Source organism: Alosa sapidissima, chromosome 7, assembly GCF_018492685.1.
Source record: "Alosa sapidissima isolate fAloSap1 chromosome 7, fAloSap1.pri, whole genome shotgun sequence".
NCBI classification, from domain to species: domain Eukaryota; kingdom Metazoa; phylum Chordata; class Actinopteri; order Clupeiformes; family Clupeidae; genus Alosa; species Alosa sapidissima.
The window spans coordinates 71973-144061 of NC_055963.1; the positions used below are offsets into that span (position 1 = coordinate 71973).

The window sequence follows — 72089 nt, forward strand, 5'->3', positions numbered from 1 at the left end:
CCCCTATCCTAACCCTTCATGAGTTGTTTGTTTATTTATTTATTTATTTATTTTTCTTCTTTTATTTATAGACAGTTGACCTTTTCATACCCTATTCCCTTCCTTGTTGGTGTGGTTGGATCCAATCGGCCAGTGCACTCACAGTCACCCACTCCACCAAAGATCATGTTCCCCTAACCTAACCCAGCCAGTGCCATTGGATCCACCACACTTTCTTCTTTTCTCCATATCAACCTTTCACTACCGTAGCTCCAGCCGGGGCTGCTCTCCTCCCACCGACAGGTTGGTCCTCCTCTGGCCCGGCCACACCCGGGTCTTGAACCCAGCACATCAGACTCCCAGCCCACTGCCCTAACCACTCTCCCATGGGGGCACTGGCTATTGCAATTTGATTTCTGTTTCTTTTCTTTTTTTCTTTACCCCCTCAAAAATGCAAAAATTTGGAGTGACTCTACTGGGATTTGAACCTGCCACCCTCCAGCCAAGGGGCAGATGCTTTCCCCCTACTCTACTGAGTCTCCTTTATTCTTTGATTTTAAACCCTTTTATTCTTTGTTTAGACTTTCTACTACTAGAAAGATTAGCTCCTTCTAAGAAAGACTCCTCCGTGCCCTTCCCTGGTGGGACTCGAGCCTGTGACTCTGGGGTCCAGGAGCGAGTCCCCTGCCACTACACCAGGGAACCTCCCCTTTACTCTGTTTTACTCTCTCCATATTAGTCAAACATACCCTAACATCTTTTACTTAGTATTTCACTTTAGGTCCTCTCTTTTATCTTCTAACCCTTTTTCACCTTCTTACTACTTTTATTTATTTTATTTATTTAAAACCTATTTATAAATGCTACTTGCACAGTTGGTCAGACGGGCCTCGAACCTGTGCCCTTCTCCCTTCCAGTCTGGCCTCTTGGCCATTACACCCCTGGGGACCTCTTAAGTAGAGCCTTTACACTCTACCTCAACTTCACTTTTTACACTTAGAACTACAATTCCCAACCACCTTAGCTTCCCTCCATTTGCAGACCAATTTCAAATGCCCCAATCACAGACAGCCACATACTCTCATTTAGATTGACTCACACTACATCCAACCAACACCCTTCTTCCCAGAAACAAACCCCTTCCTCTTCCTAACTCCCCCCCTCATTTCTAACTGAAATACCAAACACACCAGCACTAGGCACTTTCTCCTCTGATGCAGGATTAGTTATCCGAAACGTCAGGAGTTTTCCAAGGAGCAACACGGTATTTCTGCTTTTATTCCTTACTAGTTAATCCAATTGGTTTTAAATTATTTGAAATAAAGATTGGCTTTTAAATTTTAAACAAACACTGTAAGAGGACTACCCTATCCACCTGCCTGACCACATGGATTAGCATGCTAGCACATATCTGGACTGTTTGCTATACACCTGGCTGTCAAGACTGTGCTCTCTTTCATGAACTTGGACTGCAACCTCACTCTTTTGGAGGTAACCTGAGCAATCTACCATCTGGAACACTACTCTGTGGATCTTTAACATCAAACCCAACACAAGCATGAGGTATGCGAACCTAGGTCTGCGCTACAGGTAAGGGCTTTTATCTTTTCAGTGGTTTGTTTTTAGTGTTGGTTAAATTCTGTAAGGTTGGCTTTTACCGTTTTGCTCCTTTCTAGCCAGCTGCCCCCATTCCTTTTTCCCCCCCTCCAACATATTTGCCCCCCCCATTTTTTATTTTTGGTTTTTTGGTTTTGTTTTCTTTCTTTTCTTCTCCCTACACTACACAACTCCATACATTGACTTCCATACATTCACTTCCACTCACTCACTACATTACACATACAACATGGCCTCATTCAACAGACCCTACACACGTCCTCTCACACAACCTCCAGATCCCCTCACCCGACAACAATCCAAACACTACTTCAAACTGATTCAAGTCACTCACCACCAACACATAATTTCACATGCACTCCAGACAGGCCTCTTCCCCACAGGTATGACCAGACAAGTAGCCAAACTTACACAATTCATTAAACCAGCACTACCCACTCAACATACACGCACACTACTCAACCAGAACACATCAGACTGGATGCAACACAACATGGACATCCTTCTGGAACACTATAACACACAACTTACACTACTGACTTCCACCCCTTCCCCTTTCAATACACTGGCATTTCAGATTGCCAGTGGCTGGGCCAGAAAGAGGTACCATACTCGCCTGTCACCCACTACCTTACAGACAGTTCAACGGCTTCTCAACCCTCAGTCTTCCCCCCACACAACACCAACACACACCACCCCCCCTCCCCATACTACTACCCCCACTCCTAGGGACCCCCCCACACCCACTCACTCTTCTGACCCCTCTTTTCTCACTGAATTCCCTCCTCTTCCTGCACCCACTAGGGCCCCTACTCCCCCTCCTAAACAGGACTTGGGAGTTATGCCACATCCCACACTTACACTTACCACCCCATCCATCCCTTCACTCTCCACTTCCATTGACTTACAGCAGGTCACTTTTACCATCAACACACCTGACCTGACAGATACACTCTCAGATACTGATGACCATCAACACCCACCCAACACCACACACACCACTCAGAACGCACAACACCACACCAAAAATCCCCCCACTACTCCCACACCCATAGACACTTCCCCCATTGACACCCCAAACCCTCTTACTAACCCTAACCCTACACCCACTAACACCCACCCTACTGACACTCTCCCGGTCTCCCCTACCCTTACACCACCCAAAAACAGACCCACCATACAGGTTACAGCCCTTGTCACTCACACTTATAACAGTCAGCCCACAATCACCCAACGCCCTAACACGGCCACCACTAACACCACCCAGGCTAACCACCTCATAACACATTTGGTTCCACAGGATATAACACCATGTCTCTCTCCACCAGGTTCCACCCAAGTGGGAGGGGTAGACCCAGGACAGTCCAAACCATCAAGGGTGATGATGAGCAAGGGAAACAAAAAAGCTAACCAGCTTACAAAACCCAATGCTGAGCCCTCCACCTCCACAGGTGTAGAACTGTCTGGGGCTCCTACTCCCTCCCCCCTACCTCTACACAAACCCTCACCTACACCACACTCTACACAACCCCTGTCCCCTAGGCCCCCTCTTCTTCGGACTCCTACAGTCCCACTTCTCTCTCTCCCCCTCTTCTCTCCTACTTATCACAAATGGTCCAACAATAGACTGCAGGAGTGGCACATCAGACCTAACAAACCCATATTATTCATAGGCGATTCCAATCTGGCCCGTATTCCCCCTCATCCATATCCCAACATACAGATAGACAGCTACCCAGGTGCCACAGCCAACCACATGAACCGTTTACTGGAGAAAACTTCCCCACAAGAAGCCGTTGAGCTGTTAGTCCTGTCGGTGGGTACTAACAACAGAGAGCACAATGCTAAGGCCACCACCAACAAACAACTTCACAAAATGTTTAAGTTGGCCACCAAAGTTTTCCCCAACGCCAACATTTATGTCCCGGTTATCAACTTTTCCCCCTCTATCCACCCACACTACAAGTACAATCTCACCGAGATTAACCGCTACATCACCACCCACCTCCCCCACCTCCAACCACTTCCAGCAGATCAATTTTTCACCACACTTGATCACATCCACTGGACCCCAGAAGTGGCTTCCAAAATCCTCCACTTCTGGTGCACACAACTAAATTTAACCTTTCACAGACCCTAAATCAGGACACACCCTCACACACCCTGAATCACACTTCACCTCACACTGACTCCCTCATCCTCAACTTGTCCAAGTCCCTTATTCTCTCCCCTGTACAAACTGCACTTCTAGAAAAAGGTCTTTCTTTTATTCCCACACCCACCAGCCAGGACCGGGAGGGACTGCGAAGGGACATCCATGGTTATCATAGACGCTTGAAATTACATGATCATTTTAAACACAAACCCCACCGTGAGCCCGTCCCTTTCACTCTCCCCTCCACCTGGGAACCTGACTCTTCCCAGGTGGATGGGAGACTACGTACCCTTATTAGACAAGATCTCCATTCCCTGTCCACCTATCTCTCCCGCCCTTTTGACTCCAGCCACCCCAACATCTCCCCAGCAGAAAAAAGAGCAATTTTCCAACTTTGCCACAACCCAAACATCATCATTAAACCAGCCGACAAGGGTTCCAAAATAGTTATTCTAGACACTCACCAATACCTCCTAGAAGCCAACAGGCAACTTTCCAACCCACTCCATTACAAACCCATCACTCAATCCCTTCAACCCAAAGCACAAGAAAAAGTTCGTAATCTGGTCCTCTCACTATATACCAATCATTCCATAACCAAAAAACAATTTGATTTCCTGATCGGACCAGACCAACCCAGACCCCGCGCCTTTTATCTTCTCCCCAAAATCCACAAGCCACCTGACTCATGGACAATTCCCTTCGCAGTCCCTCCTGGTAGACCTATAGTGTCAGATTGTAGTTCCACCACTTACAACATTTCTTTTTTCATAGATCACTTTCTTAATCCCCTCTCCACTAAACACCCCACATACATACAAGACACATATGATTTCATACATAAAATCCGGCCCATGGCAGTTCCCAACCATACTTACCTGTTCACCATCGATGTTGACAGTCTCTATACAAACATAGACACCATCTCAGGCCTTCAAGCAGTACAGCACAAGTTTACTCAATTTCCAGATCCCACACGCCCAGACAATACTTTACTTCAACTTTTAGAAATCTGTTTAACCCATAACGACTTTGAATTCGACGATAAACTGTTTTTACAAATCCATGGAACTGCCATGGGCCAGAGATTCGCCCCCGCATATGCCAACATCTTTATGAGCGAGTGGGAGCAAGAAGCCTTAGCCAAATGTCCCCTGAAACCCCTCTTTTTCTATCGCTTCCTGGATGATATCATCGGCGCCTGGACTCACACACTAGACCAATTCACTGACTTTATGAACATACTCAACACGCACCACACTACAATTAAACTGAAATCCACAATTGACCCTCACTCAGTCAACTTCCTGGACACCACACTTTTCCTTACACCATCCACTCCAACACATAGTTCCCTCAGTACTAAAATTTTCTTCAAACCCACTGATACGCACGCACTTTTGCATAAAACCAGTTACCACCCCAAACACACTTTCCGAGGCATCATTAAATCACAAATCATTCGTTTCCACCGTATCTGCACTTTTCCCACAGACCTCCAGGAAGCGATAGAAATTCTCTTTAGAGCCCTCCGCCCCCGTGGATACTCAAAAAGATTTCTCAGGAAAATCAAAACAGACACCCTGACCCTTCTTGCTCCCACTCGCTCAGACACTAATTCTCCTCCCACCATAATGGCCCCCCCCAACCCCACTCCTGACCCCAACCCCACTGCCACACCTTTCATTCCACTAGTCACTACCTTTTCACAACCCACCACACATTTGCACCACACTCTCAAACAACACTTCACCCACTTTCAGTCCTCCCACACTCACTTCCAACATCACAGACTCATCTCAGCCTTCCGTAAAAACAAAAACCTTCAAGACCTCCTCATTAGATCACGTTTCTCTAGGAAGCCCCCACTCAAGCCATCACCACAGGACTCCTTCTTCAAACCACAACACTTCATCACTAACCTTCACTCACACCTTTCTGCCCCTAACACACCCCTCTCACTAGACACCACAAATGCTGTCTACATCATCACATGCAATAAATGTCACTTACAGTATATAGGAGAAACAGGTCACTCAATCAAAACCAGACTCAAACAGCATCTATACACCATTTCTAGGAACTCACGCACCACCCATATAGTTACACATTTCCAGCAACACAGCACTGCACACCTTGGCATTTGTGGTCTCGAGAGCAACCCCGGCTGGACCCGAGCACAGAGGCAACGAGCAGAACGGAGCTGGATAAATAAACTTCACACTTTCTTCCCCCTTGGTCTCAATTAATCCACTCCTCTGTTTCCTTCTGTTTCTCAATAAAGCTACATCTTTCCTTCCCCTTTTCTCCCAGGTCCTGTCCTATTTATTTATTTATTTATTTATATATATATATAAAATCTGTTATTTATCCCTTAGTATTACTTTCCCCCCCCCCCCCTCTTTTTAGTCCATTAAGTTCTCCACCCCAGTTCACCCCATCTTTTCCACTCCCCCTAGACTAACCCAGGACTTTTACTTTTTATTATTCATTTTCACTTTACACAATTTAGATGTCTTTACCTTTTATTTCTGCAGTGTCGTGGTTTCTTTCATGAATTTTACACTTTTGATTTTTAGCACTTATAGCACTTTTTGATTTCTAACACTTATAGCACTTTTCCTGGTCTTAGTCTATCCCTTACTCCCAGCCCCAATTTTTGCACTTGCTTTATTCTTTTTCTTTTAGCCCCATTCCCTAGTTTTAACCCCGCCCAGCTGCTTGGCCCAAACCCCAACCCCTATCCCTAAACCCAACCCCCACCCCTTAACCTAACCCCCATTCCTAAACCTAACCCTTATCCCCCCACCCCTTAACCTAACCCCCATCCCCCCACCCCTTAACCTAACCCCCCACCCCTTAACCTAACCCCCAGCCACTTGGCTACATTCCAACCCCAGCCCCTTAACCTAACCCCAACCCTTAGGCCAACCCCAGCCCCTATCCCTAAACCCAACCCCTACTCCTAAATCTAACCCCCATCCCTAAACCTCCAATCCCCACCCCTTAACCTAACCCCCATCCCTCAACCTAACCCCCATCCCTCAACCTAACCTCCAGCCCCCCACCCCTTATCCTAGCCACCCCCTATCCTAACCCTTCATGAGTTGTTTGTTTATTTATTTATTTATTTATTTTTCTTCTTTTATTTATAGACAGTTGACCTTTTCATACCCTATTCCCTTCCTTGTTGGTGTGGTTGGATCCAATCGGCCAGTGCACTCACAGTCACCCACTCCACCAAAGATCATGTTCCCCTAACCTAACCCTACACCCACTAACACCCACCCTACTGACACTCTCCCGGTCTCCCCTACCCTTACACCACCCAAAAACAGACCCACCATACAGGTTACAGCCCTTGTCACTCACACTTATAACAGTCAGCCCACAATCACCCAACGCCCTAACACGGCCATCACTAACACCACCCAGGCTAACCACCTCATAACACATTTGGTTCCACAGGATATAACACCATGTCTCTCTCCACCAGGTTCCACCCAAGTGGGAGGGGTAGACCCAGGACAGTCCAAACCATCAAGGGTGATGATGAGCAAGGGAAACAAAAAAGCTAACCAGCTTACAAAACCCAATGCTGAGCCCTCCACCTCCACAGGTGTAGAACTGTCTGGGGCTCCTACTCCCTCCCCCCTACCTCTACACAAACCCTCACCTACACCACACTCTACACAACCCCTGTCCCCTAGGCCCCCTCTTCTTCGGACTCCTACAGTCCCACTTCTCTCTCTCCCCCTCTTCTCTCCTACCTATCACAAATGGTCCAACAATAGACTTCAGGAGTGGCACATCAGACCTAACAAACCCATATTATTCATAGGCGATTCCAATCTGGCCCGTATTCCCCCTCATCCATATCCCAACATACAGATAGACAGCTATCCAGGTGCCACAGCCAACCACATGAACCGGTTACTTGAGAAAACTTCCCCACAAGAAGCCGTTGAGCTGTTAGTCCTGTCGGTGGGTACCAACAACAGAGAACACAATGCTAAGGCCACCACCAACAAACAACTTAACAAAATGTTTAAGTTGGCCACCAAAGTTTTCCCCAACGCCAACATTTATGTCCCGGTCATCAACTTTTCCCCCTCTATTCACCCACACTACAAGTACAATCTCACCGAGATTAACCGCTATATCACCACCCACCTCCCCCACCTCCAACCACTTCCAGCAGATCAATTTTCCACCACACTTGATCACATCCACTGGACCCCAGAAGTAGCTTCCAAAATCCTCCACTTCTGGTGCTCACAACTAAATTTAACATTTCACAGACCCTAAATCAGGACACACCCTCACACACCCTGAATCACACTTCACCTCACACTGACTCCCTCATCCTCAACTTGTCCAAGTCCCTTATTCTCTCCCCTGTACAAACTGCACTTCTAGAAAAAGGTCTTTCTTTTATTCCCACACCTACCAGCCAGGACCGGGAGGGACTGCGAAGGGACATCCATGGTTATCATAGACGCTTGAAATTACATGATCATTTCAAACACAAACCCCACCGTGAGCCCGTCCCCTTCACTCTCCCCTCCACCTGGGAACCTGACTCTTCCCAGGTGGATGGGAGACTACGTACCCTCATTAGGCAAGATCTCCATTCCCTGTCCACCTATCTCTCCCGCCCTTTTGACTCCAGCCACCCCAACATCTCCCCAGCAGAAAAAAGAGCAATTTTCCAACTTTGCCACAACCCAAACATCATCATTAAACCAGCCGACAAGGGTTCCAAAATAGTTATTCTAGACACTCACCAATACCTCCTAGAAGCCAACAGGCAACTTTCCAACCCACTCCATTACAAACCCATCACTCAATCCCTTCAACCCAAAGCACAAGAAAAAGTTCGTAATCTGGTCCTCTCACTATATACCAATCATTCCATAACCAAAAAACAATTTGATTTCCTGATCGGACCAGACCAACCCAGACCCCGCGCCTTTTATCTTCTCCCCAAAATCCACAAGCCACCTGACTCATGGACAATTCCCTTCGCAGTCCCTCCTGGTAGACCTATAGTGTCAGATTGTAGTTCCACCACTTACAACATTTCTTTTTTCATAGATCACTTTCTTAATCCCCTCTCCACTAAACACCCCACATACATACAAGACACATATGATTTCATACATAAAATCCGGCCCATGGCAGTTCCCAACCATACTTACCTGTTCACCATCGATGTTGACAGTCTCTATACAAACATAGACACCATCTCAGGCCTTCAAGCAGTACAGCACAAGTTTACTCAATTTCCAGATCCCACACGCCCAGACAATACTTTACTTCAACTTTTAGAAATCTGCTTAACCCATAACGACTTTGAATTCGACGACAAACTGTTTTTACAAATCCATGGAACTGCCATGGGCCAGAGATTCGCCCCCGCATATGCCAACATCTTTATGAGCGAGTGGGAGCAAGAAGCCTTAGCCAAATGTCCCCTGAAACCCCTCTTTTTCTATCGCTTCCTGGATGATATCATCGGCGCCTGGACTCACACACTAGACCAATTCACTGACTTTATGAACATACTCAACACGCACCACACTACAATTAAACTGAAATCCACAATTGACCTTCACTCAGTCAATTTCCTGGACACCACACTTTTTCTTACACCATCCACTCCAACACATAGTTCCCTCAGTACTAAAATTTTCTTCAAACCCACTGATACGCACGCACTTTTGCATAAATCCAGTTACCATCCCAAACACACTTTCCGAGGCATCATTAAATCTCAAATCATTCGTTTCCACCGTATCTGCACTTTTCCCACAGACCTCCAGGAAGCGATAGAAATTCTCTTTAGAGCCCTCCGCCCCCGTGGATACTCAAAGAGATTTTTAAGGAAAATTAAAACAGACACCCTGACCCTTCTTGCTCCCACTCGCTCAGACACTAATTCTCCTCCCACCATAATGGCCCCCCCCAACCCCACTCCTGACCCCAACCCCACTGCCACACCTTTCATTCCACTAGTCACTACCTTTTCACAACCCACCACACATTTGCACCACACTCTCAAACAACACTTCACTCACTTTCAGTCCTCCCACACTCACTTCCAACATCACAGACTCATCTCAGCCTTCCGTAAAAACAAAAACCTTCAAGACCTCCTCATTAGATCACGTTTCTCTAGGAAGCCCCCACTCAAGCCATCACCACAGGACTCCTTCTTCAAACCACAACACTTCATCACTAACCTTCACTCACACCTTTCTGCCCCTAACACACCCCTCTCACTAGACACCACAAATGCTGTCTACATCATCACATGCAATAAATGTCACTTACAGTATATAGGAGAAACAGGTCACTCAATCAAAACCAGACTCAAACAGCATCTATACACCATTTCTAGGAACTCACGCACCACCCATATAGTTACACATTTCCAGCAACACAGCACTGCACACCTTGGCATTTGTGGTCTCGAGAGCAACCCCGGCTGGACCCGAGCACAGAGGCAACGAGCAGAACGGAGCTGGATAAATAAACTTCACACTTTCTTCCCCCTTGGTCTCAATTAATCCACTCCTCTGTTTCCTTCTGTTTCTCAATAAAGCTACATCTTTCCTTCCCCTTTTCTCCCAGGTCCTGTCCTATTTATTTATTTATTTATATATATATATATATATAAAATCTGTTATTTATCCCTTATTACTTCCCCCCCCCCTCTTTTTAGTCCATTAAGTTCTCCACACCAGTTCACCCCATCTTTTCCACTCCCCCTAGACTAACCCAGGACTTTTCACTTTACACAATTTAGATGTCTTTACCTTTTATTTCTGCAGTGTCGTGGTTTCTTTCATGAATTTTACACTTTTGATTTTTAGCACTTATAGCACTTTTTGATTTCTAGCACTTATAGCACTTTTCCTGGTCTTAGTCTATCCCTTACTCCCAGCCCCAATTTTTGCACTTGCTTTATTCTTTTTCTTTTAGCCCCATTCCCTAGTTTTAACCCCGCCCAGCTGCTTGGCCCAAACCCCAACCCCTATCCCTAAACCCAACCCCCACCCCTTAACCTAACCCCCATTCCTAAACCTAACCCTTATCCCCCACCCCTTGGCTACATTCCAACCCCAGCCCCTTAACCTAACCCCAACCCTTAGGCCAACCCCAGCCCCTATCCCTAAACCCAACCCCTACTCCTAAATCTAACCCCCATCCCTAAACCTCCAATCCCCACCCCTTAACCTAACCCCCATCCCTCAACCTAACCCCCATCCCTCAACCTAACCCCCATCCCTCAACCTAACCCCCATCCCTCAACCTAACCTCCAGCCCCCCACCCCTTATCCTAGCCACCCCCTATCCTAGCCCTTCATGAGTTGTTTATTTATTTATTTATTTATTTTTCTTCTTTACTTATTTTCATATTTTATTTATAGACAGTTGACCTTTTCATACCCTATTCCCTTCCTTGTTGGTGTGGTTGGATCCAATCGGCCAGTGCACTCACAGTCACCCACTCCACCAAAGATCATGTTCCCCTAACCTAACCCTACACCCACTAACACCCACCCTACTGACACTCTCCCGGTCTCCCCTACCCTTACACCACCCAAAAACAGACCCACCATACAGGTTACAGCCCTTGTCACTCACACTTATAACAGTCAGCCCACAATCACCCAACGCCCTAACACGGCCACCACTAACACCACCCAGGCTAACCACCTCATAACACATTTGGTTCCACAGGATATAACACCATGTCTCTCTCCACCAGGTTCCACCCAAGTGGGAGGGGTAGACCCAGGACAGTCCAAACCATCAAGGGTGATGATGAGCAAGGGAAACAAAAAAGCTAACCAGCTTACAAAACCCAATGCTGAGCCCTCCACCTCCACAGGTGTAGAACTGTCTGGGGCTCCTACTCCCTCCCCCCTACCTCTACACAAACCCTCACCTACACCACACTCTACACAACCCCTGTCCCCTAGGCCCCCTCTTCTTCGGACTCCTACAGTCCCACTTCTCTCTCTCCCCCTCTTCTCTCCTACCTATCACAAATGGTCCAACAATAGACTTCAGGAGTGGCACATCAGACCTAACAAACCCATATTATTCATAGGCGATTCCAATCTGGCCCGTATTCCCCCTCATCCATATCCCAACATACAGATAGACAGCTACCCAGGTGCCACAGCCAACCACATGAACCGTTTACTGGAGAAAACTTCCCCACAAGAAGCCGTTGAGCTGTTAGTCCTGTCGGTGGGTACTAACAACAGAGAGCACAATGCTAAGGCCACCACCAACAAACAACTTCACAAAATGTTTAAGTTGGCCACCAAAGTTTTCCCCAACGCCAACATTTATGTCCCGGTCATCAACTTTTCCCCCTCTATTCACCCACACTACAAGTACAATCTCACCGAGATTAACCGCTACATCACCACCCACCTCCCCCACCTCCAACCACTTCCAGCAGATCAATTTTCCACCACACTTGATCACATCCACTGGACCCCAGAAGTAGCTTCCAAAATCCTCCACTTCTGGTGCTCACAACTAAATTTAACGTTTCACAGACCCTAAATCAGGACACACCCTCACACACCCTGAATCACACTTCACCTCACACTGACTCCCTCATCCTTAACTTGTCCAAGTCCCTTATTCTCTCCCCTGTACAAACTGCACTTCTAGAAAAAGGTCTTTCTTTTATTCCTACACCTACCAGCCAGGACCGGGAGGGACTGCGAAGGGACATCCATGGTTATCATAGACGCTTGAAATTACATGATCATTTTAAACACAAACCCCACCGTGAGCCCGTCCCCTTCACTCTCCCCTCCACCTGGGAACCTGACTCTTCCCAGGTGGATGGGAGACTACGTACCCTTATTAGACAAGATCTCCATTCCCTGTCCACCTATCTCTCCCGCCCTTTTGACTCCAGCCACCCCAACATCTCCCCAGCAGAAAAAAGAGCAATTTTCCAACTTTGCCACAACCCAAACATCATCATTAAACCAGCCGACAAGGGTTCCAAAATAGTTATTCTAGACACTCACCAATACCTCCTAGAAGCCAACAGGCAACTTTCCAACCCACTCCATTACAAACCCATCACTCAATCCCTTCAACCCAAAGCACAAGAAAAAGTTCGCAATCTGGTCCTCTCACTATATACCAATCATTCCATAACCAAAAAACAATTTGATTTCCTGATCGGACCAGACCAACCCAGACCCCGTGCCTTTTATCTTCTCCCCAAAATCCACAAGCCACCTGACTCATGGACAATTCCCTTCGCAGTCCCTCCTGGTAGACCTATAGTGTCAGATTGTAGTTCCACCACTTACAACATTTCTTTTTTCATAGATCACTTTCTTAATCCCCTCTCCACTAAACACCCCACATACATACAAGACACATATGATTTCATACATAAAATCCGGCCCATGGCAGTTCCCAACCATACTTACCTGTTCACCATCGATGTTGACAGTCTCTATACAAACATAGACACCATCTCAGGCCTTCAAGCAGTACAGCACAAGTTTACTCAATTTCCAGATCCCACACGCCCAGACAATACTTTACTTCAACTTTTAGAAATCTGCTTAACCCATAACGACTTTGAATTCGACGACAAACTGTTTTTACAAATCCATGGAACTGCCATGGGCCAGAGATTCGCCCCCGCATATGCCAACATCTTTATGAGCGAGTGGGAGCAAGAAGCCTTAGCCAAATGTCCCCTGAAACCCCTCTTTTTCTATCGCTTCCTGGATGATATCATCGGCGCCTGGACTCACACACTAGACCAATTCACTGACTTTATGAACATACTCAACACGCACCACACTACAATTAAACTGAAATCCACAATTGACCTTCACTCAGTCAATTTCCTGGACACTACACTTTTTCTTACACCATCCACTCCAACACATAGTTCCCTCAGTACTAAAATTTTCTTCAAACCCACTGATACGCACGCACTTTTGCATAAATCCAGTTACCATCCCAAACACACTTTCCGAGGCATCATTAAATCTCAAATCATTCGTTTCCACCGTATCTGCACTTTTCCCACAGACCTCCAGGAAGCGATAGAAATTCTCTTTAGAGCCCTCCGCCCCCGTGGATACTCAAAAAGATTTTTAAGGAAAATTAAAACAGACACCCTGACCCTTCTTGCTCCCACTCGCTCAGACACTAATTCTCCTCCCACCATAATGGCCCCCCCCAACCCCACTCCCGACCCCAACCCCACTGCCACACCTTTCATTCCACTAGTCACTACCTTTTCACAACCCACCACACATTTGCACCACACTCTCAAACAACACTTCACTCACTTTCAGTCCTCCCACACTCACTTCCAACATCACAGACTCATCTCAGCCTTCCGTAAAAACAAAAACCTTCAAGACCTCCTCATTAGATCACGTTTCTCTAGGAAGCCCCCACTTAAGCCATCACCACAGGACTCCTTCTTCAAACCACAACACTTCATCACTAACCTTCACTCACACCTTTCTGCCCCTAACACACCCCTCTCACTAGACACCACAAATGCTGTCTACATCATCACATGCAATAAATGTCACTTACAGTATATAGGAGAAACAGGTCACTCAATCAAAACCAGACTCAAACAACATCTATACACCATTTCTAGGAACTCACGCACCACCCATATAGTTACACATTTCCAGCAACACAGCACTGCACACCTTGGCATTTGTGGTCTCGAGAGCAACCCCGGCTGGACCCGAGCACAGAGGCAACGAGCAGAACGGAGCTGGATAAATAAACTTCACACTTTCTTCCCCCTTGGTCTCAATTAATCCACTCCTCTGTTTCCTTCTGTTTCTCAATAAAGCTACATCTTTCCTTCCCCTTTTCTCCCAGGTCCTGTCCTATTTATTTATTTATTTATATATATATAAAATCTGTTATTTATCCCTTATTACTTTGTATTACTTTTCCCCCCCCCTCTTTTTAGTCCATTAAGTTCTCCACCCCAGTTCACCCCATCTTTTCCACTCCCCCTAGACTAACCCAGGACTTTTACTTTTTATTATTCATTTTCACTTTACACAATTTAGATGTCTTTACCTTTTATTTCTGCAGTGTCGTGGTTTCTTTCATGAATTTTACACTTTTGATTTTTAGCACTTATAGCACTTTTTGATTTCTAGCACTTATAGCACTTTTCCTGGTCTTAGTCTATCCCTTACTCCCAGCCCCAATTTTTGCACTTGCTTTATTCTTTTTCTTTTAGCCCCATTCCCTAGTTTTAACCCCGCCCAGCTGCTTGGCCCAAACCCCAACCCCTATCCCTAAACCCAACCCCCACCCCTTAACCTAACCCCCATTCCTAAACCTAACCCTTATCCCCCACCCCTTAACCTAACCCCCAGCCACTTGGCTACATTCCAACCCCAGCCCCTTAACCTAACCCCAACCCTTAGGCCAACCCCAGCCCCTATCCCTAAACCCAACCCCTACTCCTAAATCTAACCCCCATCCCTAAACCTCCAATCCCCACCCCTTAACCTAACCCCCATCCCTCAACCTAACCCCCATCCCTCAACCTAACCTCCAGCCCCCCACCCCTTATCCTAGCCACCCCCTATCCTAACCCTTCATGAGTTGTTTGTTTATTTATTTATTTATTTTTCTTCTTTACTTATTTTCATATTTTATTTATAGACAGTTGACCTTTTCATACCCTATTCCCTTCCTTGTTGGTGTGGTTGGATCCAATCGGCCAGTGCACTCACAGTCACCCACTCCACCAAAGATCATGTTCCCCTAACCTAACCCAGCCAGTGCCATTGGATCCACCACACTTTCTTCTTTTCTCCATATCAACCTTTCACATACCGTAGCTCCAGCCGGGGCTGCTCTCCTCCCACCGACAGGTTGGTCCTCCTCTGGCCCGGCCACACCCGGGTCTTGAACCCAGCACATCAGACTCCCAGCCCACTGCCCTAACCACTCTCCCATGGGGGCACTGGCTATTGCAATTTGATTTCTGTTTCTTTTCTTTTTTTCTTTACCCCCTCAAAAATGCAAAAATTTGGAGTGACTCTACTGGGATTTGAACCTGCCACCCTCCAGCCAAGGGGCAGATGCTTTCCCCCTACTCTACTGAGTCTCCTTTATTCTTTGATTTTAAACCCTTTTATTCTTTGTTTAGACTTTCTACTACTAGAAAGATTAGCTCCTTCTAAGAAAAACTCCTCCGTGCCCTTCCCTGGTGGGACTCGAGCCTGTGACTCTGGGGTCCAGGAGCGAGTTCCCTACCACTACACCAGGGAACCTCCCCTTTACTCTGTTTTACTCTCTCCATATTAGTCAAACATACCCTAACATCTTTTACTTAGTATTTCACTTTAGGTCCTCTCTTTTATCTTCTAACCCTTTTTCACCTTCTTACTACTTTTATTTATTTTATTTATTTAAAACCTATTTATAAATGCTACTTGCACAGTTGGTCAGACGGGCCTCGAACCTGTGCCCTTCTCCCTTCCAGTCTGGCCTCTTAGCCATTACACCCCTGAGGACCTCTTAAGTAGAGCCTTTACACTCTACCTCAACTTCACTTTTTACACTTAGAACTACAATTCCCAACCACCTTAGCTTCCCTCCATTTGCAGACCAATTTCAAATGCCCCAATCACAGACAGCCACATACTCTCATTTAGATTGACTCACACTACATCCAACCAACACCCTTCTTCCCAGAAACAAACCCCTTCCTCTTCCTAACTCCCCCCCTCATTTCTAACTGAAATACCAAACACACCAGCACTAGGCACTTTCTCCTCTGATGCAGGATTAGTTATCCGAAACGTCAGGAGTTTTCCAAGGAGCAACACGGTATTTCTGCTTTTATTCCTTACTAGTTAATCCAATTGGTTTTAAATTATTTGAAATAAAGATTGGCTTTTAAATTTTAACAAACACTGTAAGAGGACTACCCTATCCACCTGCCTGACCACATGGATTAGCATGCTAGCACATATCTGGACTGTTTGCTATACACCTGGCTGTCAAGACTGTGCTCTCTTTCATGAACTTGGACTGCAACCTCACTCTTTTGGAGGTAACCTGAGCAATCTACCATCTGGAACACTACTCTGTGGATCTTTAACATCAAACCCAACACAAGCATGAGGTATGCGAACCTAGGTCTGCGCTACAGGTAAGGGCTTTTATCTTTTCAGTTGTTTGTTTTTAGTATTGGTTAATTTCTGTAAGGTTGGCTTTTACCGTTTTGCTCCTTTCTAGCCAGCTGCCCCCATTCCTTTTCCCCCCCCTCCAACATATTTGCCCCCCCCATTTTTTATTTTTGGTTTTTTGGTTTTGTTTTCTTTCTTTTCTTCTCCCTACACTACACAACTCCATACATTGACTTCCATACATTCACTTCCACTCACTCACTACATTACACATACAACATGGCCTCATTCAACAGACCCTACACACGTCCTCTCACACAACCTCCAGATCCCCTCACCCGACAACAATCCAAACACTACTTCAAACTGATTCAAGTCACTCACCACCAACACATAATTTCACATGCACTTCAGACAGGCCTCTTCCCCACAGGTATGACCAGACAAGTAGCCAAACTTACACAATTCATTAAACCAGCACTACCCACTCAACATACACGCACACTACTCAACCAGAACACATCAGACTGGATGCAACACAACATGGACATCCTTCTGGAACACTATAACACACAACTTACACTACTGACTTCCACCCCTTCCCCTTTCAATACACTGGCATTTCAGATTGCCAGTGGCTGGGCCAGAAAGAGGTACCATACTCGCCTGTCACCCACTACCTTACAGACAGTTCAACGGCTTCTCAACCCTCAGTCTTCCCCCCACACAACACCAACACACCCCACCCCCCCTCACCAGACTACTACCCCCACTCCTAGGGACCCCCCCACACCCACTCACTCTTCTGACCCCTCTTTTCTCACTGAATTCCCTCCTCTTCCTGCACCCACTAGGGCCCCTACTCCCCCTCCTAAACAGGACTTGGGAGTTATGCCACATCCCACACTTACACTTACCACCCCATCCATCCCTTCACTCTCCACTTCCATTGACTTACAGCAGGTCACTTTTACCATCAACACACCTGACCTGACAGATACACTCTCAGATACTGATGACCATCAACACCCACCCAACACCACACACACCACTCAGAACGCACAACACCGCACCAAAAATCCCCCCACTACTCCCACACCCATAGACACTTCTCCCATTGACACCCCAAACCCTCTTACTAACCCTAACCCTACACCCACTAACACCCACCCTACTGACACTCTCCCGGTCTCCCCTACCCTTACACCACCCAAAAACAGACCCACCATACAGGTTACAGCCCTTGTCACTCACACTTATAACAGTCAGCCCACAATCACCCAACGCCCTAACACGGCCACCACTAACACCACCCAGGCTAACCACCTCATAACACATTTGGTTCCACAGGATATAACACCATGTCTCTCTCCACCAGGTTCCACCCAAGTGGGAGGGGTAGACCCAGGACAGTCCAAACCATCAAGGGTGATGATGAGCAAGGGAAACAAAAAAGCTAACCAGCTTACAAAACCCAATGCTGAGCCCTCCACCTCCACAGGTGTAGAACTGTCTGGGGCTCCTACTCCCTCCCCCCTACCTCTACACAAACCCTCACCTACACCACACTCTACACAACCCCTGTCCCCTAGGCCCCCTCTTCTTCGGACTCCTACAGTCCCACTTCTCTCTCTCCCCCTCTTCTCTCCTACTTATCACAAATGGTCCAACAATAGACTTCAGGAGTGGCACATCAGACCTAACAAACCCATATTATTCATAGGCGATTCCAATCTGGCCCGTATTCCCCCTCATCCATATCCCAACATACAGATAGACAGCTACCCAGGTGCCACAGCCAACCACATGAACCGTTTACTGGAGAAAACTTCCCCACAAGAAGCCGTTGAGCTGTTAGTCCTGTCGGTGGGTACTAACAACAGAGAGCACAATGCTAAGGCCACCACCAACAAACAACTTCACAAAATGTTTAAGTTGGCCACCAAAGTTTTCCCCAACGCCAACATTTATGTCCCGGTCATCAACTTTTCCCCCTCTATTCACCCACACTACAAGTACAATCTCACCGAGATTAACCGCTACATCACCACCCACCTCCCCCACCTCCAACCACTTCCAGCAGATCAATTTTCCACCACACTTGATCACATCCACTGGACCCCAGAAGTAGCTTCCAAAATCCTCCACTTCTGGTGCTCACAACTAAATTTAACGTTTCACAGACCCTAAATCAGGACACACCCTCACACACCCTGAATCACACTTCACCTCACACTGACTCCCTCATCCTTAACTTGTCCAAGTCCCTTATTCTCTCCCCTGTACAAACTGCACTTCTAGAAAAAGGTCTTTCTTTTATTCCCACACCTACCAGCCAGGACCGGGAGGGACTGCGAAGGGACATCCATGGTTATCATAGACGCTTGAAATTACATGATCATTTTAAACACAAACCCCACCGTGAGCCCGTCCCCTTCACTCTCCCCTCCACCTGGGAACCTGACTCTTCCCAGGTGGATGGGAGACTACGTACCCTTATTAGACAAGATCTCCATTCCCTGTCCACCTATCTCTCCCGCCCTTTTGACTCCAGCCACCCCAACATCTCCCCAGCAGAAAAAAGAGCAATTTTCCAACTTTGCCACAACCCAAACATCATCATTAAACCAGCCGACAAGGGTTCCAAAATAGTTATTCTAGACACTCACCAATACCTCCTAGAAGCCAACAGGCAACTTTCCAACCCACTCCATTACAAACCCATCACTCAATCCCTTCAACCCAAAGCACAAGAAAAAGTTCGCAATCTGGTCCTCTCACTATATACCAATCATTCCATAACCAAAAAACAATTTGATTTCCTGATCGGACCAGACCAACCCAGACCCCGCGCCTTTTATCTTCTCCCCAAAATCCACAAGCCACCTGACTCATGGACAATTCCCTTCGCAGTCCCTCCTGGTAGACCTATAGTGTCAGATTGTAGTTCCACCACTTACAACATTTCTTTTTTCATAGATCACTTTCTTAATCCCCTCTCCACTAAACACCCCACATACATACAAGACACATATGATTTCATACATAAAATCCGGCCCATGGCAGTTCCCAACCATACTTACCTGTTCACCATCGATGTTGACAGTCTCTATACAAACATAGACACCATCTCAGGCCTTCAAGCAGTACAGCACAAGTTTACTCAATTTCCAGATCCCACACGCCCGGACAATACTTTACTTCAACTTTTAGAAATCTGCTTAACCCATAACGACTTTGAATTCGACGACAAACTGTTTTTACAAATCCATGGAACTGCCATGGGCCAGAGATTCGCCCCCGCATATGCCAACATCTTTATGAGCGAGTGGGAGCAAGAAGCCTTAGCCAAATGTCCCCTGAAACCCCTCTTTTTCTATCGCTTCCTGGATGATATCATCGGCGCCTGGACTCACACACTAGACCAATTCACTGACTTTATGAACATACTCAACACGCACCACACTACAATTAAACTGAAATCCACAATTGACCTTCACTCAGTCAATTTCCTGGACACTACACTTTTTCTTACACCATCCACTCCAACACATAGTTCCCTCAGTACTAAAATTTTCTTCAAACCCACTGATACGCACGCACTTTTGCATAAATCCAGTTACCATCCCAAACACACTTTCCGAGGCATCATTAAATCTCAAATCATTCGTTTCCACCGTATCTGCACTTTTCCCACAGACCTCCAGGAAGCGATAGAAATTCTCTTTAGAGCCCTCCGCCCCCGTGGATACTCAAAAAGATTTTTAAGGAAAATTAAAACCGACACCCTGACCCTTCTTGCTCCCACTCGCTCAGACACTAATTCTCCTCCCACCATAATGGCCCCCCCCAACCCCACTCCTGACCCCAACCCCACTGCCACACCTTTCATTCCACTAGTCACTACCTTTTCACAACCCACCACACATTTGCACCACACTCTCAAACAACACTTCACTCACTTTCAGTCCTCCCACACTCACTTCCAACATCACAGACTCATCTCAGCCTTCCGTAAAAACAAAAACCTTCAAGACCTCCTCATTAGATCACGTTTCTCTAGGAAGCCCCCACTCAAGCCATCACCACAGGACTCCTTCTTCAAACCACAACACTTCATCACTAACCTTCACTCACACCTTTCTGCCCCTAACACACCCCTCTCACTAGACACCACAAATGCTGTCTACATCATCACATGCAATAAATGTCACTTACAGTATATAGGAGAAACAGGTCACTCAATCAAAACCAGACTCAAACAACATCTATACACCATTTCTAGGAACTCACGCACCACCCATATAGTTACACATTTCCAGCAACACAGCACTGCACACCTTGGCATTTGTGGTCTCGAGAGCAACCCCGGCTGGACCCGAGCACAGAGGCAACGAGCAGAACGGAGCTGGATAAATAAACTTCACACTTTCTTCCCCCTTGGTCTCAATTAATCCACTCCTCTGTTTCCTTCTGTTTCTCAATAAAGCTACATCTTTCCTTCCCCTTTTCTCCCAGGTCCTGTCCTATTTATTTATTTAATTATATATATATATATATAAAATCTGTTATTTATCCCTTATTACTTTGTATTACTTTCCCCCCCCTCTTTTTAGTCCATTAAGTTCTCCACCCCAGTTCACCCCATCTTTTCCACTCCCCCTAGACTAACCCAGGACTTTTACTTTTTATTATTCATTTTCACTTTACACAATTTAGATGTCTTTACCTTTTATTTCTGCAGTGTCGTGGTTTCTTTCATGAATTTTACACTTTTGATTTTTAGCACTTATAGCACTTTTTGATTTCTAGCACTTATAGCACTTTTCCTGGTCTTAGTCTATCCCTTACTCCCAGCCCCAATTTTTGCACTTGCTTTATTCTTTTTCTTTTAGCCCCATTCCCTAGTTTTAACCCCGCCCAGCTGCTTGGCCCAAACCCCAACCCCTATCCCTAAACCCAACCCCCACCCCTTAACCTAACCCCCATTCCTAAACCTAACCCTTATCCCCCACCCCTTGGCTACATTCCAACCCCAGCCCCTTAACCTAACCCCAACCCTTAGGCCAACCCCAGCCCCTATCCCTAAACCCAACCCCTACTCCTAAATCTAACCCCCATCCCTAAACCTCCAATCCCCACCCCTTAACCTAACCCCCATCCCTCAACCTAACCCCCATCCCTCAACCTAACCTCCAGCCCCCCACCCCTTATCCTAGCCACCCCCTATCCTAACCCTTCATGAGTTGTTTATTTATTTATTTATTTATTTTTCTTCTTTACTTATTTTCATATTTTATTTATAGACAGTTGACCTTTTTATACCCTATTCCCTTCCTTGTTGGTGTGGTTGGATCCAATCGGCCAGTGCACTCACAGTCACCCACTCCACCAAAGATCATGTTCCCCTAACCTAACCCTAACCCTCAGCCACTTGGCTACATTCCAACCCCAGCCCCTTAACCTAACCCTAACCCCTAACCCAACCCTTAGGCCAACCCCAGCCCCTATCCCTAAACCCAACCCCCACCCCCATTCCTAAACCTAACCCCCATCCCTAAACCTCCAACCCCCACCCCTTAACCTAACCTCCAGCCCCCCACCCCTTATCCTAGCCAGCCCCTTATCCTAACCCTTCATGAGTTGTTTGTTTGTTTATTTATTTTCCTTCTTTTCTAATTTACCTATTTCTTTATTAAATAATTTTCATATTCATATTATTTTATTTATAGACAGTTGACCTTTTCATACCCTATTCCCCTCCTTGTTGGTGTGGTTGGATCCAATCGGCCAGTGCACTCACAGTCACCCACTCCACCAAATATCATTTTCCCCTAACCTAACCCCACCTTCCAACACCACACACTCATCTCCGCATATAGACGCAATAAAAACCTCAAAGACCTCCTCAGACGCACCACCTTCACCCGTCACTTACAACCACCACCCCCTAAAGAAAACTTACACTTCACCCCTCACCTATTCATCACCAATATTCATAGTCACTGTTCTGCACCCACCAATCCACTAAACTTAGACACTCCCAATTTAGTATATGTTATCACCTGCACTCACTGTCACATGTTGTACATCGGGGAAACTGGACATACACTGAGGCATACGCCTCAAACAACATCTGCACAACATACATAAAAATACACTCAACACTTATCTCGTCACACATTTCCAGACGCACAACATCACACATTTGAAGGTCTGTGGCCTTGAAGGGAACCCAGGCTGGACAATTTTACAGAGGAAAAGAGCAGAGAGATTGTGGATTTTAAAACTTCAAACACTACACCCACAAGGTCTTAATGAAAGTTTTAAACCACTCTGTGTCTTTTTTACAAGCTCCTCTCTTTTATTTTATTTCCTTTTAACTTTTATTTTATTCTGTTTTATTTATTTTAATTGACTTTTAGATGGGATTAGTGGGGCGGGGACAACTGGCCAGTGCATAATGGTCCAAACAACCACTCACCAAAGCAAATTTTAATTCTAATTTCCTAACCCTAGGAAATTAACAATGTCCTCTTTTTGCCAGACGATGCAGACACCTGGCCTACAGATTCTTTGTAAGATGGTGCTGGGATTATTTAGGGAAAAAGGTCTGAGTTGTTGTTGCGGCTTGTGTTGTCCTGGGGATCCGAAGGGACAAAACACATTTGTTGGCTGTGATGATTCTATTACATTGCTCATTGATTGCGCTGGGCCATAGGTGGAGCCATCAGGTGTTATTGTGGAGATGTCACTTTCATCCTCCTCCTCCTCTTGATCAACCTGAGGTCTTCTAGCTGGCCTTGTAGCAGGCCCCCATGCCCATGGTGTATCCGAAGTACTTGTATCAACACTCATACTTTTCATGAAGTATTCTGTTTGGGTACCTAAAGTAAATAAATTACTGTCAAGTTACAAGATACTAATAGTACACAGGACATTCACTATCTCACACAAAACTGTACTGGCACAATGGAAACAAAAATATTTTAGTGACTGTGGCACAACTAGCACAACAATAAAAGTTATATCACAAACCTTTGCTTCTAACGTGATGACCTAATGTAGGCTAGAAAGCTGTGTAGCCCGACATGAGGATGTGCTCTGGAAGACATACAAAACACTAAGTAAACAGCAAGTAATCAAACAAAACATCATTGTAGGCCTACAAAGGCCAATGTAATAATGGCAAGAAGACAAATTAGACTGAAGTGTAAATACCTGAGCTCTAGTGATAGCAACTTAGCCGAATAGTGCACGGGTATTGTGTCTACACCAGGCACGTAACTGAAGCATTTCCGTTCGCGTTGTGTCTTCTGCAACAATTAGCTTCCAATAGGCCTAATCAATGGAAGTAGCTACACCTGGCGCGTTAGTGGCCTGTAGGCCATGTTCAAAAAAATAGACCATTCCGCTATTGGATTTTACCAGAACCCTTTCTATTAGACATTCTCTGATTTCACATGTCGCGAACAGAACAAGTTACGTGCCTGGTGTAGCTTTCTGTAATATAGGCTAGCCTAAGCCTAGCTTGTGCCCTTTTCATGTATGCTAACGTGAAGAATATGAACATGCTATTTTGTAACAGTCATTAGGTCAGTTGGAAAAGTTTGTTTGTACTTACAGCCTGTGAGCTGGTGGTCGATCGTCGTGACGGTACAGATCCAGGTTTTCAGAAGATCGATGCAAAACCACTTTCTAACTGTAGGAGTGTGGTCGAAATGATTGGAACACAGAACTAATGTTGCACTATACTTCGGTGGTGGTGTTCCAACGATAAATTCCAACCATTTCTTCCTCAACTCTTCTTTCTAAGGCAAGACATGCAACATTGATATGTTATTGCCACAAATAACACAGGCACAAATTTGTTCCGCCATGTTAGCAACTTGCTGTCAGCTCCTACTAGCTGCAGAGAGACAATCTCCTGGCTGCAAAATCTTCCTGTCTTCCTGTGGGCAGTCACAAACCAAGGTGGGCGAGGCCATGAATAATTGTTTTCCCTGTGGCGTCACAGGGAAGGGCTCTTTCTGATTTGCTTGTTTTTCCGTGTATTTTCCTTCATTGGCTAATGCGGGCAATGGGGGTAGAAGATCATTTTCACGTGCAGCATGCATATGCAACTTGGAGTGAGCTATAGTATTTCGAAAAGAACAAGTATTAAACGGTTTCTCGGTGAATGAGACCTTTAAGTGAACCTTCGGTGCATTTCACCATTGTCGGCAGGCGTGCCCAAGCATTCAATTAACAGTGTAGCTTTCTCTTAAGCAATAACCATGATGGTGTAGTGGTTAGTGAGGGCGTTTTTTGCACGGTAAGCCTAGCCCAGGCTGCTCAAATGTGGTTCGATTCCCGTTTGATTTAAGGTATTGTTTCAGATTGTATCTGTTTATGTTTTCTTACTTCATCATTAACCATACAGTTTCAACTAAACTCTCAGAATGGTCAAAAATCGAGAGTTTTTATAAGAAGTAACTTAGAGAACACTAGTGGCAGCAATAAGAATCTCTTTATTGTCACTTCATGTGGTCTCCGGTTACATGCTGCTATTCAAGCGTTAATTTTCAAGCGTCCCACTACTGCGACAATTTTTTTTTCCATTGTCGGAGTAGCGACACTTGACCTTTTTTTCAAATGTCTTGCCATTCCGACACGAGGTCATTAACAGTGGTGTAGCCAGGATTTTTCAACGGACTTTTGCGAAGTATAGGGTGGGCCTTTATTTTTTTATTCCAACATGGGCAGTATAGCCTAGGCCTACAGTAATCCCAACTTTAAACAACACAAACACGATTTCATCACAGCTCAGATGATTCATGGCAAAAAACAATAAAAGGCTACATTGATAAATAGCAGGGGCAACAGGATTGGATTCTATAATAGCCTACGCACAATAACTTCAACCGAAAGGTTAGTCGCGTCTCAAGGAGTCCAAGAGTGCGCCTCGCACACACCAGCTCCATTGAACAGTGTATTTTTCGTGTTTAAGAGCTAAAAAAGTTGATTAGAGAGTCACATTAGAAATGTCGGTTAGCCTAAATTATAGCCTATAGCGCGTGCATCTCAGAGGAAGAGATTTTGGAGAGAGATGATTTAACCTAGGTGATGATTATTTGTGTCTAGCGGTAATTAGACTTGAGTATGGATACCTACGAATTGTTTTGAATAAAAAAAGATAAGACAACAAATGAAATGTGACCCTGCAAGGCGAAACCAGTCGTTTTTGGTAAAATTTACAAAATTAAGTTATTGTACTCACACGAACGGCCATAAACTAAGCTTTCCAACAATATGTATATCGAGGGTATTGCAAATAGTATTGGGTATTGGATAGTCACCGACCCTTATTAGATGTGAATATCTGGAGGTAAGGATAGCCTTCAAGAAAGAAAGGTTATCGCAGTTGCTGTGAGATACGGCCCTTCTCCAGTTTCTCTCAAAATCAAAACACACCCAATTCACGCTTGGACTTTTCGATTATGTTTCTAAATGTTGGGACTGATGGACACTGAACTCGTTAGTTGTGAAGTGGTTTACTGTAAAATGGGCGTCGGAAATCCCGCCTGTCTTTGCACAATTCAATTATAGGGCCATGATAATGCATGCGTTACCCTAGTCGAGAGAAAGAAGACTAAATAAATATGCAGACATGTTATGTGCAATTCAACAACTGCACGCATGACATTATTGTGTAAACTGAGTTTATCCAACCTGCTGGCAAGCCAAAATGCGTTGCACATGGCTTTATCATTGTCCTCTAAAACAGGGGTCCCCAACCTTTTATGTACCATGGACCGGTTTGATTCCTATTTTTTTTTTTCACGGACCGGCGGGGGGGTTTGGGGGTTCCATATGTGTTGTGCATGCATTACTTGAAAAGAACTAGCTCCAGTTATGTATGAACAGTGAAGGTAACGATCTCTTGTGAAAAACGTGAACTTGAAGAAGTGAAAATTGAACAATATGAACTATGAATATTGAACAACTTAAAGCTACATCAATAAGTGTGAACATGCTTAACAAAATATAGGAACAAAACATGGGAACTAAACATGCATTACGAATATAATCAGTGGGAGCCCTGCTTGTTTCCCTGCAACAAGAAGCTTCCATCTGGGGGTGATGGAAGACAGTGACACCCTCAGTGTGTTTGAAATGTCCAGTCGATTGCGCAATTTGTCTAGTTGCAGTCATTGCCGAAAACCCGGCCTCACATAGATACGTGGTGGGAAACGTTTTCAGCGCTTTTACGGCTATCTCGGGATATTCTGCTTTGGTTTTGATCCAAAAACCCGCCAGAGAGGTTTCCTTATACACACACACACTCTTAAGACCACCGTCATTTGCAATTTCGATCAACTGCTCTTCCTCCTGCGCTGACAAGTTAGGACTATTCGGGATATTGACAAATGGGTTGCGGACCCACTCATTTGGTTTGCCGTGAATCTTTGAAGGATAGGAAGTAACGCTCAAACTCATTTGAGAGCGCAACAAGGTGATCACGCACCAGCTGCGAGAGAAAGGGCCCTGCCTCAGTCTCTCCCAAAACCCCCACTACTTTTTGGAACATATCAAATACACCCCGGTCCACTCGTCGTCCCTACAAATCAAGCTTGGCTTTAAATGCAGCGACTTTATCTGCCAGTTTAAAGACAGTCGTCATTCTCCCCTGGAGTGACAGGTTGAGGTCATTAAGCAACCCGAATATGTCACACAGGTAAGCGAGTTTTGACACCCAGTCCTCATCACTAAAATGGCATGTCTAAATAGAGGCATGTCGTAATAACGGTATGTCGTAATAGAGGGTTGTCGTAATAAAGGGTGAACCCTGTGGTCTCTCATCCAGTAATTGACCAAGGGCATGACTGCTTAGCTTTTGACAAAGACTGAACACAGATAACACAGCAAGCCACAAACTTTAAAGACTACATCTCCAATACGAAGCATTTGACAGATTTGTTTCACCCTAAACAGCTCTGAGGTGTCGGAATTGTTTCAAAGCTTCGGAACAATTCGGCACAATTGCTTTGAACGTTTCAGTGTTTCATAAAGCCTCACTTTGCCCATCCCTAGGTTTAAGGCTAAACAGAAAGTTACAAACACAAAACTAAAAAGCAAAACAGTTAGTCACCACAGCTATCAATGTTACAATCCTATCAACAATCCAACCGTGTAACAACCACAACCAACAATGCAACAGCCAACACCTGTCTGAAGCAGGAGAGGGGAAGATCTGTAGCGATGAAGGCAGCCAGGCTTTTATCCACTGCCTCGTTGTCTCTTCAGCCAATGGGAACAGTCTTCACCAATGGGCCAATCTTCTTCTCCATGTGACCTTAATTGGAAGGTACAGAGAGAACACAGCACAACATGCAACAGCATGCAACAAACCACAACCACAGTCCACACAAATACAATGCATGAATATAAAGTTTAACAATTTATGTAGTGTAGTGAACGAACAAACAAATATATACGTCTTAGGACGTAACACTACCCATAACCAAGAGGCATTTGGGTTACCTGTTTTAGAACAGGTCAAACAGAAAAAATAGTTCATGAACACTGTTTTTCAGAAAGCCTATGGTAGAGCAGAGGTATGTTGTAAGCTTCGTTCGGCTGTGTCGAGTTCATTGCCGCTGCCATTTCTGCTGACCACCAGGGGGGTATTCCAGAAAGCAGGTTTACTGGCTTAACTGGGTATGTTAACCCAGAGTTAGCGGTAAACCTGGGATTTCAGTTCCAGAGAGCTCAAAAATGATCAGGCTATGTAAGTAACTATGGTAACATAGGCTCTGAACTTAACCTGGTAGGGGGTAGGTTTTGTTCAGGTTATGTTCAATTATATTCAGTTATTTCAGTGCATGTTCAATCAGGCCGCTATTTTTACACTTGTCACACAATGGTGTTTCATTTTGACGAAGGTCCGATTGACAAAGAAGCACAAAATCATGTAATATTCATCCGTGCAATTTACCGTGAGAGGGCGATAAGACCACGACATCACATGAAAGCCTATCCATTCTTTTCCAAACGAGTGTTTCAAGAGCGCTAGACTTTTTCAGCTGAATCCTAAATATAGGCTACTTGAAAAGCATTCTCCATCCCTACATTACGCATGGTGGATTACAATAGAATAAATTAAATCTTTAATGTAGCTAGCCTACACCATAGTGGACATTTGTGTTTGGCTTACCAGACAGATGGACAAACAACATCTCAGACACATTAAAGATATAATTAAAACAAGTACAGTACAAAAAAGAGGAAACATAGCCTATAGAAAATTAATAAATAAGATTAAATATCTTAGGCCGGTTAGGCTATGCATTTTTCACTAAGTTTGGTTAAGAATGCTGATGGCATTTGGGATAAAATATTGGTTAAGTTTGGTTAAGAATGCTGATGGCATTTGGGATAAAATATTTTTTTAATAGGCTACACATGCTCTCCGACTGGGAGTTTTTGTAGTGTTGGAGACGCAGAGCATATCGGCAAGCTGTCAGTCGGTGCGTAAAGTTGGCCTTGCGCTAAAGCAGTTCCTGCGCAACTTCATTCGTTTTCCTGGACACAAACTCACGAGGATCATTAAAGTGTGTTTTCACCAACTGGCAGGTCAGCATCACTTATACAATTTTCCAAATGTGCACCGAAATGTGTCCAATAGGCTACCCATGCCTTTCGACATTCACCCTTCCGAAGATGGAGCGCAAAAGTTTAACTTGGCCCACAGCTGCAGAACCCGCGTAAAAATAGAAAATTACATTTGGGATTCTCAAAGAATTCTATGGCCCGCTCAATCTGTGACAAGGTAGGCTAGTTTAAGAAAGCATCATTCAAAGCAGTCAATAGGCCTACACGTGATGTCCAGTGAATTATTTAATTGTGCTTTTGACATTAAATAGGCTATCTTAAACATACGCATTTACACGGTCAGTTAGGCTATTCTCTGCCAAGCAAGGTCTCGGACGCAGGCGCTTAAGTATTACTCTTTTTTTTGTTATTACAGTTCTCTCCTCGTAAGCCTCGACTACTCCGCCTCTGAAAAATACAGTGCTCTTCCTTTCACCGGTTTCACTCGACTCTCAATAGATGATTAGAGGTGGGCATATCGATCCAAATATCGATAGTATCGATACCAACATTGGTATTGGCATCGGATCGATACCAGCGTGATGGGATCGATACTGTAATTTCTGTTCACTTCTAATCTAATCTAATTCTAATCTCTCAATTTGTTCAAAATGCATTGTTCCTGTTTCACCAAGGGCTAGCCTACAGTCATGCAAACACCATTTCTTTCACATATTGCATGCCCGCTTTGCAATGTTTTGTTGCTGAAATATTTGTAAATTATTAACAGTGGAAATCCTAAAATCATTAGTGGTCATGGAAAAGTATTTAGCATGTTTTATTCACGTCATAAATCATGACACACTGTTCTCCCCTACATAAAAGTATATAAACGGCTTTAGTTACAAATATCAGTATTGGTATCGGTATCGGCAATACTGGCCCTATATTTAATTGGTATCGGATCGAGACCAAATTTTACAGTATCGCACACCACTATAGATGATGCCTTTATAAGTTCGCCGTGAACGCGCACAACTCTAGGTTATCTAACACAGGGTTGATTGAACTAACTGGTAACCGGTGTTTTGGAACCAACAGCTCGGGTTTAGTCGCCACAGGTTCAGACAACCCAAAGGTTAAGTTTTAACTCGGTGTTTGTTAAACCTCCTTTCTGGAATACCCCTCCGATGTCACTGTGCACAACACAGTGCTTTAATGCTTCAGATCATTTTCGATACAATTGGGAAGAAGCTTCAAAGGCCTGACAAGGCTTCGTTCATCTATAGTTCATACCTATCGCAAAGATCATCTCGCTTCCAAAGGGACAACAACGGGCAATCCATGGAGCAGAAATTATTTGTAGTTTTACAACTATATCAGTAATTATGGTGTTCAAACTGTATCTGGAAATTTAGTTGAAAGGCTGTTTCTAAGTAATAGAGAATAACAACACACAGACGCAGCAATTACAGAAATTGTAGGCTTGCTACTTTCTTTTACCATCTATGGTTGCTGATTATCAGCACACAATAAACTGATTTAAGCTAATTCACTAACGTCAAGGGCATCATGGATGTGCCGTCCTCGATATGTCTACTTATATCCTGACGGCCAGCTAAACTTTTTCCCCACACCAAGACTCTGAAGATTAATTCTAGTTCCACAGGTTTATTGGAGTTAGAGAAAAGGTGAAACTGCAACATACAACAAAGCAAGGACAAATTAGCGCCATGCCATTCAACCTCGACTACACATGAATAAAGGCTCTACAAACATAAAATTACTTTTGAAAATGATGAATACCTCCACACAATCTCAAAAAACAAAGTATACATACCGACAATGCTATGCCAGACACAAGATGCTGAGAGATACGATTGGATATGCAGTGAAATGCGCTTGATGTGAGTTGAGTGTTTACTTCCTAACTACGGGTCAAGTCATAGGACATTTACAACAATGCGATCTCACGTGAACATGACCATAATAGAAATACATTAGGATTCTGCATTGACAGTTAAAAGTAAAGCATGTTTAACTTCTGAAACGTTAACTTAATTTTAATTAAATTTTCCTACTCATAACAAAACAATGGATATAAAATGTTTTTGAAAACAACGAAAGGATGGAGGAAGCAAAGGATGGAGGCATTAGCGTTACAGCTGGAATAATGATTACAACTGTACAATTGGGACAAAACTAAAGGTAACTTTAGCCTTTATAGGGCTGTATAAAGTCCAAATGGATGTTGTATATAGGCTACTTTTTAGGTGACCAACACACAAACAAAACCGGGGAACGGACTAATATTATCAATGCTTTGAATGTTTCAGTGCATGCACGGGGGTGTCTGTAGATGGGTGTGCATATATTCATTCATTCCTGCAGGCACCCCTGTGGCCATGCATGTGCCCTTAAAATAGCATCTGAATAACTGCCACTGACTTAGACTAGACTAGGTTTTCACTGGTCAGTGGCAGAATTGTTTTCTGAATCTGCAAAATAGCACCAGGGAACGTTTGCGCCGGAACACGTCTCCTCTTTTCGCTGAACAGCCTCCAGGAGTGCAAGTTAATTTCCAAATTTAACGACCTGCGTCTGTGGAGGGAAAATTCCGCTGTGCGTTCAATGCAAAATAGCAATGATACAAGAGCAAAATTCTCTGGGCGGGCAAAACAGAAAAAGTGGATGTAACCTTTCCTCTTATGACGACATACGGAGGAAATTCCAGATTGGGCTATCTGAGCTTTCATTTTCTCAAAAGCGGACCTATCGCCATGTCTAGCCACTGGGGGACCTTATACAGGCTAGGTGAACTAGTATTAATGTTAAAAAACCTCATAAAGTGAAATTTTCATGCCATGGGACCTTTAATACAGAAATACTGCCTTTTAGAGTTAGCTCCGCCATGTTGGATACTTTTTTTTTAGCTCATTTTCAAGCTTGAGTCATTTTCAAGCATTTTCTCTTGAGTGGTGTCATGTTGCTTGGCAATGGTAAACAACCAGGCTATTTTCCCACTCCCACTCGTGTCATATTGCTTAAGTAACGGATGGTAATTCTGCAAGCAAAGTTATGTTATATATATGCATTTTTATTTCTAACATATTCAATAGATAATATATAGATTTTAGATATCTGTAAAACACTGGTTTATTTGTGGAAACATTTGCAAAACAAGAGTAAAGTTCTGAAAATCCTTGTTTTGAATGTACTCCAACTGCAGTTCACAGCCGCTGCCACTGTGGGGCAGTGGAGTGCTACAAATGGGTAAAAACACTGACCACCATAACTTCAGAACTGAGCTGCTCAGCAATGAATAAGTTATCTGTTCTTCAAACCCTTTGCATGGGAAGTCCATTGTGAAGGGGGTTACCTTTTCCAGCTCAAGGGGCAGCCTGGTGTGATTTGCTTTTACAAGGAATTGGATGGACAAAAATATTCTTGTCACGATGACTCTTATTTCCATATTATATATTTTCCTTGTTGATTCTTCCACAATCAATAAATGTCCTTCCTTGTCAAAGGGGCAACCATCAATCACACAGCAGGGCTAATACCTTGAAATGTGTTGTGTCTGACACATTCTAAGTCGTGTTGAGGAAATATACTTTTTTCGTTCACATATATATACAAATATACTAAATTGTTCACATGCTCACAAATGCTTTGGGCTTCAGAATGATGCGACTCTGCCTGGCCATTTCCAGTGTAGTGCAAAGTGTACTAGCAAACACAGCGCTGCCATACTGCAATTACTGTGTCGTCGTGCTGTTGCCATAACACTAGATGGAGATCAGCTGCAGGTCTCCCCTATTCGCTCCTCTGAGATGCCCAGATACCCAGCCTCCCAAGGATGTATGGGGTGGCACCATATGGCAGGAAGCTGTGTGCCATGTTGGTGAGCTGGCACTGCCTGTGTGTGCCAACGGCCAGGCGTCACTCACCCCTCTCACGGGACCAGCTCAGGTTACCATAGAGACAGATGGCAATGCCCGTTGTCGTGGCAGTGAGGACTGGGGCGAGAGCAGGACCCCGTGCCGGACAATAGGGGCCGAGACAAGGTGTATTACGCCTCTACACGTACAGCAGAACACGCATGGGGGAGTGTGTCACACAATAGGGGCTAACGCCAAGGGGCCGAGACAAGGTGTATTACGCCTTGTGTCACACACCGTGGGAAACATCAAGTACTTTAACAGAAAGATACAAACACATGAATAGTGCCATTATGAAAATGAAGTACAGTAGTTTCTTTTCAGTAGTGAGGGGATAAGGGAGGTGAGGGTCCCTGCAGCAGGATGAGATTATTATACTAGACATTTAGTATACTGTTCAAGAATAGATTGCATGTACATAGAGCAACATTAGTATATTGTTGAATGATTGATTGCATGTATATAGAGCAACATTAGTATATTTTTGAATGATAGATTGCATGTATATAGAGCAACATTAGTATATTGTTGAATGATAGATTGCATGTACATAGAGCCAAGTGTATGCAAAACAAAAATCAATATAATCCATCAAATCAATAATAATGTTATTATGGTTATTTTATTTATTCATGTGATGTGTTGTATACTGTATGCAGTGATACAAATGGACTGTACTAACTATTATTTACAATGCTGAACTGACATAAGTGTGTAATGTCTCTTGAGGGAGCATACAAACACTCACACAGACACACAAAGATGTGACTAAAAGCCAAGCAGGTGGAGAATAATCTGACACACACACGGAGCAACAGAAGCTGTGAGCAAGCAAGTTGAGATGGAAAGAAGAGAGAGAGAGAGGGATGAGGAAGAGAAGGAGGGAGGGTGAGAGAGGAAATGGTTGAATCTTCATCACCATACATCCGTCATCACTGACCACTCTCGACACACACACAGACACAGACACATACACACACGAAGAAGCTGGTATCCTCATCACCATACATACGTCTCGAACTCAATCAGCCCTGTTTTTTCCTCCCCACAGCTGTGTCTTGCTACTCCATCCATCCCACCTCATCCATCTGGAAGTGGCCATCTCTGTCCTGTCCATTTCCTCATCTGTCAGTGGCCATCTCTGTCCTGTCCATTCCTTTTCTCACTCCTCGTTTCGCTATTGAACATGAACACACTTGTTTCTGAACAACAACCTCCTCAGGTGAGTGCTGGTCTCACTGTGTTGATGTCCAGGTGGTGTGACACTTAGGTGAGTGCTGGTCTCACTGTGTTGATGTCCAGGTGGTGTGACACTCAGGTGAGTGCTGGTCTTACTGTATTGATGTCCAGGTGGTGTGACACACAGCAGGCAACCTCCAGATCTCCGTTGACACGTGTCAGTTAAGGGAGATAGAGGTACAGTATGTGGTCACTGTGTGCATTTAATTGTTGTGTCCCTTCAGGAGTAGCATGTTCTGGGAGCATCACCTCTCCTTTTCAAACATGCAGACCCCACCCACACTGCAGTGAGTGGGATTTCACTTCACTGACCATCTTGCAGTAGCTGTGCAGTATGTACATTGGTAAACCTCCTTCCAACGCCTTAAGAGTCATGCTAGTGATTGCTAGCATACTAGTGATTGCTAGCACACTCGACTTTTGATCCGAGGTACTGCTGTTTGCAGGTTGGAGTCCGGGCGAGTTCAGGGCTGAGCCGTGCGGTTCAACATTACACATGCCCTAATGCAGGTTCAAAGACTATGATATCATGCTTATTGTTATCTTGTGATGTGGACGCCAAACGTCCCAATCCCACATTTGATATATCAGCACACTTCTGTCTGACTTTGGATCTGTCCTTACTGTGTGTAGAAGCTAAATGTTTGGGTATTTCTGGTTGTGGGGACATAGGGCATCACAGCCTATTGTGGGTGCCAAGAGCTACGCATCCGATAGGTGGCGGCTGCTATGGGCTTAATTAAGTCTGGTGAAAAATGAGAAGGCGCCTCATTGGTGGAGAATGAGCTTCATTGGTGTTATTGGTTTTCAGTAAGGCACGCTGACAGAGATAGGGGTGAATGAAATAGTCCTTAATTAGTAATTAACCTCAAACTAATGACAATGTCACCGTGTCGCAGTCTCAACCAAGGTCCTGTCTCCTCCATAGAAGCACCCCCTTAAAAGATCCTATTCAGCATGTTAATTATGCAAGCATGATTAGTTAGAGTTAGTCTTCATACTATGAAACCTTTCCTAGGGTTTGTTACTCTTAAACAAAAAGGGGTACCATCTCAAACTTTAATGACTCACTTAACCCTCTTGATTAAACAGCAAATAAAAAAACAAAAGGCAGTAAAAAAAACAGTAATTTCTTTTGGGTGACTTCCGTTAACAGTTGGCAGAGCAGAGGAAAGTACTGTGGCATTTGGCCAAAACACACTCCGATATAACAAGAACATAGCACTCAAACGTGCACTTACTGTATTGTTAACACAACATGTGAGAGGTCCAGAAATAAAGTGGAATATACAATGAACATAAAATATTGATTAAATAATAATATTAATATAATAATAATACCTGCCATAGTGAAATGGTAAATAATAATAGCTGACATAGTGAAAAGGTGAAGGCTACATAAAGAGAGTGAATGAAGTAGAATATAACACGTCTATTTCAGTAGAATCACATCCTTCCACACAACTGTGGATGGGCCTTGGGCTGGAGGGGACTCTTCCTGGACATCATGACTGAAGCAGCGCTGATTTAGCTTTTGCCTTTCCCTGTAGAGTGGCTTGAGTCCTGCTTACAGCCGTTTATCTCTTGTTGCCTGCTCTGCCCCCCCCCCGGACACACACACACACAACCCCCCCCCCACACACACCCACAGACACACGCCCCGCCAGATATGTTGATTTCTGTCAATTAAACACCATCAGCTGTTTGCCTCCTGCTAAGCATATGGCCAATGTTAAATCTGGAGTGGGCAGTGAGGGGGATGCATTCTAATGGAACCCTCTGGGACCAGACCCCACACCTGCGCACACACGGCCACTCTATCAGCACACATGTGACCATTACAGAGGAGAGGCAGGGAGTGTAATTGATCATCTGGCCTTTACCTTCAAGCCTCTCTAGCAGAAGACTTATATGCTAAGGGCTCAGACCCCTTAACATGACCACACATGGGCCCTTAATGTGACCACACATGGGCCCTTAACATGACCACACATGGGCTCAGAGCCCTTAACATGACCACACATGGGCCTTTGGTCCTTGTGGAAGAGTGAGATGGGTGATGTGAGTGTACACTTTGACTCAAAAGGGTGAAGATGCAGAGAGAAGGTTCTCCTAGTCTGATTGAGATTACTCAGTTGACTCCTGAAATGTACTGGGGGCCCTTCTTTACGGGAGAGTGCAGTCAGGAGGGACTTGCACTTTTTAATAGGCTAAAATCTTTACTTTGAATAGGCTAAAATCTTTACTTTGGCATTTTTTGGCATTATGATTCATTCTTCTTGTCCAGTGCTAAAATCTATCAAGCAGAATCCCTCACACAAGCTCTTCAGAATAATATTAGAAAATATGGAAAACACTACAAGTGTGTTACCCCGGCAACAGTTTGTTGACATTGAATGCTTTTTGTTTGTTCTCGCCCAGACAACAAGAACACACTCTAGTTTCATCACCACGACAACACACTCCATGTTCATCACCACGACAGGCAGTGTCCCCCGCAGCCAAAACGCAAACACATCTCCTCTCATTCCACTCTACCGCTAGATGACCCAGAATGCAAGCCCCCACACCATAGCACACACACACATACACACAAATGTGCTGCAACAAATGCTAAAGAAATGTAATTTTAGAAAACAATATGGTGCATTGCCTGTGGCAGAGAGTCATCATATGCTTGTTTTTATAAAAATATTTTTTTATTTGACTTTTTTCTCCCATTCTGACTGAACATTTCAAAAGGCTCCACAAAACAATGATTACAGTGCCCAGAGCAATTATGCTTCTCCTCCTCTCAGTTGGGTTTATTATAACTGATTGGAGCCTTTTCACAATAGCAGGATCTATTTAAACAGTACTTAATAAGAACTCACAATTATTAGCTCATTTTACAAGACTGGATTAATACATGCTACAGCTATGAGACTTTGTGACCAAATTTCACTTCCCTGCTCTTTAAACTAGATCCATTTTCTGTCCCATTGAACATACTTTTAAATCATTTAAAGATTTATTTGAGGGTTCATTATTAAAGACTGTTTAAGTTCATTAATTGTGAAAAATAAATATTTAAAAATAAATAAATAATTAAAACCCAAAGATGTTAGAAAAAGATCAAAAATAGAAAAATATATAAAAACAATTACAAAGGTATTAAAATAAATCACCATATTCTATGTATGTGCTATATACAGTATAATATGTATAAACATATTTTATATTAAGTGTGTGACAATAGTCAGAACAACCTTAGGATGTTTACATGCCTATTTCATTTGCTTTAAAGACATGTCTGTGGTAATAATCTTTTTTCACTGTTCATACATATTGAATTGAAAATTAAAACAATGTTCTCGTTTTCACCATCTACCCCCCCTCTCTCTCTCTCTCACTCCCTCTCCCCCCTCACTCTCTCTCTCACTCCCTCTCCCCCTTTTCTCCCTTTACAAAAGTTTGGCTGTCAATCAGGGCTAGCCTCAGGCCATGTGTGATGATTAAAAAACCCCTGAGATAAGGAGACCCAAATTAGATTTCAATAAGGACATTGAATATTCATAACAGGAAAACATCTAAAGGTAAATGCTTTTTGATCTCCGCTCACAAATATCAGTTGTGTGCATTCCCAGGTCCTTTCTCAGCGGTTCCAAGTGTCGTCTCTGCGAGCGGCTCCAGCCGTGACCGAGCCTCTGTGAGCTCCTCCAGGGATGCAGCGGAATAATGATGACGGCCTCTACAAGCGGAGAGGCAGCCATAATGAATGTTTATACCAAAGGGACTCGATAGAAAGGGCACCCACACTAAGTATTCATTAATTAGTATTTAGCAGCAGTTGATCACGCACACATGCGAGTGCACTCACACACGCATAGACACGTCGACCCACACACACACACACAGAGGCATCATAGGGACTGTGCTGAGGCCTGAATTGATTACTCAAAACTTTACAAGGCAAAAAGTGAAACCCCTGGGCCCCAGACCCACACACACACACACACACACACACACACACACACAGGGGCCCCAAAGCCAAATCAGTATCATTTCTCCTCCTAGCTTGTTTACCTCATTTTTAAAAACTGATCTTACCTCAGGAAAAGAAAATCACGGAAATGTCAACAGAATGCAAACGGTCCAATCACTATTTAATCATCTGTTTCAGCCCGATCTAGATTATTTATTCAGGCTCATTAGTGCAAGAAGACAAACACCGTTCGTATGGATTGGTACATTTTTGCTTTGCTTCAACTCAGGACAGGAGACCTTGTCTGAACACCAATTCAGTGACATGCTAGTCACCCCAAATAAGGTTCTGGCCCTTCTAATGGGAGGCGACTGGTATGAGGAACAGAGTGAAAGCCCAGGAACACACACACACACACACACACTCACATGCCGCTCTCTGAGAGTGCTCTGTGTAAGAGGGGAGATGCACTGGGCTGCCCGGGGCGATGCTGCTACAATCAGTCCAGAGCGCTCGGCTAAATGCTCCCAGATCCGTCCCTTGCCAAGGCAGACGAGAGGCAGGCTTGTCACCCTGTGATGAAGCCGGCAAGAATTCCAGTAATGGAGGAGCCACATTTAATTATGATGTAACCTCTGGCCTTTTCCATCCTTGCACAAGTGAACCGCGCTGATGAGCCTCACAGAGAGGCCATGTGCATTTGCGCAAGCACTGTCCACCACCACCACAGCACTGTCCACCACCACCACCACCACAGCACTGTCCACCACCACCACAGCACTGTCCACCACCACCACCACCACCACCACAGCACTGTCCACCACCACCACAGCACTGTCCACCAACACAGCACTGTCCACCACCACCACAGCACTGTCCACCACCACCACAGCACTGTCCACCACCACAGCACTGTCCACCACCACCACAGCACTGTCCACCACCACCACAGCACACTGTCCACCACCACCACAGCACTGTCCACCAACACAGCACTGTCCACCACCACAGCACTGTCCACCACCACCACAGCACTGTCCACCACCATCACAGCACTGTCCACCACCACAGCACACTGTCCACCACCACCACAGCACTGTCCACCACCACCACAGCACTGTCCACCACCACAGCACTGTCCACCACCACCACAGCACTGTCCACCACCACCACAGCACACTGTCCACCACCACCACAGCACTGTCCACCACCACAGCACTGTCCACCACCACCACAGCACTGTCCACCACCATCACAGCACTGTCCACCACCACAGCACACTGTCCACCACCACCACAGCACTGTCCACCAACACAGCACTGTCCACCACCACCACAGCACTGTCCACCAACACAGCACTGTCCACCACCACCACAGCACTGTCCACCACCACCACAGCACTGTCCACCACCACCACAGCACTGTCCACCACCACAGCACTGTCCACCACCACAGCACTGTCCACCACCACCACAGCACTGTCCACCACCACAGCACTGTCCACCACCACCACCACAGCACTGTCCACCACCACCACAGCACTGTCCACCAACACAGCACTGTCCACCACCACAGCAGTGTCCATCTTCTCTTTCTCTAATAAGCTGAATCTGAGGCATGCACATTTGTGTGCAGTTCTGGCATTAACACTCAACACCACCACCACAGCACTGTCCATCACCACCACCACCACCACAGCACTGTCCATCTTCTCTTTCTCTTTCCCACTCGGTTGCCTTCACTTGCGCCAGATGATGGTCACTCTGTTGCCAGGCAATCTGCTCTGTCAGAATCACACTTGCATTTACCCCGACACACTTCCTTCCCTTTTCCCCACCCTTTCTGTGTGTGTGTGTGTGTGTGTATGTGTGTGTCTGTGTGTGTGTATGTGTGTGTGTATGTGTGTCTGTGTGTGTGTGTCTGTGTGTATGTGTGTGTGTGTCTGTGTGTGACTCTGTGTGTGTGTATGTGTGTGTCTGTGTGTGCACGCATGTGCACATGGATGCATTTGTCTGTGTATGTGTATTGTACAGTGCAGCTGGGGGGGGGGGGGGGGTTGGCCAAACTGGAGCCTGTTTAGACGGAGTGGTGTGTTGGTGTGTCTGTGTGTGTGTTTAGACGGAGCGGTGTGTTGGTGTGTCTGTGTGTTTAGACGGAGTAGTGTGTTGGTGTGTCTGTGTGTGTGTGTTTAGACTGAGCGGTGTGTGTGTGTGTGTGTTTAGACGGAGCGGTGTGTTGGTGTGTGTGTGTGTGTGTTTAGACGGAGCGGTGTGTATGTGTGTGTGTGTGTGTGTTTAGACGGAGTGGTGTGTTGGTGTGTCTGTGTTTAGACGGAGCGGTGTGTTGGTGTGTGTGTGTTTAGACGGAGCAGTTTGTTGGTGTGTATGTGTGTGTGTGTTTAGACGGAGCGGTGTGTTGGTGTGTGTGTGTGTGTTTAGACGGAGTGGTGTGTTGGTGTGTGTGTGTGTGTGTTTAGACGGAGCAGTGTGTTGGTGTGTATGTGTGTGTGTGTTTAGACGGAGTGGTGTGTTGGTGTGTCTGTGTGTGTTTAGACGGAGCGGTGTGTTGGTGTGTGTGTGTGTGTTTAGACGGAGCGGTGTGTTGGTGTGTGTGTCTGTATGTGTGTTTAGACGGAGCGGTGTGTTGGTATGTGTGTGTGTGTGTTTAGATGGAGCGGTGTGTGTGTGTGTTTAGACGGAGTGGTGTGTTGGTGTGTGTGTGTGTGTGTGTGTGTTTAGACGGTGCGGTGTGTTGATGTGTGTGTGTGTGTGTGTGTGTGTTTAGACGGAGCGGTGTGTTGGTGTGTGTGTGTGTGTTTAGACCAGTGTTTCTCAAACTTTTTCAGACCAAGGACCACCTAGCTTAAAAAAAAACAGTATATTACACAATAGACCTACTCACTGAACAACCTTGCTTATTTGCACCTTGCTTATTGTGTCAGATAATTCATATGATTTAAACTGGCATAGCTTACATAGGCAGTGTTGCAGAACTGTTTGGATACAAGTTGATTCAATATTGCAAACAACTCATCTAGCCTATATTGTACCACGTCTGCTCACGGACCACTTGGGATAGCTTGCGGACCACCAGTGGTCCCCGGACCACACTTTGAGAAACACAGGTTTAGACGGAGCGGTGTGTTGGTGTGTGTGTTTAGACGGAGCAGTGTGTTGGTGTGTGTGTGTGTGTGTGTGTGTTTAGACGGAGCGGTGTGTTGGTGTGTGTGTGTTTAGACGGAGCGGTGTGTGTGTGTGTGTGTTTAGACGGAGAGGTGTGTTGGTGTGTGTGTATGTGTGTTTAGACGGAGCGGTGTGTTGGTGTGTGTCTGTGTGTGTATAGACGGAGCGGTGTGTTGGTGTGTGTGTGTGTTTAGATGGAGCGGTGTGTTGGTGTGTGTGTGTGTTTAGACGGAGTGGTGTGTTGGTGTGTGTTTAGACGGAGAGGTGTGTGTGTGTGTGTGTGTGTGTGTGTTTAGACGGAGCGGTGTGTTGGTGTGTGTCCTGCTCCAGGGCGTGAGGATCAGCCTGAGAGAGAGAGAGAGATAGATAGAGAGAGAGGTGGTGTGAACAGTGGAGTGCAGCTCCTCTCTATCTATCTCTTTGTTTCTCTCTCTCTATCTCTCTCTCTCTCTCTCGGGGGAAAAGTGCAAGAGTTCAGGGCCACTGAAAAGGTACAGAGGCTACACAGCACCTGTCTTGCTGAGAGGGATGAGGTGAGTTTGTGCATTACCTGCTGCTGCTGCTGTTTGTATGCATATGCTTAGCTGGTTGGGGTTTAGGAATGTATGTGTTTAGAAGGTATGGTTTGTGTTTAGAATGGACTATGCATGTCTCTATGGAATGTGTATGTGTGTAAGGAGTGTGTATGTCTCTATCTTCCCATATGTGTGTGTATGTGTGTGTGTGTGTGCGTGGTGTGTGTGTGTGTTTGTGTGTGTTTTTGTGTGCGTGTGTGTGTGTGTGTGTGTGTGTGTGCGCGCGTGTGTGTGTGTGTGCGTGGTGTGTGTGTGTTTTTGTGTGTGTGTGCGCGTGTTTTTGTGTGTGTGTGTGCGCGTGTGTGTGCGTGTGTGTATGTATGTGTGTGTGTGTGTGTGTGGGTGCATGCGTGCGCCCGCGTGTGTGTGTGTGTGTGTGCATGCGTGCGTGCGCGCGCGTGTGCGCGTTTGTGCTCACACAAGACAGGTAGATGAAGAACTGTGTGCACATGTCTAGAGGCAGGTAGGCTGGGGGGGGGGGGGGGGTTGTGTGTGTACAGGATAATGGGGGGGGGGGAGGTGTGTGTGTACAGGATAATGGGGGGGGGGGGAGGTGTGTGTGTACAGGATAATGGGGAGGTGTGTGTGTACAGGATAATGGGGGGGGGGAGGTGTGTGTGTACAGGGGCCTGTACTACGAAGCAGGGTTTCTGGCTTATCTGTAAGTTCGAGAGTAACTTGATCACGTGTGGCCTAACTTCCCGATTAACCCGTACTATGAAAGGTGGATAGGTTTTAACCGAGGTATGCTGCCATGGCAATTTACGCTGCATCTCAAACCTGCTCCGACCAGGTTATGTTCTTGGTTAACCCGAGGTTTCCGTTAACCACACCCTTTATAAGTACCACCCCTCCACTAACAATTTCTCCCGAGACATGTCGGCGTACCTGGATGATCCATACGACATTGGAGCGCAAATCGTGAGCGACTCTCTTCGCAGGGCGAGGGGTTTTAGAGACCGCCAGAAAATATATATAGCCTACCCGGACGATATTCTCTATGAAGATATAGATTGTCAGCCGAGGGAATTCGTTATCTTTGTCAGATGATCTAGGAAGACGTCTCATAGCAATGCCCGTACGTGGACATTCATGTATTCAATCGGTGATGCAAGAATACTGTATGTCCAAAAATAAATCGGACATAGCCTACAGTAGGCCTAATAAATAAAAATCACCATTTTAACAAACTTGTTGAATTGAATGTCATATTACTGTACCCTGCACATAAAGGCTACACATTTCCACAGCACCAGAATCCGACCGAATGCCTCCCTCAACCCCCTCCATAATCGGCCTTCCACTATTATTTGCGATGGCCAACTCCTCTGCTACTGTAAAACACTCTGGTGCCTTTCCTCCTACAGTAGTGTTCGAAGACACCTGTTTCTTGTTAGCTGTAAAACAGAGGCCAAGTGAAGGCTATAAGCTAGGCCTACATGTTTTTATAATTAAGAAATATTAATGCAAGCTATATCTATATAAACCTACTATTCTGAATAATGTTTTTGTGTTTCATTTTCACCTGCTGCCATGTGCGTTTGGCAATGGTGTTGCATCTGAAATGTTCACAGGATTAGGCATACACTAAATCAGTCAATGGGGGCTACTTAAACATTCAATTATCCTTATTACTGTAATATGCCCACTTCTGAATTGGGTTGCATCTGTTGGCCTTTCTATGAACTCAAATTAGGCTATTTAATTATTTCAACTCATTTCAGACATTCCGTAAGCTACTAATCCTCCGTAACACATATTTGAAGAACATGTGGGAATAAAATGAATGAATCAGCCTATATTTGCACGAACAATAACGGACAACAGCTCTTCAACTTTGGCCCGTTAAAATGTGTATGAACAGTTTAGCGACACATTTCATCAGTTATTTGCACCACTGGTTAGATGTAAAACATCATTTCGTTTCAGACTACTGTTACTTAATTTGTGCATTAACAATAACGTTGCAGACTACTGTTACTTAATTTGTGCATTGACAATAAAGTATTACATGAACTAAAGATGACTAAAATCTTATGTAGAAGAAGAAACATTCACAAAAAATCCATCCATCCAAAAATGACCTTTGTTTTTGATAGCTGTTGAAAACGGCATGGAACTGACGTTTTTGTTTATAAATAAATAAATAACATTATGCTGATACCTTTTGCTTTTCCCAAATACAATGTAGCCTACAGGTGTAAGTGACCTTTCATCAATCCAGTTGCGATGGATGAACTGTGATGAACTGCCCTACTTGTGATTGTTGATGAGATTTTAAAGGTTTTATAACAATGCTACATCTTCTTTGGCTATTCTACAATCTATTCACCTTTTCAGCACCAGTAGGCTACTTTCTGTGCAGCCACACACACACACTCAGGCATGCCAAACAAGCATACACAACAGTTTCAAGAGTGGGGGATGGAGTAAAATATGTAGACAAACTGAAGTGTGATTTATTTTCGCGGAACGGGATGTACAGGACTGAGCGGCGGTCATATTTTGTACCGCTATGCGGTACATCTAGTTAAATACTCCTGTTATTGTCGTCAACGACGTCGCTGTAGGCTACTGCCTTTTCAGCGCCTTCTGCTTATGATGATTTGGTCTTTTGAATTCCTTTGGCCTTGCGATGGTTCTAGGCTACATCAACGTGTCTCTTGCTGTTCCCTTCATGTGTTCTATCACATGGACAGTAGCTTTGTGATGTCTGCATCTCCATCTCCATCATGACACTGACATTTAAGTCAGATTTAAGTGCCCCCATCACATGGACGCACGAAAGAAACGTCACCGACACGCCCTCTCACTAGGTGTGAATTTTAACCGCATGTTCTACACTTCGTTCAGACACGGCACATTTACATAATGTCCGGAGGAACAACCGGTTTGAATTTCCATATGACCGTTTATGTTGTTGAGATATACGGCCCCACCGTTTAACATCCGCAGAACCTCCGGTCTTACACGTACAGTGGGCAGTGCTTCGACTTGGCTAGCTTCACTCGCGGTCCGCGCGCGGGATCACGCAACTTTAATTTGTATTTTCCCAGTGTGACGCTGCAACAACCCAAACAACCGGTAGATGGCTCAAGTGAGCAGGGTGTCTCGTAAAAAGAAATGGAGCCTGGAAAACCCTACACAGACTTCACTACAAACTTTAGCAGACTGGTTTAGAAATAATTTAATAGCCAGAAATATGCCTGCCCTGCCCTAATAAAGAAATATTTGGTTAACTGCGAGTGAATCCCGTTTGCAGCCGTAGAAGAAACGCAGGACAAATTAAACATTCTGGTTTTCTCCGAGTGCAACAATGAGAGACAGACATCATTTGGACAAAATATAGAGCATATTAACCTCCGTTGCTCAGCCAAATGCCTTCCTGTTACGTCCTGTTATCACAGAGTTAGCCTACAGGCGATAAACGATTTTTGATGGTGCAAGTTTACTTCATTAGCGGTTTATTTTTTAATTTTTTTTTTTATTATTAAAGAGTGTTTTTCATTTAAAGGTTTGACTTTGTGCTTATTCAGTAGAGCATTTAGTGCTCTCCCCAATCCCAGACGTTCACATTGCATGTTTGTTTGTAATGGATGCAACCGCGAGATAGGCTATGCGTTTGACGGCAATGAGTTGTTAACAGACATGAACCAAAACATATAGCCCAGCAGCAATCTAGGGACTGTTCGTTATTTATTGAAGGGGCCACCGGAGGAATTTTGAGTACTTCAGTTGCAAGTTGCATGACCCTCTCTTGCCTGCTAGAAATTGTTCAATGACCCTCCGACAGAATTGTTAAAAAAGACATGACCCTCCCCTGCCAATTGTCACTGTCTTCCGCCCGCGCCCGCGCCACACACTGTGATAACGTTCTTAAAACCATCTTTCCCGTGAGCTTGCATGCTACCAGTCGTTCCTTTTCAAATGTGTTGCGCCTGTTTGCACAATTTCACAAATAATCATATGTGATTAATAATATGACAAATAATCCCTGTGCACGGGGACCGAAACAATGCATGCCAACTTTTTCCGTGTTTATCACATATTTTAACTTTCCCCCACTGTCTTGCCGTTTTAATGTCTTCCCGTAGAATTTCCCAAATTTTAATACTCTCATAACAGCCCTGCCATCGGGCCTGTCTCTGTGTTGCCCTGTTGCTACCCCTTGCCCTTCCAACTAAACAGATGTCTTCAAATCATCGTTTTCCTTGCTTGAAGGCGAACTTAGAGTGATGTTAACCTATTTAAGTTTAACAGCATGATTGTCATGAGAGCACGATTCATTGGCGCTTGCATGTTCGGCCTTATGTCTACGTGCGCACCTGAGGCTACTCAGCTACAAGAGAAAGAATTTCCCGTTTGTATGTTCACTGCAAGTTGGCCTACCATAACTTACCAACTCTGCACTGTAGACCCTAACTGGCTATTTATATTTATATTTATATATCTGTGAAATAAGCAAATGTATTTGTTCAACTTTATGAAGCAGAATTACGCATAGGCTATTGGAACATAATACATTTGTCAAAGGACAGATGTATGTTGCTAGTGACAAAATATTAACTTTCAGTGTTTTACGATGTCTTTGACATGGGGAAGTGTTTTTCCCCATGCATTTATTCTAGGTTGCTGTCAGTGACTGCCGTGAGAGAAGCGGGTTCTGTGTTTCATTCATGTCAGTGACTGACGCAAGAGAAGTGGGGTCTGTGTTGTGTTGCGTTGCGTTAATTTATTTTCATTGGGTATGCCGTGCCGTCCACAGCTCTTCAGTTCTGACAAAGTCAAAATTACTCCTTTTGAAACAATGAGTGCAGGAAGCGCGTTTGTATGGTTATATTTCTTGACGGGGGGGGGGGGGGGATCACAAGCAGCTTTCAGCCATAAGGCTACTTTGAGAACATTTCAATTCACCCGACACTAATATTCAAAATGTTGAAAACTATTTTGGCATAGCCTATAAAGCAGTTTAATTAAATGGAATGTTAGTTGTAAACAAACGAGCTACTTGGTGAGGCTTGGCCTCACAGATGCGCTCGTGCCTTAGATGGCAGGAAAAATCTTCACGATAGGCCTATTAACTCAGGGGCGTATCAAGCTTTTTAAAAGTGTGGGGGTTGTGGGATAGGAAAATGAAACAATCTTGCCAAATTATAAATAACTCTCTACAGGGACGTTGTAAGTATTTTCTGAGAGGGGTGCGGACTATATTGGTGTCCGGCAGTTTCTACCCCGAAAAAAATTGAAATTCTGATTGCTAAACACCATTTTAATGCAGTTTGCGGGACAGAAGAAACAGCGCCCCTCATACTGTATGTATGGCTCATGTGACATGTAGGCCTACATGATCTACCTATAACTTCACTATTTGACACTACCCTACATGGAGACATATCTCATGTTATAAATCAAGAAATCATTTCAGAAATTATGTTTTGTGCATATGGGTTAGTTAGCAGGCTACAATAAATTGCCCTAACAGACAGCAGCCTAATTTCGAGGTATCACTAATACCTAAATAAATATAATAATAAAGAATACAGAACTGTAAGCTCAAATTCAAAAACGTTTGAAGTCTACCCAAACATATGCAAAGGGAATATAAATAAATTGTGTTGCATATAGCCAGCTTAATTAATGTCAATCTAAAGATTATGATTAGCAGTTTCTATGCTTTTTCCATTAATAGTTACAGGAAGCCACGTTGTTGTTTAAACTATTGTTGCTTCTAGCCCACGTTACAGTTTCACTTGCTGCAGGGACACACACATTGCATGAGCGCTCTATATGAGTTCTACATGCTGGAAATCTTAGTTCTCAGATGTAGAACTCAAATGTGTCTTGACTTTGTAAGATCAAAATAAGATGTTCTAAATGGAACGCGATCGTAAGACATTAAGATCTCCAGTAGATGTAGCACTACGACACACATTGACAGTGAAATCAGATCAGACGTGTGAAGCATCGGGCATAACTTAATTTCGCGGCTACGTGGACCAGTAGCCTAGGTTAATTGTTGAGGAGGCCCATAGTTTGAGAAAAGCTGCAGATCATAGACAGAGAAAGCATAATGCTCTGAGAACAGTAGCCAAAGGTCTTTCTGCAGAAACAAGTGCATTGGTGCGCACACCCCCATATTCACTTTGACTCTCTGCATTTATACAGTGTAACAAAAAGTCAGAAAGATGCACACTTTGAATTTGATCAGAGCGGCTCTGGTTCTTCACTGGCTAACTTTTTTTTTTTTTTTTATCATATTTTTCTTTTTTTGCCCACCACCACCCCCTCTCTTCGGAGGACAACTTTATTTTTATTTAAGTAACATATTTTTCAAAGTGCAAATACAATTGTCCTACCTCACTACGTGAATTGCATAAAACATAAAAACACATGAAACGCAATAAGGTAACGTAGACAAGTGAGACAGATAGACAGACAAACAAACAGACAGACATACAGACAGACAGACAGATAGACACGCAGAGGGACAGGACGATGACAGAGCTGACAGGATGGGACTCAGTTTTTTTTGTAATTGAATGGAAAGGTCTGTGAGTGGTCATGGTAAAGGGGTTTGGTTACATGCTATGTTTGGGTGTTGCTAGTGTATGTCTATATGTAAAGTGGTGAATGTAGGGGGGAAAGGAGGAAATAAGGTTAAATAAAATAAATTAAGTTTAATCAATCAATTGATTAATTAATCAAACAATCAACAAATCAAATCAATCAAACAAATAGACAGATAGATAAAGACAGAGAAGGGGGCAAGGAAAAGGGGGAGAGCTTGGGGTTATGGTTTTGTTGAATTTAAAAATGATAGAAAGGACCAGGTGTTTTCAAATGCTGACATTTGCTTCTCTCTATGTGCATGATGTTTTTCTATTGTAATATATTCTGTGATTAAGTTTTTCCAGTGATTGATATGGCATGATTTCTTTGATTTCCAGTTTTGCAGGACTACTTTCTTAGCGACAGTTAGAGAGATGAGCAAGGGTTTTTTGAAGTGTTGCGTAATGTGGATTTCAGAAATGTCATTAAGAAGACAGAGTGTTGGAGATGATGGGATTCTGGAGTCCAGGATTTTAGATAGTGCCTCAGTGATTGTGACCCAAAAAGAGTGGATAGGTTTACAGAGCCGCATGGTGTGCAGATAGTCGTCTGTGCTACCTAAAGTGCATTGTGAACAAATATCTGTGTTGGTTAAGCCCATTTTTTACTTTGAGTGATGTGAGATCTATGAATGACTTTATACTGTATAAGCTATAAATTTGTGTTAGTGGTCATGGAAAATGTGTTATTGCAGATTTGTTCCCAATAATCAGGGTTGGGAGAGAACGCCAAGTCATTTTCCCACTGGGAAAATTATTGGGAGTGTTATTGTTGTTTTTAGGTTTGTGATCAGTATATATAGCTGGGAGGTTAATTTTTTGAAGTTATTAATTTTCATAATTTTTTCTACAAGTTCAGATGGTTGTAATGTGTTGTTGGTGAGGCTTGTTTTATCTTTAATTTTAAGTTTAAGATGTTGATAATGAAGGAATTGTTCTCTCCCAACCCCATATTTCTGTGTCAGTGTATCGAATGACATGAATTGGTGGTTGTCAAACATGTGGTGAAGATGTGAGATTCCTTTTTGTGCCCATGTGGAGAAGTGGAAAGGTTTATTCTGTAATGTGAACACTGGATTGTGATTGATTCTGAGTAGAAGGGGAGGTCTGCTATTCTGATATCTGTACATTGGTTTTGTTCTAGTTCCAGCCATGGGTAATTGTGATTTTGTATGTTGATCCATTTAACTACGTATTGTAACTGATTTGCCAGGAAGTAGTGATGGAAGTTTGGTGCCTCAAGGCCGCCATGTGATTTTTTATTTTGCAGTGTTGAGAGTGATATTCTGTTTTTTTTCCTTTCCAATAGAATTGCGTTGTTAATGAATTGAGAGTTTTAAACCAATTGTCTGTGGGAGTAGTGGGGATCATGGAGAAGAGGTAGTTAATCTGAGGGAGAATTTTCATTTTGACGGCGGCTATTCTTCCGATGAGTGTGAGTGGGTGTTTTGACCACCGTTTGAAATCCTCTTTAATTTTCCTGAGGAGAGGAGTGTAGTTGAGGCTAAAAAGCTCTGACAGCCTGGGGGAAATATGAATCCCTAAGTATTTGATGTTGCCAGTTTGAAAGTGGGGGGAAGTATCCTGAGCTCCAGAATCCCATGCATTATCGGAAAGGGGCAGTACGATTGATTTGTTCCAGTTGATGGTGTAATGTGAAACACTAGAGAATCTATTGATGATATTGAAAGTTTCTTTAAGTGACACATGTGGGTTCTGTGTATAAAGTAAGAGGTCATCTGCATATAAACTGATTTTTGTTGTACGTTTGCTGCCTGAATACCTTTGATTATGTGGTTTTGTTGTATTGCGGCTGCAAGGGGTTCAATGAAGATGGCAAAGAGGGAAGGCGAGAGTGGGCATCCCTGTCTGGTGCCCTGGTGCAGTGTGAAACTCTGTGAAGTGATTCCGTTAGTGGTGATTGTTGCCCTTGGTGATGTGTATAATGTTTTAATCCAGTGGATGAACGACTCTCCGAAGCTAAACCTGTGGAGAGTGTTGAATAAAAAAGACCAGTTTACCTAATCAAAAGCTTTTTCTGCATCAAGTGAAATGATAATGGTTTTCTGTTGTGATTCTTGTGATATATTGATTAGGTTGAACAGTCTGCGGAGGTTGTCTGTGGCGTGTCTATTTTTAATGAAGCCTGTCTGATCTGGATGAATGAGTATGGGAGTGACTGTTTCTATTCTGGTGGCTAGTGCTTTGGTGATTATTTTCAAGTCAGTGTTCAGTAGTGACAGAGGTCGGTAGCTAGAGGGCTGAGATGGATCTTTGTTTGGTTTTAACAATAAGGTCATAGCTGCTGTATTCATGTGTGTGGGTATGGTGGAAGAGGATTTAATTTATATAGTTACTCTGAATAGTGGTGCTAATATGTCCCAAAAGTGTCTGTAGAATTCGGCTGGGAGTCTGGCCCGGGTGATTTGTTGCTAGGAATTTTATTGAGTGCTTCGGTGAGTTTGTTGAGGCTAAGAGGTGCGTCTAGAGTGTTGGTTTGTTCTTTAGTTAATTTGGGTAAAGTCACATTGTCTAGAAAGGTGTCTATTTCCAGTTGTGTTGGTTGGTGGGTGGGGGAATAGAGGTTGATGTAAAAGTTCCGAAAAATGTTGTTTATATCCTGTGGGTCTCGATTAATGTTTCCTGCAGAGTCCAAAATGGATGGGATGATTGATTTCTCTTTTTTGTGTTGGAGTAGATTTGCCAAATATTTACTGTTTACTTTATTGCTGTATTGAAAACCATTATATTTCAGTTGTTGCATTTGGTATTGTGTTTTTTTCTGTATGATATCGTCAAGTTGTGTTCTGAGTTTTTTTAATTCTTTTTGTTTTGGTTCACTGGGGTGGTGGGATATTTCATTTGTTAAATGTTTGATATTTTGTTCCAATGTGTTTTCCAATTGCTGTTGCTGTTTTTTCTTATATGAGGAGTATGAAATGATTTTGCCTCTGATTACGGCTTTCCCAGTTTCCCATAGCAGTGAAGGAGAGGAGTCCGGAGAGTTGTTCATCTCCAGAAAGAATGCCCACTCTCGCCTTATAAGGGTAGTAAAGTCGGGGTCTTCTAACAGTGATGTGTTGAATCGCCATGTGGTTGAAGTTTTGGTATATGTCTGAGTATTTATAGAGAGGGAAACAGGGGCATGATCGCTAATTACTATTGAGTGGATTGTGTTATCTGATATCTTGGGTATTAGTGAGTTGCTGACTATAAATAGATCAATTCTAGAGGAGCATTGGTGAACTGTTGAAAAATATGAATATTCTCTTAGAGAGGGGTTGCTCAACCTCCAACTGTCGCTAAGGCCATAGTCCTCCATATATTGTTTTATTGTGTTAGTGGAATGCCAAGTTCTTGAGTTGCCAGAGGTGCTTGAGCAGTCAATTGTGGGATTAATGACAGTGTTGAAGTCTCCTGCTATGATGAGGTTGTTGGAATTGGATAGCATGGAGAAAAGGTTGTGAAAAAAAGATGGGTTGTCATTGTTTGGGCCATAAATGTTTGCCAGTGTAAATGTTGTATGGTTGAAAACTGCGTTTATTATGATGAATCTTCCTTCTGGGTCTGTGATAGATTGGTTTAGTGAGAACTGAATGTTTTTGTTCATTAGAATTGAGACACCTCTTTGTTTGCTGTTGTATGTTGAAGAGTATATTTTATCAAATTGACCGAATTTAAGATTCTGTATTTCTGTGGCTGTTAGATGTGTTTCTTGTAGGAAGCAAATGTCAGCCCTTAATTTTGTCAGATGATTGATTACTTTAAGTCTTTTGGATTGATTACGGAAGCCACGTATATTCCATGATATCAATTTAAGTGGAAGCATGAATGTATGTCAGGTATGTCAGAATTGTGTGCTGGTGTGTGTATTTGGATTAGGGGACATTTACAATGGCAAAAATAAAGGGAGAGGGAGGGAGAAGAGGAAGAGATAGAGGGGTTCAGTTGAGTGGATATGTTGTGTGTGTTTTTGGACATCAGTGTTGGATACATGTGTGTTGCATCTTGCATAGCATGTTTTCCATTCTTTTCCCTTGAGGTGGAACTGAGAGGTAGGAGTGCTGAGGAGTAAACAGACACTGAACAAGGGGATTTTACATACATTGACAAAGACAGACAAAGAGACAGGACATAAACAGACAACATGCAGAGAGTAGTACATTAAGAGAGAGAAAAACGGTTGAATAATAATAATAAAAAAACAAAACAAAAAAAACAAGCAATCAAGAGAAAAAAAGAGAGAGAAATAAAAAAAAAAAACTGAGTGAGCATGTAAGGAGAGTAACCTGTAGGGCTAGCTAGTTCTGAGAGCTAGGAGGTGTAATTATGATTGTGTGGTCAGAAAAGCCAGGGTGTGATTTCTGGGCTTCTGAATAATTGTCCGTTTATGTATAGTTTGTCAACTGCCAAGACTGCACGTATGTTTTTCCGTTGTTCCTTTAGTATGGGGCGGAGAGCTTTCCTTCGTTCGTTTATTTCCCATGGGTATTGGTCGTTCATTCCGAAATTGGTGTTCTTGAGTAGTTTTCCTTTGCTTTTGAGAAGTTCCTTGTGCTGATAGTGTTAGAATTTGACGATGATGGGCCTGGTTTTGTCCTCCTGCACTTTGCCGAGACGGTGAATTCGGTGGAAAGTGATGTTACTGGCAATTTCGGCTGGTATTTTGAGTTGAGTTTGCATGAAGTTTTGAATATATAGTTCTGGATTGTCCTGGTCGTTTCTGGAATTCCTGAGAAAATGAGATTGTCACGCATCGAGCGGGTTTGAATGTCAAGAATGGTTTCCTTCATTTGTTTGTTTTCGACGGTGACTTTTTGCATTTGCTGAGTTAGAGTTGTGACGGTCCTGATTTGACTGTTCAAGTGTTTTAATCTGGTTGTGGGCAAATTCCAGGCTTTTGCGCATATCGTTTAGCTCCTCGTGAATAGTGACCAACATGTCCAGTTTTTTGTTAATGCTTGCAAGAACACTAACCTCAACTTCGGTGGTGTGCAGATCGTCCGTATCCGTTGCAGAGTCTCGCTTTCTCCTCTTTGTATCAGGTTGTTTGTTTGTTTCTGTGTCCATGGTTGAATGAAGTTGGTGATAGCGGTGGTCAATGAAATCTTCCAGGTCCGTTAAATTCTCCAGAATGTAGTCCAGTTGTAGTGCGTGTGGCAGCGTTTATTTGTTAGGTCCGGGAAGAAGAGAAATAAGTTTTAAATCGGAAAAGTTGCTCTAGCTACTGTTTTGGTTGTCAGCAGTGCGTCGCCATGTTGGATCTCACCTCAAATGCTCAGATCTCGCGCTACTCACAGCGTCATGCTCCCATTTGAGGCATCCCATCACTGGCTAACTTGATGTGATTGGCTGGATGACCATTCAATCAAATCAACAGACCTATTTGTGTCTCTTTGTGTGTGCGTTGTGGTAGATACGGTTCCAACTCTTTACGGGAGCGTTTATTTCCATATTTTACTTTAATTTTAATCTGACAAAAAGTGTGGGGGATAGAATCGTGTTCTACAAAAACAAATCACACCTTCCCACCTCTGACAGCTTAAAAGAAGTCATAAGGACTCCTTACTCACAGACCTATTCACAAACGGCATTTTGCCGTGTTTTGAAATCCTATGCAGCTACAGGAGCTTCCAGTCGTGAGGAAGCAATTTTGCATTGTAGGCATAACTAACATGCAATAACGCCGCCAACAACAACCAAAACTAGGCTAATCATTGTCAACATGTAAATTAAATGTAACATTATTGTGAATCAAATTAAAATGTTCTCTTTTGCAAACGTAGGCATAGAAACAGAACAATTTATTAATGTCACAAAGATACTACATCAATCCATTTCATTAGGCTACTAGGCTATTTGTTTTGCCTTGATTCATTTAGGCTAGGCCTTTTTATTCAGGGGCCGTATTCACAAAGAATTTTAAGGCTAAAAGTAGCTCCTAACTGGCAAATTTAGGAGCAACTCCTAAAAATAATGGGCGTGTCACTCCTAACTTTAGGACTCCTCATTTTTTCACAAAAAGTAATTCACGAAGCATTTTAGACCTAAAAGTAGCACCTAAGTCTGGGACAGCTTAAGTCGAGAGGTCTCCTAACTCACTAAGACCTATTCATAAACAGCTTTTTTGTGGCATTTTACGTTGCGATGTTTTGAAATGTGTAGCCTATGCGCAACAGGAGCTTCCAATCGCGAGGGAACAATTTTGCATTCATAAAAGGGATGCAATAACGCCACCAACAACAACCAAAACTACTCATTGTTAACATGTAAATGAAATGTGACGTTTCATTGTGAATCAAATTAAAATGTTCTCCTCTTTGCAAACGTAGCCTAGGCATATGGTGACAGATTAATTTAATAATGTTGCAAAGGTAGGCTACTGCATCAATCCATAGGTCTATGTTTCATTAGGCTACTAGGCTATTTTTTTTGCCTTACTCTTTATTCATTTAGGCTAGGCCTTTTTATTCAGTTATTAATCATCTTCCGTCTTTCGCACTACTTGTGTAGCGCACGCATTCTCCGACCTGTCACCTGTCACTCATCATCGGAAGAGAGGTGTTTGGAATTCCCGCGTTACAATCGTCAGCCAATCAAGGTGGTCACTTCAGTCAAGCTTGTGCATGAGTAATGTCGTCATCCATAGCCACGAAGACTCACTCCTAGTTTAGGAGTTGTCTGAAAGGCTTTGTGAATAACTTTTAAGAGAAAACTCCAAGCTAAAATCTTTAAGTGCGATTTAGGAGTAGCCTACTCCTAGTAGTAAGATAAAAGCCTTTGTGAATAGCCTACGGCCCCAGTTATTCATCATCTTCCGTCCTTGTGTAGCACACGCATTCTGAGACCTGTCACCTGTCACTCATCAACTTAAGGGAAGTGTTTGGAATCATGCCCGCGTTACAATCATCAGGCAATCAGCCAATCAAGGTGGTCACGCTTGCCCATTTACCCAAATTAATGGTCGAATATTACTGATGATCATTGTTATTTAAGAACATGTGTGCGTAGGGTACCAAAAACATCTTGCTCGTAAAAAAGCATCATAACGCACATTCTGGCGGGTCTGGGTACATGATCCAAGATGGCGGCACGTACACACGCAGCAACCTCTCTCTGTCCCAACCGTACGGTGTTTTGTTCGTTTAAAAAGTGTCCGAAAGTTGTACGTGTTCGTCTCGTCTTACTATGTCGTACTACAAGTACAGCAGGCAGTTTTTAATTGACATCTGCAAAAGCAAGTTTTGCAGCGTTCTGGACTTTGCAACAGAGACGCTAAAGGAACTCGGACTACTCCGGCCTGCAACAACACCGGACTCGCCTGCTACTCCTCCCCCGGAAAGAAAGCGTTGGAAGCGGTGTGCGAGGAAGCAGAAGAGGGGCAAGCGCGGAGGCGTCCGGACCAGGCTAGCGGCCAGCCCAACTCGCCCAGCCATACCATCCATTCTCCTGGCAAATGTACGATCACTGGACAACAAAATGGATCACATACGACTGCTGAGATCAACAAACCGGACAGTAAGTAACTGCTGTGTGCTCGTCTTCACTGAGACTTGGTTAAATGACAACATTCCGGACTCTGCTATACAACTGGAGCAGCTAGCATGCTATCGAGCAGACAGGGCCATTGTAAAGGGAGGTAAATCACGAGGAGGAGGAATCTGTGTTTACATCCGCGACGAATGGTGCCGGGACACTGTAGTAGTATGCAAACACTGCTCACCACTGGCAGAGTTTATGATCATAAAGTGCCGTCCTTTTTACCTGCCAAGGGAAATTACTGCGATTCTGCTAGTCGCAGTATACATCCCGCCTACCAACAACAACAGCGATAAGAACGCGGCTCTTAGTGAACTGTACCAGGCTGTCAGTGAACAACAGACGGCACACCCAGACGGTTTCACCATCTTCACTGGAGATTTTAACCATGCTGATCTTAAAACTGTACTTCCAAAGCTACACCAGCATGTTGATTTTCCAACAAGAGGAGATAACATCCTGGACCTGGTCTACACTACACACAAAGGAGCATACAAAGCCACCCCCCTCCCCCACATTGGACTTTCAGACCATATCACTGTTATGCTAATGCCCGCATACAGACAAAGGGTAAAAGCGAACAAACCGGTTCGTAAGCAGGTAAAAGTGTGGCCTGAGGGAGCCTCCGATGCTCTTCAAGACTGCTTTGACACAACAGACTGGGAAATGTTTAAGCAGGCAGCCACTTACAACAACCGGACAGACATAGAGGAGTATACAGACACTGTAACCTCTTACATCACCAAGTGCATCGATGATGTGACCCACACAAAAGACATCATCACTCGGGCTAACTGGAAGCCATGGCTGACAGGGGATGTCCTCAGGCTGCTGAGGGCCAGAGACAAAGCCTACAGAGCTGGGGAGGAAGCTGGCATGAGAACAGCGAGAGCCAACCTGTCCCGTGGCATCAAGGAAGCAAAAAAGGAATACACTCACAAGATAACCACCCACTTCAAAGACAGCAGGAACGCACAAAGCCTATGGCAGGGCATTCAGGCCCTCACGGACTACAAGCCTGCGCCACAGAGCTGTGAGAGCAACATCCCTCTGCTCAACAACCTGAACCGCTTCTTTGCTCGCTTTGAAGCACAAAACAGCACCTGCCCACAGAAGACCCATCCCCCTCTACATGAGCAGCCCCTGTGCCTCTCTGCCGACAGCGTGAAGAGGACACTTGCTGCTATCAACACCCGTAAGGCAACAGGTCCAGACAACATCCCAGGTCGTGCGCTGAAGGACTGCGCAGGGGAGCTTAAGGATGTCTTCACAGACATCTTTAACACTTCCCTGAAGCAAGCCATCGTCCCATCATGTTTCAAAGCTGCCACCATCATACCTGTGCCGAAGAAAACTGCTCCATCCTGCTTCAATGACTACCGCCCTGTGACACTGACACCCATCATCATGAAGTGCTTTGAGCGGCTTGTCATGTCACATATCAAATCCATTCTCCCCCCCACCCTGGACCCCTTCCAGTTTGCATACCGAGCCAAGCGGTCTACAGAGGATGCAATCTGCTCTGCCCTCCACCCAGCCCTCACCCACCGGGAAAAAAGAGACTCATATGTGAGATTGCTGTTTATAGACTTCAGTTCTGCATTCAACACCATAATACCACAACAACTCATCTGCAAACTTGACAAACTGGGACTCAGTACCTACCTCTGCAACTGGCTACTGGACTTCCTCTGTCAGAGGCCTCAAGTAGTACGTGTTGGCAACAATACCTCAAGCAGCATCACACTGAGCACAGGGGCCCCCCAAGGCTGCGTGCTCAGTCCGCTGCTCTTCACCCTGCTGACGCATGACTGCACTGCAACCTACAGCAACAATCACATAGTGAAATTTGCTGACGACACAACTCTGGTGGGTCTCATCACCAAGGGCGACGAGACTCAATACAGGTTGGAGGTTGACCATCTGACCACGTGGTGCAGGGACAACAACCTCCTGCTGAACGTCAGCAAGACCAAAGAGATTGTTGTTGACTTCCGGAGAGGTCACACCCAACACCTGCCACTGACCATCAACGGTGCTGTGGTGGAGAGAGCGAGCAGCACCAAATTCCTGGGGGTGCACATCAGTGAAGACCTCTCCTGGACCACCAACACTGCATCACTGGCGAAGAGAGCTCAGCGCCGCCTGTACTTCCTGCGGAAACTCAGGCGACCAAGTGCTCCACCAGCCATCATGACCACATTCTACCGAGGCACCATTGAGAGCATCCTCTCCAGCTGTATCGCTGTGTGGGGCGGAAGCTGCACTGAATACAACAGGAAAGCCCTGCAGCGCATAGTGAACACAGCTGGAAGGATTATTGGTGCTTCACTCCCCTCCCTGAAGGACATTTACACCACCCACCTCACCCGCAAGGCGACCAAAATTGTGAGTGATGCAAGTCACCCCGCTCACAATCTGTTTGATCTACTGCCCTCTGGGAAGAGGTACAGAAGCCTGCGCTCCCGCACTACCAGACTCACCAACAGCTTCATACACCAAGCTGTAAGGATGCTGAACTCTCTCCCTCCTCTCCCCCCTCCACCCTCAGCTACATAACATCCTGGACATTGGACCCACAATGGCTGCCTGCACTACTCCACTTGCACACTTGTACACTTTACAACTTGTTGTTGTTGTCCTGAAAACACAACACTTCTGCTGCTCTTACATAACTTGCACACTATGCCACTTTCTTTCTTACTTAGGTCAAACAGAACTACCCAAGCCTTTTATTGGCCTGACTTTGCACTAGTATTTTATTGACTGTCTATGCACAATTTCAACCAAATTTTGCTGCTCTTATTTTTTCATTATTATATGTGCCCTCTTATTTACTTATTTACTTACTTTTTTTGTTTACTTGAATGTTATGTTTGTCTGTGGACTTAAATTGGTAAAATATGTCTTGTCTTCACCGTGGGATAGTGAGAAACGTAATTTCGATCTCTTTGTATGTCTGGAACATGTGAAGAAATTGACAATAAAGCTGACTTTGACTTTGACTGTTATTTACTGTAGGCTGCGCAAACCACAGGCCTTTATTTTGGGCATTCATTCATTCATTCAACCTTTATTTATTCTCGGAGGGTCATTGAGGGAAGCCCTCATTTTCAATGAAGCCGAGATTACAGAAGCGAAGCAAAGCGCTCCACAAACAAGACAACATTCGAGGCCTTCTGTTGAAGAATTTTATATAAAGTCTGCGCTAACAGTAATCCTCCTGCCCCTGATAGGCCTACCACAGCTGTGGATAGTGTGGAATGTTCAAGTAATAACAATCCAATGTGTGTCTCAATTGTCCCCCGCTGACCACCTCACACATTTCTCTAGATTTTGCAACGAACTTACATGACACAATGCCATAAAATATGCCAGTTTTAGGACACAGAATAATGTTTGTAATGATACCAGGTAGGCCTACGTTTAACAGTACCTAACAAGTGTAATGAGCTATTCATTGTCGAAGGTGCATGGTGAAGTGAAATTCTTACTTTGGAAAACAAACATTTGCCGATATCATCGCCGATCATCAGAATATTGCAACAGATTCTGAGTTCTGGACTGCAGGTAACTTGTTAAGCCAGTGGTTCTCAAACTTTTATTTCATTCCCCACTTTGATCAAGGGGCATGACTGATGATAGTGGAGATAACGTGTTATCCCGAGGCTTTTGCAAGTCAGTATCTTCGACGGTAGTCTATTAAAAATAGTTAAAAAAAGTTTTCAATGTCCCAAACGGAGAGCCATACTTTATTGTTTTTAACGATCTCTATGCTAGGCTACTCACAAAAATGTAGGCATGGGGACATGATGAAGTACGCTATCCAACTGTCGTGTGTTAAATTATTGTGATTACAAGCCAGTGGTTTTCAAACATTATGCGTGACTCGGACATCTAACTAAATGCAACAGGCTCATATCGTCTTCGCATTCGCAAAATGAGGACCAGTGTATTGTCAAATTGCAAATAGCTATTTGTTTTAACGATTTTTTTATGATAGTAGCCTATACAAAAAGCACTTCATACTATCTTAACCCTTTAGGCGCCAGAGGTTTTTTTCCGAAACGATCAATTTTGACATCTTCATTTCAAAAGGCTATATCTTAAAGGAGAATTCCGGTGTGATATTGACCTAAAGTGTATTGAAACATGATACCGAGTGTGAACGTATGTCTCATAGCCCATCTCGACTTGTCCCCTGCACTCCAAAATCTGGCGCTAGTTAGCCGATGCTACCAACAACTTTTTCAGCAGTGGTGCTTCGGCATCGGGCTAGCCATGCAAATAAGTAGCAGCAACTGGAATCCATGCATTTCCACTGAATTATTTTTGGAATCTGATCCCTTATCATAGCTGTTCATTCTTACTCGTTGCTCGACTTATCGTGACTAAATTCAAGATGGCTGCAAATGCTAAACTTTGTGAAGATACTGTCTGTATAAATCGTCTTGTAAGTAAACTACCAGTGCTTTTTCAAAGTTCTCAATGTCTCGTTTTAAATGTCAGGGCCCTCGGAAGTCTACCAATGTAGTGTGGAGATACATTGAGCCTCGTAAATGGGTGTAAAACAGTGATTTATTTGCATGGCTAGCCCGATGCCGAAGCACCACTATTGAAAAAGATGTTGGTAGCATCGGCTAACTAGCGCCAGATTTTGGAGTGCAGGGGACAAGCCGAGATGGGCTATGAGACATACGTTCACACTCGGTATCATGTTTCGATACACTTTAGGTCAATATCACACCGGAATTCTCCTTTAAAAGTGATAAGAGATAGAGACTTTCTGTAAATTAGAGAAATATTAAGGATGACCCAAAGTTTATGTAGAGATTAAATGTTTATATCTAATTTGCATATTATGACGTCATATGGTGGCGGCCATCTTGGATTATAGAATTTTCATGAAAAGTCGCATGTTTGAATGATAAAATGCACCACTTCTTTCCCCCCAAAATGTCCCTCAGCTTCTGTATGCTATATTGCACAATACTGAATGCTCAGGTAAAGTAAGTAGTGAACAAACTGTGTAAATCATTACTAATAAATGGCAGAAACAAACCAAATGCATGTAGCGGTAGACTGGCCTTTTGCTGTAGAGATTTTCCATTTACTACATACAGTAGGCACTCTGATTCCATGTATGGGGCACATATATATTATTCAGATGACACACAAACACAAGTAGACAAGACCTGTTTAGTTCAAAAGCTCATTTGCCCCGGCAAGGCACAGATCAGGAGTGAGATGACGAGACAAGACAAGAGACAATGTTAGTATTTTTTTCTTTTTGTTGTTTTTGTTGATGTTTTTTTGTTTTTTTTTCTTAGCTGACAAAGACACACACATCACAAGGACATGAACACACAAAAAGGAACACATAGTGTACTGTATGTCCTAAATGATCAGGGAAGTAGATAGCAAATCAACAGTGTAAATCATTACTAAATGGCTGACATTTTTTTTTTTTATGTAGCAGGCCTTTTGCTGTAGAGATAATGACTCCCTATCCCTATCCATACAGGGCCGGCATTCCCACCATCTTGTGATAGACTATGCATGACCTAATGTGTGTGTGTGTGGGAGAGGGAGAGAGCGTGTCACCACCTCCACCATGCGAGCAGCATGGCCAGATCTGCCTCGCGCGTGCCGAGTGGAGAGAATTTGTGCAGCTCGGACTAGGCCTACTGTCATTCTCATTGCGACTCCCCACACTGCCACTACGTTCCCCCCTAACTGTCCTATGAGCACTTCGACCTCGTCTAACATACCCAGTGGCATTAGACAAAGGCTCCACCACGTTACTGTCGCCGCGATTGTGGAGAGGCACACGTTCAGAAGACAGAAGCTAGCGCTATCGATATTAGGCTACCTCCAGCCTCGTTCGCCACACCACTAACACCCTGCTAACTTCCCGATGAACACTCCGAACCCGTTAAACATTATTCCCACCAGTGACATTGGGCAAACGATTCAACGTTTGTGCTTGGTGTAAGCTAAACTATGGAGTAAACTCTCACTTTGTCCAGCTGCATCATTGCAAGGCAGGGACGCATCTGAAGCCTCACTAAACGAATCACCGTCATTTTCTGAAGGCAGATATTCCCCTTCAGAATCAGGGTCCGCGAATAGAAGACCCAACACTTCATTTCAGGTAAACTTTTTTGATGCCATTAGACGATAATCTAATGCAAATACTCGCTGACGTTGACAATATCGCTCTGACAAAGTGGCTCACACGCACACTAGCTCCGGTATTTCATGCACTGACCTTTTTTCAACTCGGGGATGACGTATGACATGTCTGCCATCTAGTGGAGTGGAAGTCAAACGAAATATGACACCCTATTTGACTAAATCGGCCGTTTTATTCAGTACCGCATCTTGTCGACTATAGTCGACTGTGGCGCCTAGAGGGTTAATCTTGGAATATGGGGAGGGAAGTGGCGTGTCTGCAGTCAGCCAAATATGAATGTAATTGTGCGGCATTGAGCAGATGTATTTGTTTATTGTACAGAAAAATAAAAATGACATGTCAAGCAGTCAATTGACTACATTGCAGTCAAGAAGTAGGGCAAATTAAGACACTGTTTTGATTTGTGTAGTTGCGTTACCCCCAACACTGACAATAACATAGACAGCAAATTAAGATATTTTTTCGTTTTGTGGAGCGGCACCGGTAGGCTATCAAAAGCAGATTTCGATTTTCGCTACCACCGTGTAGTCAAGCCTTAAGCCATACCCAAGTAGCCTTAATCGAGGTAATGTTTAATTACGATTTATTTTGTTATTGAATTCGTAGGCTGGGATTCCTCTCGGTAACCTATTACGTTTAAAGGTAGCCTAGCCTCCTGCTTTTTTAGAAGGGGCGGCAGTCAGGCTACTGACAGAGCGATGTACAGTGGCAGAGCGACGCACAGTGGCTGAAAGTGGTACTAAAGCTTCACGCAGCTTCACGCCTCGTAATGCGCGACTGAAGTGGCCATTTGAAAGCGATGCCCGCTGTATGATGATTTTTTACGAGCAAGATGTTTTTGGTGCCCTGCATGTTCTTAAATAACAATGATCAGCCTAATATTCGACCATTATTTTGTGTAAATGGGCTATGCATTGGGTTAGACACCAGGGGTCATATTCACAAAGCCTTTTATCTTACCACTAGGAGTAGGCTACTCCTAAATTGCAATAAAATATTTTAGCTATAGGAGTTTCTCTTATTAAGTTATTCACAAAGCCTTTCAGACCTACTCTTAGTAAGGGAAAATGACAACTCCTGAACAGATTCTGGAGCTGAGCGCTCTAGAATCTTTGACTAACAGTCTAAGAGTGAGTGAGTCTTCGTTGCTATGGATGACGTTATTACTCATGCACAAGCTTGACTGAAGTGACCATCTTGATTGGCTGATGATTGTAACGCGGGAATGATTCCGAACACCTCCCTTCCGATAAGTGGCAGGTGACAGGTCTGAGAATGCGTGAGCTACACAAGGACGGAAGATGATGAATAACTGAATAAAAAGGCCTAGCCAAATGAATCAAGAGTAAGGCAAAACAAATAGCCTAGTAGCCTAATGAAACATATGGATTGATGTAGTGTCTTTGTAACATTATTAAATTAATCTGTTACTATGCCTATGCCTACTTTTGCAAAAGAGAACATTTTAATTTGATTCACAATAATGTTACATTTAATTTACATGTTGACAATGAGTAGCCTAGTTTTGGTTGTTGTTGGTGGCATTAATGCATGTTAGTTATGCCTACAATGCAAAATTGCTTCCTCACTATTGGAAGCTCCTGTAGCCGCGTAGGGTTTCAAAACAGGCGAAATGCCACAAAACCGGTTTGTGAATAGGTCTGTGAGTTAGGAGTCATCTTGACTTCTTTTAAGCTGTCTCAGCTGGTGGGAAGGTGTGATTTGTTGGGGGCAGGGCCAGATTAACTGGGCACAAATGTCTGATGGCCCCCCCCCCTGCCCCCCAGTCAAGGTGAATCGGCTATATCGTGAAGATTTTTCTTGCCAACTAAGGCATGAGCGCATCTGTGAGGCCAAGCCTCACCAAGTAGCCCGTTTGTTTACAACTAACATTACATTTAATTAAACTGCTTTATAGGCTATGCCGAAATAGTTTTCAACATTTTGAATATTAGTGTCGGGTGAATTAGGAAATGTTCTCAAAGTAGCCTTATGGCTGAAAGCTGCTTGGGATCCCCCCGTCAAGCAATATAACCATACAAACGTGCGCACTCATTGTTTCAAAAGCAGTAATTTCGGCATTGTCAGAACTGAGCTGTGGACAACACGGCACGGCATGCCCAATTGAAAATAAATTAACGCAACGCAACACAGACCCCGCTTCTCTCGCGTCAGTCACTGACATGAAGGAAACACAGAACCCGCTTCTCTCACGGCAGTCACTGACCGTAGCCTAGAATAAATGCATGGGGAACAAAACTTCCCCATGACAAAGACTAGTGTTGTGCCAGTTCACAGCTTTTCTGAACTTGTTCAAGTTCAGTTCATACATGCTCAAAGTGAACAGTTCACGTTCAAAGTTCACAATTTTAATTCTGAACTAGTTCAAAGTTCATTTTACTTTTTTCGTGAGATATTTAAATAAATACTTTTTTTCACACTACGAGCTAGAAATCACTATACGTTCTTTGAAGCTGGTCATTAGACATTTGCTCATGACACTGCAATTGTGGGTTTCTTACCAGGTGATGAAACTTGCAGCAGTACAGACAAGGTAGACCAGTTCTATACTTAGTGCAATGAAATCCAGCCCTCGGCGCTCTCGTCATTGACTGCTATGCGGCGTTGCTATGCCTACCCCGCTCTGCTGCAATTCATCACGGGTAACGTTGTGCGGAAGCCAGTATGCTATTCAACTATTCTCAGCTGGACACTACGTTGCCCGCAATGCATTGCGCACACAATGTCAAAACCATTTCTGTCTGGTGATACATGATTTAAGCGGCACCAGCGAGAATACAGGAGGGAGGAACTTTCTCTCGTTGCGTTTCAAAAGAGAAAACAGATGTCACTCAGTTTTCAATGGAAAACAAATTCCAATGTTCATTTACAGTGATGTCTGCTGTTCATGACACATAATGTGAACTAATTCACGTTCAAGTTCTTTATTAAAAAATGTGTTGTGTTCAGTTCAACGTTCACGAAAAAATGAGCGTGTTCAATGAACGTTCTTTTGAACTCGTTCACGCACAACACTGACAAAGACATCGTAAAACAATGAAAGTTATTATTTTGTCACTATAACATACATCTGTCCTTTGTCAAATGTGTTATGTTCCAAGTTGCCTAGTGCTTAAGTCTGCTTCATAAAGTTGAACAAATACATTTGCTTATTTCACAGAAAAATATAAATAGCCAGTTATTTGTGAAGAGCACTAAATGCTCTACTGAATAAGCACGAAGTCAAACCTTTAAATGAAAAACACTCTTTAATAATCAAAAAAATAAACCGCTAATGAAGTAAACTTGTGACCATCAAAAATAGTTTATCGCCTGTAACTCCGTGATAACAGGACGTAACAGGAAGGCATTTGGCTGAGCAACGGAGGTTAGATAGATAGATAGATAGATAGATAGATACTTTATTGATCCCCAGGGGAAATTCAAGGTCTCAGCAGCAGCATACATACAACACAAACACATTCTTTAACAGCAGAAAGAGTAATTAAAGTATATAATATAAAAACACAACTAAGCAGTAAGGACAGTAGAAGATAAAGAATATGCTAAATATACTAAAATACAAATTATACTAACACTTAATACAATATATAAAAATATACTAAAATACAAATTACAAAAATACAAATTATACTAACACTTAATCTAAATCAATTCTAAAAACAGTATCCACATAGTGGTGATTAATAAATCAGAGGCGCGGACTGTGCCTGTGATTAATAAGGTTAATATGCTCTATATTTTGTCCAAATGATGTCTGTCTATCATCGTTGCATTTTAATTTGTCCTGCGTTTCTTCTACGGCTGTCAATGGGATTCACTCGCAGTTAACCAAATATTTCTTTATTAGGGCAGGGCAGGCATATTTCTGGCTATTAAATTATTTCTAAACCAGTCTGCTAAAGTCTGTAGTGAAGTCTGTGTAGGGGTTTCCAGGCTCCATTTCTTTTTACGAGACACCCTGCTCACTTGAGCCATCTACCGGTTGTTTGGGTTGCAGCGTCTCACTGGAAAAATACAAATTAAAGTTGCGTGATCCCACGGGCGGACCGCGAGTGAAGCTGGCCAAGTCGAAGCACTGCCCACTGTAATGCACTAATGAGCCGTAGACTATTTTAGAGACTCTCCTGGCTGGCCTCAGTGTGAGGTATTGTTTGCAACTCGTGTAACGTACTAAGCCGTGATTCTATGTATTTTGGATAGTTCGTGTATGACCTAGATTGCTTTCTCGACCGTGATTTTTTGGATTTTGTATGTTGGACTGACGCTTTCGATTTTTCTGAACGACCTGTGCATCGACTTGGACCGTGTTATCTGACCTGCCCTTTTGAATTGTGCTTTGGACACTTTTGCCTGTTTTTCCCTGCCTGCCTGTGTACCGAATTTGGACTGTATTGTATTTTACGTCTGTGGATCTTCCCTTTGTACTGTCGCTTATTGAAACTCCTTTGCTCCTCGCACCTGGGTCCCTTCTGAAGTCATTACACAAACGCATTTAACCCAACCCACACACACACACACAAATGCATTTAACCCAACCCACACACACACATATACACACACACACACACAAAAAACGCATTTGAGCCAACCCATATGAAAATAACACACACACACACACACACAAAACAAAATGCATTTGACCCACCCCATATGAAAATAACCTAACCCATGACCCAACCCATGTGAAAATAACCAAACCCATGACCCAACCCATGTAAAAATAATTCATCATTGTGTGCTCTTCATCTCATCTCAGGCCCACTGGCAGGTTTCTTTTAAAAGTGTAAGTTACAGATCTTTTTCACTTTAAAAGATCGTATTCACTTTAAAAGTGTAAGTTACAGATCTTATTCACTTTAAAAGTGAAAATTGAATAGTACTTATTCCTATACATATAGATCTCATTTTCACTCATTGACATTGTCATTCACATGACATTGTTGGACAATGTTAGAAGATATCAAACAGACCATGCTGGTCATTCACATGACATTGTTGGACAATGTTAGAAGATATCAAACAGACCATGCTGGGCATGGTCTACTATTTTACGCATGAGTTTTCACAAATACAAATAGTATACTTTAGAAAATATTTTTCATAAATGTGGTTATTATTATAGCCTAATGTAACACTGCTTCATGTGTAGTTTACAGAACATATTTGGAGCAGCTTTTCTATTTTTCTATTTGAATGAGTAGCAATTGAAAAACTCCTGTTTTTGTCCTGCACAGTTTCTGTGTAAGGAGTTAGCCATCATTTATATACCAGTATTAATCATACCCTGGGTCAATACATTACACAGTGTTTCTCATAGTCTGGGTCAATACATTACACAGTGTTTCTCATAGCCTGGGTCTATACATTACACAGGTGTGTGGAATTGACTCAGTCGTATAGTGACCACAGATCCACTGCTCTTTTGGGAGCCATGCTGTTTTGAACTGGCCTTTCTCAATAGCAAGGCTGTGGTCACTTAGCCTGCCTCTCACATACAGGCACATTCTTATGTGGTGTACATGAAAACACATAAGTTGAATAGAAAAAAATATATAGCAAATGTAGTAATATAGTAAAGCTAACAGATGGGGGCATTATGATCAAACATACACCTCTTTGTGCTTGTATGTACAGGACTGATGATATGATCTAGGATGATGTATAGGATGATGTACAGGACTGATGATATGATCTAGGATGATGTATAGGATGATGTACAGGACTGATGATATGATCTAGGATGATTTACATGGAGAGTCTCCTACATACATGTGCTGAATTTGCATGTTAATGTGTGTATGTGTTTGCGTGAACCTGTTGTTTGTGCCTGCATGTTTGTTTGTTATGTGTGAGTGTGTGTGTGTGTTTGTGTGTGTGCCTGGCAGGGCTAAGCCGAGGGATGTGTGTGGTGTTGCTGGTAATGAGAGGTGCCAGGTGTGTCCAGGTGTCTGGCTGCAGCTCTCTGCAGTTGTCAGAGCTTAAATCAATCGCCTGCACCACACTGGAATAGAGGCCCTCAGCCACAACTGGCAACCGGCAGCAGGGCTGTCTTCTTTAAGGGCTGTGGTCTGCTGAACTGCATGAAAACAGTGAAAAAGGAGAGACAAAATGGAAGGAAAAAAATAACAATCAAAATAGCCCTGCTGAAAAAAACAGCTAGAAACCAGCTTATGCTGGTAGCTGGTTGGGCCACCAGCTGGATATGCTGGCGTGACCATCTGAGGAAGCTGGTCATGCTGGTGACCAGCCTGTCAAGCTTGACATTGTTGGTGTAAGATGGTCATGCTGGTTTGCTAGAATGACCAACATAAGCTGACATGGCTAGTTAAACCAGCAGTGTAGACCAGCAACACCAGCTAAAATTACCAGTTTGAGGTGACAAGCAAAACCAGCTAAATTACCATCGAAACTGGCTAAACCAGCTGAAGGTATGTTTTCGCAAGAGTTTTGCTAGTCTAGGAGGTCAACCATCATAGGGTGGTCAAACAAGCTGGTTAATAAGATGGTCAACCATCAAATTACCTTAAGCTGGCCAGTCTGTTTTTTTCAGCAGGGAGCAATTACACCAATCCATACTTGAATACTCTATGTCTGTTTCTTCATGTGTAACTTATCAGAAATTTATAAGGAGCACAAACTTAAACAAAGACTTAGGAATCCAAACACTGTTTACTGTTCCATTGCTCTGATTGCCCCTACACCCCCCCCCGCACACACACACATGTCAAACAACACCCTCGTCATCACCGCTCTGATTTCCCCTGCACAACACCGCACACACACACCCCAAACATTTTTCACCAAAACAGAGCTGGGGATGTTCTGCTCCACCCCTCTCTTGCACCAAAACAGCCCAGATCCCCCACATCCTCTCCCCTCTCTCCACATCCTCTCCTCCTCTCTCCCCACATCCTCTCCTCTCTCTCCACATCCTCTCCTCTCCCCACATCCTCTCCTCCTCTCTCCCCACATCCTCTCCTCTCCCCACATCCTCTCCTCCTCTCTCCCCACATCCTCTCCTCTCTCCCCACATCCTCTCCTCTCTCCCCACATCCTCTCCTCCTCTCTCTCCACATCCTCTCCTCCTCTCTCTCCACATCCTCTCCTCTCTCCCCACATCCTCTCCTCCTCTCTCCCCACATCCTCTCCTCCTCTCTCTCCACATCCTCTCCTCTCTCCCCACATCCTCTCCTCTCTCTCCACATCCTCTCCTCCTCTCTCCCCACATCCTCTCATTTCTCCACTCTGCTCTTTTCCTCTCCCCTCCCCACATCCTCTCCTCCTCCTCTCTCTCATCTTCTCTCCTCTCCTCTCTCAACTCCACTCCTCCTCTCCTCTCTCCACTTCTCTCCTCTTCTCCCCTCTCCTCTCTGCTCTTTTCCTCTCCTCTCTCAACTCCACTTCTCCTCTCTCCACTCCTCCTCCCCTCTTTCCACTCCTCCTCCCCTCTCCTCTCTCCACTCCTCTCCTCTCTCCACTTATCTCCTCTCCTCTCTCCACTCATCTCCTCTCCTGTCTCCACTCCTCCTCTCTCTCCTCTCTCCACTCTCAACTCCACTCCTCTCCCCTCTCCTCTCTCCACTTCTCTCTTCTCTCCTCTTCTCCCCTCTGCTCTTTTCCACTCCACTCCTCTCCTCTCTCCACTCCTCTCCTCTCCTCCACTCCTCTCCTCTCTCCACTCCTCTCCTCCCCTGCCTCACTTTTCTCTCCCTCCACCACTCAGTTCAGTCGTGTGGCCAGATGTCCAAGTTGACATAGCGCTTAGGGCGTTTGACTTGATAAAAAAGCGCGCTGGCTGTGGGTAAAGGGGGATTAAAACAGGCCCGCAGGCGCTCTTGTTATATTGAAAACATCCTGGGCTGCTTTGTATGGAGATTTGCATACATCGGGGGCCACAGGGGCCAGCCCATCTGTTAGACTGCATTGTCCCCAAACAACAAAGTGTGTTTAAATATCTCACATCTCCATCTATCAGGAGGGGAATGAGAGAATGAGAGCGAGAGAGAGTGGGGGAGAGACAGAGAATGAGTGAAAAAGAGAAAGAGAGAGACAGAGGGGGAAAGACAAGAAGAAAGAGAGAATGAATTGGCATCTCTTTGAATTTGAACCGATCCCAAATGTGCTTCAATCTCTGAGTAAACAACTCTTTGGCTGGCCAGGTTTTTGTAAAATGTGGAGGGAAATATTTGGGGATTTTGCATTTTGATTATTGAGGAATGAACAAAGATGTTTGAAACAACTAGGTAGCATTAACACAAAGCATGAAGGCAGCAACTCTCAGTTTTAGTTCAACTGGGCTGGAATTCTCTGTGTATTTTCATATCTTCTCTAATCAATGCTGTCCACATGGAGATGTTGGTGTCAGTGCTGTCCACTTTGTTGGTTTCTACATAGAGAAAGGATGCCCTACAAGGATCTTCTACCTCAAGAGGCCTTGCTGTTGTATTGTTTTTAATTCATTTACGCACTTCAAGAGAGACTTTCTGCAAGAAATATACATATTTCCCTTTTCTTACTATTTATTATTATTATTATTATTATGTGCCTTCTGTATCTTTGTATTCTTCTTATTTAGTTATTTTGATTATTGTTGTTGTATGTTTTGTAAACTCAGGGCATTGCTGTGAAAGAGCTTGATGCTCAGTCAATTTCTCCCTGAATAAAAAACGGTTGATTATGATGATGATGTGTGCAAGAGAGGCATCCAGTGTAAGATACCTACAGGTCTAATGAACAATACCAGTGCGTCTAAGGGTGATCTCCAGGAACAAGCAAACATGAATTTAATGACATTCTGATCAGTATAATGAGTACATATAATACAATGATAAAATATACAGTGTAAAATATGAATTATATAGTGTAAAATATGCAGTGTAAAATATACAGTATATAGTGTAGAATATACAGCATATAGTGTGCTTACTTTTACAACACTATAAAAGCACCTATTACTTTGATAAACGCAAATATAAAACAACATCATAAACAAAATTAATACACTACAGAGCAGTCAATACACACTACATCAAAAAATGGAAAACACTGTGTTCAAGGCAAGTCATATAGCTCCAGAAGAAATGCTCATTGTTTACAATGCAGTAAATGTATTTTGCATTAAAAAAAAAAACTCACATAACACATTATGCAATATGAAACTCAACATTTACTGTACATTCAGTAAAAAAGGTAAAGTATTGGAAATACTTTAATAGTATACAGCATACCATGTACTCTAAATGCCTCACTGATAGTTTCTGTCCATTACTGACATGAACCTGTACTGTTTAGCAACCTGTTT

At 43.9% G+C, this 72089-nt stretch overlaps 1 protein-coding gene and 2 long non-coding RNA genes across 3 annotated transcripts; 2 read left to right on the forward strand and 1 right to left on the reverse strand.

Annotated features, from left to right (window-relative positions):
• The first annotated feature begins 934 nt into the window (after window positions 1–934).
• LOC121713621 lies at window positions 935–3041 on the forward strand. Its single transcript, XR_006032895.1, has 2 exons — window positions 935–1569; window positions 2925–3041. It is a non-coding gene; the product is annotated as an uncharacterized LOC121713621 (long non-coding RNA).
• Window positions 3042–17022: 13981 nt separating this feature from the next.
• On the forward strand, window positions 17023–19137 carry LOC121714198 (mucin-2-like). Its single transcript, XM_042099423.1, has 2 exons — window positions 17023–18071; window positions 18129–19137. Exons 1-2 carry the CDS (start codon window positions 17227–17229, stop codon window positions 19135–19137), a joined length of 1854 nt encoding a protein of 617 aa, XP_041955357.1. The 5' UTR covers window positions 17023–17226.
• Window positions 19138–31375: 12238 nt separating this feature from the next.
• LOC121713813 lies at window positions 31376–43209 on the reverse strand. Its single transcript, XR_006032950.1, has 3 exons — window positions 43045–43209; window positions 36584–36591; window positions 31376–31387 (listed from the first exon to the last, which is right to left on the reverse strand). It is a non-coding gene; the product is annotated as an uncharacterized LOC121713813 (long non-coding RNA).
• Between the last annotated feature and the right edge of the window lie 28880 nt (window positions 43210–72089).

Bases quoted from the DNA above. Each gene is read 5' to 3' on its own strand.
- LOC121714198 (XM_042099423.1), top strand. From the start codon at position 17,227: ATGGCCTCATTCAACAGACCCTACACACGTCCTCTCACACAACCTCCA. The intron at 18,072-18,128 runs CCCAAACCCTCT...CCCTACTGACAC, and splicing joins GACACTTCTCCCATTGACAC to TCTCCCGGTCTCCCCTACCC.